Source organism: Carassius gibelio, chromosome A6 (genome assembly GCF_023724105.1).
Source record: "Carassius gibelio isolate Cgi1373 ecotype wild population from Czech Republic chromosome A6, carGib1.2-hapl.c, whole genome shotgun sequence".
Classification (NCBI taxonomy): domain Eukaryota; kingdom Metazoa; phylum Chordata; class Actinopteri; order Cypriniformes; family Cyprinidae; genus Carassius; species Carassius gibelio.
The window spans coordinates 21,191,178-21,263,266 of NC_068376.1; the positions used below are offsets into that span (position 1 = coordinate 21,191,178).

A 72,089-nucleotide genomic window follows, 5' to 3' on the forward strand; every position below is an offset into this window, starting at 1 on the left:
CTTTTATACAAGCAGCAAAAAGAAAATGGAACAGAATGTAATAGCTGTGTTTTTAACTTGGTGAAATTAAGAGTTATTGTTCTTTTTTTTATTATAAGTCTTTTAATAATTTTGTTACTTTTGAATGTATTTTGTGTTGCAATGAGGCTCTGAGCTCTATTTTTAAGGGTGAATCGATCTGTACACTCTTTTTACTGTGTTGTAGGATTGTATTGTGAATATGTTTTTTTGTAAGTTTTGTTAAGTTTTGAAATTCTCTCTCACATTCTCACGCTCTCTCTCCCTCACTTTATTTTTCACTTACTGCTGAAACTACTATGGGGAAAAACATTCTGATAAACTATGTCACATCTATGCTAATGTATTCTGTTTTCATACAAACAAGTGTGTGTACAAATCTTGATTCCAGAAGACAACCCATATATATATATATATATATATATATATATATATATATATATATATATATGTCACGGTTTTACGCTGCCTGAAGGAATACGGAGTCGAGGATAAACGGAATAAGGTTTTTAATATATCCAACACAGGGGGTATCCAACATGGAGCACAGAGGTAGACACACGTAAGTAGCAAATGTCACAAGTGAGAAGACCCGACAAAACAGAACTGAAGGACAAGGCTTATGTACAACAGATAATTGGGGAAACACAGGTGGATGGAAACATTAAATTAACAGGGACATGGAACACATGAGGAAGATAATAGACACCTGGGAACTAATCAAACTAAACACGGAAGACAGAAACTGGGTCACGGGCAAAAACAAGCTAAATGAGTCCAGGTGTGTGACAGTACTCCCCCCTCCCGGTAGGTGCGTCCTCGCACCGTAGAAACAACAGAGGGAGGCATGGGTGGGAACCTGGGAGGAGGTTCCGGTGGAGGATGGACTCCCAGGAGGGGGCCAGCAGACAGGGACCACAGAAGGAGGAGCCAAGGAGGAGACGACGGAGGAAGGAGCCAGGGAGGAGACAGGAGCAGGAGGAGCCAGATGGTCCACCAGAGACCAGCCAGGACGGAGATCCAAGGTGGAGTCGACGGCGGGAGGAGCCATGGTGAAGGAAGGGTCGACGACACCAGGGGGCCGACAGGCGGAGACTGCACCGATGGGTGAGGAGCCCAAGATGGAGCAGCACAGCCGCAGAGCCAGGGGGACGTCGAGGTTCCGGAGGGCCTAGGTGGAGCAGAAGGCTCAGGCGACCAAGGCGGAGGCAGGGTCCTGGCAGACCGCTGTGGAGCCGGAGCGACCGAGGATGGAGGTGGAACCGGAGGGAAGGAGGAGCCTGACAGAGCCGGAGGGATGGAGTGACGAGGTGGAACCAGAGGAGTGGAGTCCCGAGGCGGCGGATGGTCGACGACTGACCAAGGTGGAGCCGGAGGGACGAGGGAGCCCGGTGGAGCAGGTGGGATGACAGGCCACGGTGGAGACGAGGGAGCTAAGAGCCAAGGCGGAGCCGCTGGGTCGAAGGACCGAGGAGGAGTCCAGGGCTCGGAGGCTGGAGGCGGAGACAGGGCCTTAACATGCCAAGGCGGAGCTGGAGACTGGCAGTCCAGCGGCGAACCACCGCGCCCCGATGGCGCGGACTGAGGGTGAGCTGCGGGACTGACTGGCACCAGCAGGGATGGCGAGGAACTGGCTGGTCTAGGAGGAGGAGAGAGGAGAAGGATGGGAGGAAGGACAGGAGGATCAGGACTGGACGGAACCAGCGAAAGAGGAGTAGAGGGACCAGCAGGTTTGGGAGGAGGCGGGAGAGGGAGGCTGGGAGGGAATGCAGGAGACACAGAAGATTCAGGGCTGGGTGGAACCAGTGGTGAAACAGAAAAATCATGGCTGGGCGGAACCAGCGGAGAAACAGAAAAATCATGGCTGGGCGGAACCAGCGGAGACACAGAAAATTCAGAGCTGGGCGGAACCAGCGGAGACACAGAAGATTTAGAGCTGGGCGGAACCAGCGGAGAAACAGGAAACTCAGGGCTGGGCGGAACCAGCGGAGAAACAGGAAACTCAGGGCTGGGCGGAACCAGCGGAGAAACAGGAAACTCAGGGCTGGGCGGAACCAGCGGAGAAACAGGAAACTCAGGGCTGGGCGGAACCAGCGGAGAAACAGGAAACTCAGGGCTGGGCGGAACCAGCGGAGAAACAGGAAACTCAGGGCTGGGCGGAACCAGCGAAGAAACAGGAAACTCAGGGCTGGGCGGAACCAGCGGAGAAACAGGAAACTCAGGGCTGGGCGGAACCAGCGGAGAAACAGAAGATTCAGAGCTGGGCGGAACCAGCGGAGACACAGAAGATTCAGAGCTGGGCGGAACCAGCGGAGAAACAGAAAATTCAGAGCTGGGCGGAACCAGCGGAGAAACAGAAAATTCAGGGCTGGGCGGAACCAGCGGAGAAACAGAAGATTCAGGGCTGGGCGGAACCAGCGGAGAAACAGAAAACTCAGGGCTGGGCGGAACCAGCAGAAATGGAGCAGAGGAAATGACTGGAGGAGGTAGGAGTGGGAGACTGAGAGGGTATACAGGGGAATCAGGGCTGGACGGAACCAGCGGGGAAACAGGAAAATTAGGGATTACCTCCATAGACCAGTCCATCAGATCCAGAGCTTGCTCCATATGACTTTCAGAGACTGCATATAGCTCACCCTCAGTCGCAGGAGTGTGGGCAGGGCTTTCCTCCACGCCCTCGATCTCCACGAGGACTCCCACGATGCACAGTGTTGCCGGCTCACACACCTGGTCAGTCGCGCTCTCGAGATCCGGCTCCCTGTCAGTGGATGGCTCGGGCTCTGCGGCTGCGGTGGGCTCTGGCTCCGTGCGGCGTGATGGTGGCTGGCTGGTCTCTGGGTCGGGAGTGGGGCTGGCGAGGTCCTCTATGGGGCAGATGGTGAGAGATGAGCCATTTCTCGCCAGAGTCCACTCCACGTATGTGGCGAAATCCTCTCGAGGACCATCTTCGGACGACAACGCTCTGCATTTGGAGTTCAGGCTGGTGTTGTAGAAGGTGCAGAGCGCGCCGTCCGGGTAGCTGGTGGCATTAGCTAATAGGAAAAACTGTCTGGTATGGTCCTCGAGAGAACGCCCTTCCTGCTTCAGCAGGAGGATGAGGAATTCGGGACGATAGAGGGGATCCATAGACACTAAGAAAAGAAAAGACTGAAAAAACAAAAGCAAAACGGAGGGAAAAAACACGCAGTTTTCTATTTTCTTCTTTAGGTCGGGTCTTCTGTCACGGTTTTACGCTGCCTGAAGGAATACGGAGTCGAGGATAAACGGAATAAGGTTTTTAATATATCCAACACAGGGGGTATCCAACATGGAGCACAGAGGTAGACACACGTAAGTAGCAAATGTCACAAGTGAGAAGACCCGACAAAACAGAACTGAAGGACAAGGCTTATGTACAACAGATAATTGGGGAAACACAGGTGGATGGAATCATTAAATTAACAGGGACATGGAACACATGAGGAAGATAATAGACACCTGGGAACTAATCAAACTAAACACGGAAGACAGAAACTGGGTCACGGGCAAAAACAAGCTAAATGAGTCCAGGTGTGTGACAATATATATATATATATATATATATTTCATTTTATTTCATATTCCTTTCATTTATACATACAAAGAAGACGGCAGCTGGAAGGTGCACAGTAATATGCTCATGCTTATAATGGGAGGGAGGGAGGGAGGGAGGGTTGTGAGCTGTTGAGCATGCTTACCGAGCAGTGGTGCCACGTATATATCTCCCGTGTCTCATAGGAGGGTGGAAGTGATTGGAGCGATTTGACAGCTGACCACATCAGCTGGTCACAGCCTATGCCTCGGTGGCCTGACTGAACTAACGCTGTGCTTAATTTCTTTTAAAAAAAATCCTTAAAATGTATTATTAGTATTATTATTATATAATTTGTAGTTGAATTTACATTGGCTTATTTCCCCCACAGATTTAACATCAAAATCAACCAGCACAGCATTGATAAAAATGACAGAATCTACAGAATAAGTAAATGCTGTTCCAAAGCTTTAACACAGAATCCATCAAGTAAACATCAAATTAAACTGGAACAAGAACCCCACAACACTGGTGCAAACATAAGTGTGAACAAGAAATGAGAACAGACTATCTGAACATACCAGAGTTTATTAATCTATATGTCATGCTGTGTTCAACAAGTGGTGAAGAAAACGTGTCATCCTCTGTTGCGACACAACTTTTGCCTTTGATATTACATCAGGCGCCTCCATAGATTGAGCCTTGGAATGAAACTGTCAAAGAATGTTTGATACCAACTGTGATTATTATTTTGCTGTTCTGGGCAAGCTAATGCAAGCTAATGCTAATTGCCGATCCATCTGTCATTATGCAAAGATTTCCTGTTCCGTCCACTTATTATTTCCATCCAAGAAGAAAGTGATGTATTTTGTACTGAAGCATTATTCATGTGGAGACCCTGGTTGCATTACATTTACTTTGCTTTCTTTTTTTTTCCACTGAACACAGAGCTGCTTGACAGTCTGTATAGAGTATGGATTTGTTTCTAAGGTAAAATGATTTAGCTGCATATGACAAGGGAGATAACTTTTATGTTATAGCATAAATAATATTGTAAGCATTAGTCAACATTCAACAACATTCAAAATCTAGGAAGGCTATGCAATACATTGCCATTAATTCTCAAGAAGCTCTCCAAAAAGAATTGGGCACTTGTGAAACATCATTTATTAAGTGATAATATAATGTTACTTGGAAACACTTTTATTTTATCAAAATATACAGCTGTTTTTTAAATGGCCATCAGTGGAGAAAGAAGCTCTTTGCAGCCAGATGGTGCGGTAATGTATAACAGCAGGGACTGACCAGGAAACATTGACCTTTGCAAACAAACTAGTTTGTTTATTACAGTAATGTGACATATTCTTGACATTTTCAACCCGACGACATGAATATTCAACAAGAATTTAAATATGTCTTTGTTTTGGTCATTTGTTTTTGAAATGATAAGTTATACACAATAAGTCCAGGACCGTGTTTTAAAATAAGATACATTTTGATTTCATCAGGGTTTCTGTGGATCTTAAAAAGGTTGTAATATGTCTTAATTCACCCTTACATAAATTAACACCTGTTTCACACATTCTCCATCTGCAGTGCGTATGCATTCCGTGTGTGTTATGTATGCGGTGCAGAAGCAGCAAGGACTCATTTTGATTTTACACAGGAGGCGTTTGGAGTCCGATACTGATCTGAGGCTGCTTACCACAAACACAACATTTATCCATCATTTTGATTTCAAATCAAACGTTGTTACTGAAAATAATTTTTTCAGCATTGTTATTCTCTTCTCTTATCACAGTACAGTAACAATCTCTCATATACATTTGTTTAAACCTGTTTTTATACTACATGGTTTAAACTAACCATAATAATAGCTATAAACTCGCTATATATATATATATATATATAAAAAAACATATTATTCATGCATTTGACTTATAGTTTTGTATATTAAGTTGTTCAAGCAAGCGGCAATACAATTAAACACAGCATTTAGCCTACTTTTCTTGTTAGGCTATCACAAACATTTAAAATTAAAACTCACCCCTGACAGAAACAGTCAACTCTTGTGCCTTTTGCATTTAAATCTTTATTACAAGCTATACCGTGGGTTTTAAAGAACTTTGCATATATTACGTTAATTGCCTTGTTTATCTAAAAGTACACTTTTTCTTGTTTTAAACCTAGCCAAAAGGCTATGTGTTGACTGTGAAACACAGTGGACTTTAATTGTATGAATATATTGTAAAATTACTACATTTCCGTGTCAATCCATGTTCATTATTACGGCGAAATATGCGCTGTCAATTAAATGCAGTGCATACAGCACAGTAAAAATAGATTTGGTGCGTAAACACTGCTGCAGACGCACTGCTCCTGGAACGCACTGACGGACCGCAACCAAGTGCAGTGTGAATGCTCTAATCCGTTAACATGGGTGCGTAAAAGAATATGCAAAGCATACGCACTGCAGACGGAGTATTTGTGAAACAGGTGTGTGAAATGGTCTTACATTGGACCAGAAATCTTTAAAATCATGAAGTCATAATATAAAATGTTGCATTATTTACTTTCCAATACAAATATAAAAATCTTTAAATCAAGAGACATTTACTTGAAATCCAAATTGGACAATAAATTAAACAAAAAAAGAACATATGTAAATGGGGTCTGAACTCCATTAGCCCCTTTTGAATTAAGTTGATTTTGCTGAGACCAGTGGCAGATATTTGTTTTTGTAAACAAACTCACTTAATTTTGATCAACTTCAAACAAGACTTCTTATTTTATGGAATTTTGCTTCTCAAGCAAATTGAATTGATAATATTTAGACATTTGTACTGGAAAAATAGACAAAAATACTCACAAGATATAGTTAAAGTTATTTCCATATTGTAATGGAGATATTCAAGCCATAAGTGTTTTTATTTATTTATTTTTAAATTGAATTGAATTGAAAAGTAATCTCATAAGTCAATTTTTTTTTTTTTTTTTTTTTTTTTTTTTTGAATGGTTGATTCAAGGCATTTTCATTTAGAAAAGATACTGATATATTGTGTTCTATTATATTTATTATTTAAATTTTGTTTATTTGGTCTTAAAAAGGACAACTGTAAAAAATCTACAGAAACCTTGTTCATGTTAACTTTAAAAGCTAAAATTACAACATGAATCACTAAGGATTCAATTTCTAAATACCCAGCTACTGCTGTTAAAATAGAGACTATGGAATAGCAGTGTGTCTTTAACCTGCAAGATGTTGGTTAACCTCTGTAATGGACATGCTCCTTCTGAATTTTAATGAGATAGGTATATAAATGATAAATGAAAGCTTTTCGTTTTGAGATGGTGAAAAGGCTCTTGAAACGTTGTGTTCCATTAGCTGAGCCTGCCATTATTTAACAATTTATCAAAATGATTGAGCAGTAATTTAACAGGGCTGTCTTGCGAGGCTTGACCTCTAGATGATATGCTCTTCAAGATATGCAGGCAGGGCATCTGCAAAGTGCCACCACTCACAATTACGTAGGAATAACATCAATGCACTTTATGTGGTGTGCGAGTTTGAAATTCCAGTTCGGTTTTATACTCAATATATATCGAACTGAAAGATCTTTGATAAAGGCCCAGTGCATTTAGACCTATTGAGAGCCCATATCTGATATAGGTAATCGAATGTAATTAATCTTCGTGCATCAAAACAGTAATATGCTGTGAAGCCCAAAGTGCCATTACACACTAGGGTGCCCGCAGGTCTTAGGTGTTAGGTGCTCTATTTGTGTATTAGAGCATGTAGTGAACGAGCATGGCCAGGAACATTGCCCTTACTTTGTATCGTGACACACACCTCAGCAAGATAATACAGTTGGAGGTGTTTCATGCAATGCTAATCTTCATTTTAATTCCCATTGCATGTCTCAAGGAGCAAAGCTGTTGTGGACAAAAATAAATTTATTAGGAGCAAGCATACAAAAAGGTCAAATTAAAAAAATCTCAAGAATAAAGGGGCACAGTGTAATAGTATCTGGTAGACACTTACATTAGCATATTGCATGAAGCATTTCATAGTGAATGCTGCTCATGCATTAAATTGTGATAGTATGTTGACACCGATAATTCCTTGAGTCTGGTGCATAATGTTACAAATAATAATATTTATATAAGTATAAGTAATATAAGTACAAAGAATATCATACACACTGATTACCCTGGCATGCAAAGGAAGACTAATATATTTTGTATTGCAAATTTTGTTTATCCCTTATGTTCAAGTGAGGATTTTCTTTTTCCTAAAATGCTAAAAAAAATAATAAAAAAAATTAAAAAAAAGTAAAAAAAAATTACAGACCTACAAAACATATTACCAAAATGTTACCAAATATTGGATTGTATTATTATTATTTAATAAATCAGCATGTTTAATTTCAGTTACCTGAGGTTTTGGGATTTTTTTTTTTTTTTTTTTTTTTTTTTTTGAACTGATTGATTGTAGGCCTCATTGATCTGTTTGTGTGTCATTGAGTGTTTGTGTGAACATTTCCAAGAAATATCCACAAATTACGCTTTTTTTTTCCCCACTCAAAAACTGAGGTGCATAAGCTCAGATCAATGAGGTCTATGACCAGTCAGTTCCAAAAATAAATTAAAAAACTGTGCTAACTGAAAGGAAACAAGAAAAAAGGTTTACAAAAAGACTGATTTGAGATTAAAGCAAATCAATCTGCTCATCTGCAAAATCAGATAGGAATTAAGAAAATACTGAAATTAATATTTTCCTTTATGAAAGATTAACCTCTCACATATTCGTGTAACAGTCAAAACCTGCAGCCGGTGGTTGGTGTGGGTGAAAGAAAGCAATCAGGGCTGGTAAACATGGTAGATCGACTGGGGAGATAATGGAAAGGTACAGGCATAGATGACAGAAGGAAAATTTCTCTTCTGTCATTTGAGAAGAGCTAGATCAAAGCTCCATTAATCAGAGAGTGACTGTGGGGTGCAGGTGATAGAATGAAAGTAGTAGAAAGGAGGTTTGCTTTGTCGGGGAAAGCACTGCTGCAGGGAATGGTTGGGGTGAGGTGCAGGGCAGGGAGATGGAGGGATTATGGGAAAGGTAGGCAAGGGGAGATCAGGAAGGACTGAGCTCTTGGGAAATATAATGATGAAATGAAAAGCGCTGGATAGGGGTGAAAAGTCACAGTGGAGACTGGAGGTTAAGGGGTTGACCTTGCTTACATGTGCTTCCTCAGAGTATTGAGGATCATTACAGTGTAGTGGAATGGTAGAGCAGGTGCTGAAAAGAGTACGCTAACCATTTCTTTTCAACATATTTATATGCTGATGTCGTAAGTGCATAGTGCAAATGGTGTTAAAATATAGGCAGTTATTTTAGGGACAGGTAAAAAAGGTATTTTTTGCTTTCTAGAAGCGTGAAGCTTCAGGTTGTGTTCACATTTGTGTTGGAAATCTGATTTCACATAGATTTCATTATTTAATTATATGTAATTTCATATGTATGTGAATAAAATAGTGCTGCTATACAGCACATCATTGAGACACTTTTAGAATGTTACCTCGTTAGGTCAGTAGGTGGTGACAGGTGACTGCAATATGAGTGAGTCATTGATCATTTACTGATCATGATAGTTCATAACACTGATTCATTCAGGAACTAAACAACTGCATGTCTTTATGAGCGAGGCATTGAATCATTTAAGGCTTGGCATACACGATGCGAATTCGGATGGTCGGAAGATCGTATTTGTCCACGCACACGGCACGAGTGAGTTTATCTGAAAATCATACGGACGAGATGATATACGACATGATTTTACAACCTGCGAAATCCAGAAGCAATCGCACAAAGTTGATAGACGCGTTCGACTTGAAGCACATCTGCACGCACAGAAGGTATAACATTAAAGTACTGCGAGAGCACTAAGAGAGCACACATATCCAATGCATTCGAATCGCTATCGCGGTACTTTGATGTCATATAGGTGATCATTCTGTGCAGCGCTGCTTCAAGTCGAACGCGCCTAATATAACTGATCTCCCTCTCTCATAACTGCATATAAAATATCGATACGAGCCGTGACTGTTTCCTACACGTACATGTTATTTTTCAGCAATAGGAAACCGGGACATTTGGTCACCCTGTGTGTTTGTGTGTTCTTGTATATGGTTTATAAATATCTGAAATAGGTATTACAATGTAAACATGGTTTGTGAGGACAATTCCTGTGCCCTCGTAAACCAACTGGCTTATGGTGTTTAATTGAAATTTTAAACATGCATTTTCCGTAATGGGTATGGGGATATACAGTATACCGTTACGTCTATGGAGATTCCCTGTAAACTACATATGCGTGTGTGAGAGAGAGAGCGAGAGAGAGAGAGAGAGAACTAAAAAGCATGGTACACGTTGCTAGAAACATCATACAGCGCTCGCTGTTCCTGTCAGACTTCAGCGAGTTTATCCTCCTGGTCAATAGTCCACATTCAACGTGGCTCTGCCGTCTTCGTCTTTCTTCTTCTGTGGTTTTCCTAGTTTGTGATTGGTCAACTTCAGATAAATCAACAAATCGGCTCGTTCAAGCGCACACATGTCACAAATTCAAACCGATAGCTCACAAACTTTTTAGACATGTTTAAAAATGATTGGGAGGTCGTACGACAGCAAAAATCGCACCGTGTACGCCCGCCTTTACTCAATTGATTAGTTTGAAACACTGTTAAAGCTCTGTAGATGTATATGGGACACCATTGCAAATACTATTTTTCAACAACCTGCTGTATGTTCATTATCCTGCTTATTACCCAGCTACTTGCTACATAAGTAAATATTTATACACAAAAATTTGGTTGAGTTGAAATATTTGAACAAAAACTTTTGTGAAGACAGCAGTTGAAAGCAAGTGGCAAGTTCAAACTAGACAGACATTTAAGGGATATTGTGCTTACTGTACATTCCAATTATTACACAACATTTCACCACACAAATAATTATAGTAAAATATTTAAGTCAACGATTATTTTAAATCTTACCAGTTTGTTAGTTATCTTCAATAACAGCGAACAAAGAAATTGTAGAAAAATGGCAGTAGCTGCGTTTGTATAAAATGAGAGAGTGTGTCCACGGTACCAGGGTGACAAAATTAAATAATTGAATCCAATTTCGCGTTTTTATATTTTATTAGCTAAACAACTCAAAGCAAGAGTATAGAGCCGACTTTGGTTACACGGATGAGCCTGTATTATTAGTTTTTACTGGTTGTTATTGGGGGATAACATACCTCGGAATGTTGCGACTGGCCAATCAGAATCAAGTATTCCACAGAGCCATGTAATAACTAAGGTTAACTTATGGGGCAATATTGTAAAGTGAGGAGATGTCATCTTTACAGTCAATCCTTCAACAGCTATATTAAAAACCCCACATATTACACAAAATGTAGTGTTATAAATGTACATTCTTCTTCTTCTTTCTTGAATGTATTAATTTTAATTTATGATTAATCATTGAATAAATGTGCTATCACAGGTACTAAAATGTGTCCATTCTGTCAGTGGAACAAAAATAGATAAATTAACTTGCAATACCGTGTCTAAAATTAGTCACTTGAATCTGAATGTGATGTTTTAAAGGGTTACATCTGAAATTTTTGCAACAATATAGTTGTTTTCCTTCAAGACAAACCATTCTGTCAAATGAACACACAACAACAAAACCTTCAATAAATGACACCTTTACCCCACAAAGATGCTGTTTTGGGCATTATTTTGTCCCTGACCCAGGTCCCCACCTTTTCTTCTTGGTTTGATGAAACCAATTCCAAAGCAAAAGATTGCCGGATAAATGTTTGCCTGCAGATCACACACTCTCTCTTCAGAAGGTGCATTTTGTATGTAGACAACTTTCAGATGATTTCCCTAGACAGAACAGCTGAACACATGTGCAAAATGACAAGTGAGAAGGGGCTTTTGGTCCCTTCTGAACAGCTTACAACAGGGATCATGAGAAAAAAATGAGCAAATACCTTCAATACTCAAACTTTTCAAAAACCTACAATAAATCTATAACCTCGGGAGTTGAGACATTCTACTAGTATCCCTGAAAAATATTGTTGAGATTCGATGTTTGCCCTATAATAACAATTGAAATGCCAAGCAAGACAAATCATGAGCTTCATTAAGGGTGACATTGTGAGAACAGTGTGCATATTTTATATTTTCTTAATTTTGCCACTTTGCTATTAATAATTTAATTTGAACAAAATGAGAGATTTGCAATTAAGGATGGGAATGATTAAAAATGTAATGATTCCACATTATGGTTTTGGTTCTTTAACAGTTACACTAATGATTGTCCACACGTTTGAGGAAGATAAATGTGTTGGCAGAAAAAAAAAAATAATAATATATATATATATATATATATATATATATATATATATATATATATATATATATATATATATATATATATATATATATATATATATATATATATATATATATATATATATATGTGTATGCTAATCTTATGGCATTTCTTGTTTATTTATTTATTTAGTTATACATTCATTCATTTGCCAGAAATTATTTTCTTTCTTTCTTTCTTATAAATGATTACTGATTACAAAAAAACATTTATATACATGACCACTAATTATATTATGAATCTTTGAATATTTAGTTACTACACAGTCTCACAAGCCTTGACAACATAATGCTAAAACTTAACATTTTGTGGTAAATTTTGAGCTGAAATAAAGTGAATCAGATGCATAATCACTCAGCTGGTGTTTTTGAATAAAAAAAATCTGGCTCATAAGAGTTGTTAGTAGATGAATCAGACTATGTGATGTAGTGGTGCAGCTAAATAGTAGTACAGGAAACACTTTCCTAGTAGGTGTTGTATACTTAAATGCATGTTTGTGATTTTGAACCATTAATAAGTCATGAAAGTCATTATTCCTCTAATTATCCTTAATAGTGAACCATTTATCCTACTTGTAATGCATTTCACACATCAACGAATGGTAATTTGTGCATTGCATTCGTAACTAGATGATTTTATAGATGAGATCCATTAGATTTACGTCATTCTGATACATTTTAGGCTTCAGAGGAGTGGTTTTCGGAGTCAGAGGGAATTGAAGAAGTCAGAGGTTGGACACTTTTGGAACAGTCCCTCGAAAACTTAGGTCAGCAGGGATTAATTAGCCTTCTGAGACCCACACAGCAGATGTCAAGGTAATCTTGGGTTGCAGACTGCATAGGTCAATGCAATATCTCAACTCTTGAGATTAAAAGCGATCTCCCAGAATGCACTGGGTTGACGTACGGGGCTTCATCAGTCACAAACATGCCTACATCACTCAATGCAAATGCAGAGACACACTATTCAATGGCCTCATTAATCAGTTCAGGATACATATTGTCACTCACTGTGGATGGTAGGATTCGAAAATGTCAAAAAAAAAAAAAGACAAATGGCTTGCTAAAATACTATAGTATCAGGAAATTCAAACATGTCCTAAATCAAAAAAATCAAATGCGATGTCATATTCCCCAACTGAAAAAAAAAAAAAAAAAAAAAAAACTAATTAATAATGTTCTAAGAACGTTTTGCTAACATTCCCATTAAATGTGATGAAAACATTATTTTGTTTATCCAGAATGTCCAGTTTTAGAAATGTCTAGTGATATATATATATATATATATATAAGAAGATGTATTTTCTTGGTTATGTGAAGGTTTAAAATGTTAAGGGGAAAATTCCATTTTGATATTTTGAAAGCATTATTGGAGTTTATTTTTGAATGATCTCTTAGATGAATGTCCAATTAAAATGTTTCAGAAAAAAAACAATGTATAAATATTTAAGATTGTAACTTTGAATGAACATTCTATTAACGTTTCTGGAAGAAAGTGTGTTCATAACTTGTTAGGAACATTAGCCCATGTTTTAAGAACGTTCCTTGTTAGCTGGGTTAGAGTAGGTATTTTATTCATCAGCTAATATAAAAGACAGAAATGTCATATCTCACTAGCTCTGCAACACAGAATTCAATACATGTGTCATACACAACCACAATCTCTATTCTTTTTCCCTTTGCAGGAAAATCTATTGCACCCTTTTTTCATCTTGACCCTCTCGAGTGAGAGTTCATGGCTCTGCAAAGGTGTGCAACTAATGAGTCCAAAAATGTAGCCAGACACTCTCTCACCACAGAAGGCCTGGAATGACCACCCTCAGCATTCTCTCTATTATGGGGTATGAGCAGCATAAAATTTGCCACCAATTAATATGTTGAGAACGACCTTGATGGGATGCATTTATTTTAATAAATGTCCTTGGTGGAAAGGGAAGAAATGACAGGCTTCTTTCTCTGGATGGAATTTCTAGTATTCACAATTTAGATAAAAATCTTCAACAGCAGTGTGCTTTTGTGTGGTAAAGGTAGTGTTCCTTTTTTTTTTTTTTTTTTAATGGGATGTCATTTTCAGCTCACCTCAGAAATGTCAAATCCATCTTCCTCCTTCCTAAGAGTTCCTAACACCCCAACACTTCCGCCGCGAGTTGGCCTGTCAGCTTAAAAGCTTCCTCCCTCATTGTGATAACACAATCGATAAAATGGAAGCAACAATTCCTTCTCTTTTCTTCTTAGCCACATTGAACTGCTATATATAAGATACACTTGAGTAGATATATAGATTGTAGGTTGCAGCTATTAACATTTGAAGAGGGGGGATGAAGGGCAAGTGGTTTATGCTGAAATGGGTCAGAGGGGTTCATTCAGGTCTAAAAAACAGCTCCACAACCTTGTTATACAAGAGTTTTACCACAAAGAGGTGCTGTAATGATAAACCGTGCTGGATTCTATGAATTGTTTGAACATCACAAGCTGTTCGTATTATTAATTCAGACTCTATGTGTATTTTAGATTTATTCATTGATTTGTTTATTTATCAGATTCATGTCAAAGAACAACATGAAGTGACTCACTCGACTTGTAACATTAACTAATATGTTTATTTCTGTACACATAGAATCACAATATCAAAAGCTGACAATATATGAGCTTTTAAATAAAAGAAAACATCAAGGCCTCTGCCCTTCACGGTTATTCTTCGTTCAAATATGCCATATATGATATTACTGTATGCATAAATTCAGTGATTTAAGTAAAAAAAAAAACAAAAAAAAAAACACTTAATTTCAAAGTGTGATTTTTAAACATGAAAAGCCTAACTTTAATTATAATCAGAGAGCAAGTTAAGTATTGTAAGCCTTTGAATGTGCTCATAAAAGCTGACACCAAGGCCTTTGGCTGTGATAAATGCCGATACCATCGGGGTCTTTATACCTTTAATCCCTTTGGTCTATTGTACCAAAAAAAAGGTCAGAGCATGAAGAAGAATACATCTTAAATACAGAGATTATCCATTTAAAAGCAATGTTAACAGTCTTAAAGGTCAAGTGGCTTACATTTGACTTACTGGTTAAAAGCCTATTCAAAAACTTTAATCAAAGGTAATGTGTTAATAGCGTCTAATATGGACTTGTCCTTGAACAAATCTATAACTTTAAACCACGACTCTAACAGCCTTTCTGTATGAAGTGTTAAGCATTCTGCATTAAGCTCAACTTCAAGAAAACACAGGTTTAACAATGCAAATATGTGTTTTGTGAAAACTGCTTTGCCACATCAAAGGAAGCCTGGAAAAGCAAGTCTGCTTAAATTGCACATTCAGAACAACCTTATACATGCTTAGGGCTGAGTTTATTATGGACAAAGTAATGGTTGGGCCTAAGCCGAAAGTTTGCCTGTCAAAAAAAGGCATTTGTGCTTTTTTAGAATGTGTCAAACACAATCCCAATCCTAAATTGCATCAGGCACAAAGACACAAATGTAAGATAAATCTTATTGCATCATTCACATTTAGTTTTTAAATATACTACAAACAAATCTATTTAAGCAAAAAGATCGAAGTGCATATGCAGACTTGCCATAAAGAAGATTTTAACTCCTTCAGGTAATCTTCATTCAAAGCACATTGCATGCTAATTATCCTATCCTGTGATTCAGATGCAATCTGCATTGGCACAAGAAAATACTGCAAGTATGTAAAGTTTGTATAAACAGATGGAATTTGTGTTCTTCGAACATGAAGGCATAATGGTTGTTAAACCCCTTACATACTAAATATGACAGCAGAAGGATAATGACTACATTTAATATATATATATATATATATATATATATATATATATATATATATATATATATATATATATATATATATATATATATATATATATATATATATATATATATATATATATTATTATTATTATTTATTTAATGGACCTATAATTAATGCTTGCAGGTTACTAATGGCTATGAGAGTACACAAAGGATAGCCACCAAATAATTCTGAAGTAGAGGTTAAAGTAATGATGATTGGGGGGTCTTTCTGAGTTGCAGGCCAATGGCTGCTATACTTCTGCAGTGTAAACCTCATATTATTCAGCTCAGCTGAGAGCATCATTTGTCTTAAGGGTCACAAGCACTTGACATTAAAGATAATTGTGTATGCATCACTATGTTTGGAGCCAACGGAAATCAGCCAACCCTCTTACACTCAATAACCCCTTTTAACTCTTTTAGAGTCAGTATGTATTTACAGTTCCCTTTAGATCACTTTGTGAAACCTGACTCTGGACCCAGATCATGTACAGGAAGTGTACAGGATGTACATTATCATCCAGTGATGAAATTCATAGCACACAGACATTGATAACCCGGGTATGCTCATCAAAGACTATTTTTATTTGGGGGTGGGGGTGAAGTCTGAACTATTCCACTTTCCAATCAATCATCATGCTGGGTGATTTAGCAGGGCATTGTTTTGTTGCCATTTACCCGCAGCTTCACTGTTTTGTTAAGGTGCATTAATTTTCATTGAGATTAAATTTGATGTCTGTAATTTTGCAGATGGTAAAGAATTTTCTTCAGTGTCAATTTGCAGAGACAACTAAACCATTCGAAGGCCACATTTAGTCGCTGAATATGTTAATCTTCTTTGTGACGGAATTAACAGAAAATACAAAAACTGTCTTAAATCATCATCACACACACACACACGCACACACACACACACATTTGTTTTTGTGAAAAGTGGGGACATCCCATAGGCGTAATGATTTTTATACTGTAGAAACTGTATATTCTATCGCCCTTTACCAACCCTACCCCTAAACCTAACACTCCCAGGAAACTTTGTGCATTTTTACTTTCTCAGAACAAACTCATTCTGTATGATTTATAAGCGTTTTGGAAAGTGGGGACATATGTTCTCATAAGTCACCTTCTCCTTGTAATACCTGTGTCATACCCATGTCATTATACAGAGTTGTGTCCTGATATGTCACAAAAACAAGAGCACACACACACACACACACACACACACACATGTGTATATATATACATACGTATATATATATATATATATATATATATATATATATATATATATATATATATATATATATATATATATACTGTGTTCATCTTGATTATTTTCAAGGCTCCCTTCTGCCTTTTATACCCTCTTAAATGTGTCTAAAGGTTTTTTTTTTTTTTTTTAAGCCCTCTAAAAGCAAATTTTCATACTCAAGATATGGTCTTATCAGAGAGTAATGTGAACTGTTGAGGTTGTCCATGGAGGCTCCAGGTCTCCAGGTTTTTTTTTGGACACTGCCTCAATTTCCCAGCATTGCTTGTTAGTTTGAGTGGTCACAAATGGCAACTTTTCCCACAACCAATTGCATAAATTCAGGGTGGGAGTATATGTCTGGCCTTGCGGAAGCTAAAGTGCACACTCTCAAAAAAAAAAAAAAAAAAAAGGTACAGAACTGTCAAAACCCTTTAAAAATGTACTCTATATTTTATATTTTGTATTCATTATTCATCACTATCATATTTTGGGATCCTTTGCATCAAAAGATATGTATTACATCAAAATACACATAAAAGTTTAAATGTCCATCAAAACAGATGCATTTCTTGATATTACGTGGTGCAGTTAACAGCAGAACTAAACAGGCTATGCTAACCAGCTAAACATTTTTATCAAACAATGGCAGACAGATTTGCAAGATCTGTTTTTCTCAAGCTTTAACTCCCCGTCATTATAGTTGGCACTTGCTGTCATGGATGCATGTCTTTTAGCAGATTTACTGTATCAGACCATTTTTTTCCCCCATTGAAAATAGATTTGTCTCATTCTGTCTCTTCTACAAACATAACACCCACAATTTCAGCACTTCTGACAGAATCTTTTAATAATTTGTTCTCACTGACTATTCGAGAGAAAATTATGGGCTACACCTATAATAAGTATTCTCATTGGCATAATTTAGCACCAGACTCTGAATATATTAGCGTTTCACTGCTTTAATTTATTATGTAATAGTCCTTAGTATATTGTCCTACATACTGAGATGTCATATTGCTGAACTCACCAGGGAATATCACGCCATCTCCTCCATTTGGACTCAACATAGCAGCTATTGCAATGCTCTCAAGAGAGAGTATGTGTCACACATATAGAGACATTCAAAGTGAATGTTAAATCAGAACCCGGATGATGAATGTTTGTGCACTGCATTCAAGGAAACCTGAATCATAGTCTGTCTCATCAATAAAAAAGAAAAAAAAAACAGAATTTCCATATTCAGCACAGGCTGTAGAACATCAACATGAAATGTGGGCTGTGACAGCAAGAACAAAAACAAAGCCATTAAAATTTTACATTTTATGAAACAGTCTCAAGATATAATTGTGAATGTGTACATGGAGACTTGATGAAGAATTACACATGAAGAATAGTTACAATTCGATTTACAAAAATAAAAGTATGTTTTGAACAATCTAAGAAGCCTGTAAAGCCTCAAGACTTTTTGTTCTCTACATGAAATAGAACACTTTCCTTGTGTATTTTTCTCATCAAATCAATATCACGCAGAGATACTCATGTTGTTTAATTAGCCAAAGTGAGCCAACTGGTAAGATCATACTGAATAGTGAGGTTTGAGTTTACTGAAACACTGAAAACAAACAAATGTTATCAATAAGAGTTTTTGATAGGCAATATTTCTATGTCACTAACCAAATGAACATATTTGTGACATGGAGCTTGTTAACTTCTTTGTACAGACATGAGATATCATTGCTTTCACTGAAGCTAAGGACGCTCTGTAGATTCTCACATCATGCAGGGTAGCGTGACTAGTGGGTATATACTGTATATAGGGTTTGCAGCATGTACATTGTTTAGTTCTACTAGACACTCAATTTGTTATGCTAATATAGCCTACTAATAATAAAAATAAAAATCGGTTATGTCTTAAGTGAAAGCATGGGCATAGGTTTGGTCTCAGCTTTGGTGGGGACATCCTCATTACATTTACTATAGACATACAAAGTTACATTTTAAACTGAACAAGAGATTTATAGTCTCCAGCATGCTTTGCATACAACTGGATGAGAAGAGGAATTGTTAAAATTAGGTATTATTTTATGGGATTTGAGCAAGATGAAATGGCAGGAAACCTGGTAATGTTCTATTATTTTTGGCATTTGGGGGATTACCATCATGCTAAAGAGAGCCAGTTGTACCTTAGTTGATTTATTTGACCCAATGTTAGTTTGTCAACATATTAACTTCTTTTCTGTTGCTCTATTTCAATTGTTTATTTATAATTTATTGTTTTATTAGTGTGCACTACTTAACCAATGTTGAACTTGTTAGGGAAATGTTATATTTAATGATTGGAGGAAAATATCTTTTTGAATCATTTAATTTGCAACCACTAGCTTCACAAACATCACAACAAAGAGTCATTTGTTGAGATTACATGACATGACAAATTTAATTTATGTTTTGAACCAGGGATTTGAAATGTTTTAAAGAGTCATGAAGCAGTTGTGTATAACATGAGAAATCACTGTCCACATTTGGAAAGTTTGAAAACAACTTTGAATAAATTGTCTAGAAATAATGTCTTTCTCTCTGATAAATGAATGCATTCTCATAAGGGACTTGTGTGTGTGTTTGTGGACATGGAGCATGGATTGGTTTTTAATCACACAGAAACAAATAAAAACATTTATAATGATAAATTAAACATGATGGTGTTTACAATAAATAACTAAATAAATAAAAAATTTGACTGCATTTGTTAAGTTTTGAGTGTGTCTGTTTAGATTTTAATGTCAAAATAATTCATAGCCATCACGGTTATGTCAACATGGTTGATCTCGCAGCAATAGTTGAACATGATTGTTGGCATCTTTGAAACATTTGTAATATCAGTAATCTGAACAGTATTTTCACAAAATCTTTCAAAGGCCTTTTGGTTCATAATTTCCTTTTATAATATTTTCTGTTCACACCTAATTAAATAATCTTTTCACAAAATATGATCCTTTACTTGATTTTAAATGCCTCTGAAGCAGCCCATAAAAAGTTGAATGTAAGTCAGTGTGCTTCTTGTATAACAAATGAACACATATCTTTTTTAAATGTCATTCAGCCTGCAGTCTGAATATCAGTGAAATGAACAATAATGCGCTTATTGTGCCAAAGCGCCTGTGGTGTCGTTATCAAATGATGTTATATTTGGGAACACAATCAGCTATCTGTCATGATCCAGTCACTGCACATCCGTTTATTCACCACACATACTTTCACACTACACAGTAGCTACACCCTGGACTTTATTTCCCATAAACCCCTGCCTAGGAACTCATTATTGAACCACACCTGTTTCCTATCAGTGACACTATAAAGGTTGCACTCATCCACACTCACATTGCGAAGTCTTGTTTAGTTCTGTCTGGCATTTCCGAGCGGTTTCCCTGTGTTTATTCCTTCCTTGTCTGATTTTGGATTGTTAATACCGACTGTAATTCTCTGCTGCCTGCCCCGACCTCTGCTTGTTACTGATTCTGGATATTCCTGACATACTTGACGCTGTGCGCTGATTACTGCCTGTCTGACCATTCTCTTTATTAAACCACTGCATATGGATCCGAAAATATCTGACTCAATTTCACACTATCAATTTAGACCTTTTGTATTTCTTTCTGTGGTGAGTGTGAGTCACAGAAATTCAAGAACATTTTGTTCTTTAATAGCATTTACTTGTCTGTTCATCTGTAGTATTCAAACAGACACTGCTGATGTTTCACTGAATTTATAAAGCCATCAACATATTGTGTTTTGCATTTATTGTTCCAACCCACTATTAAAATATGCACAAATATAATATGCTTGGTCGAACTAATGGATTTGCTTTTTAAAGTCGATTTTCTTTCACGGCTCAACCAAAGTTCTTCATTGAATCCCATTTTGATATACTAATGCACATGCACAATGACAAAGAAGTCTCAAACAGGCATCCTGATCAAAAAAAACAAAAAAAAAAAAAAAAAGGAGAAAAAAATGTTTTGTAGAATGTGGTTTTAATCCTTTTAGCTCATACACGAGTTTTGCTCTGACCACTAAAAATCCCGGATGAGTATTTTCTGTATAAGGGGATTATCTAATAAGATATGCATTTAGAACCCAGCTAAGGGATCCACAAAAGCAATTTGTTTGGCAATTTTAAAATGCGGCATAAATTGGTTCTTGAGAGCTGGGACTGATTGGGTCCTATTCGTTTCTGTCAGGTTGAACGTGTCTTATAATCATCTCGTCAGATACAAGAACCAGGAGATCAAGACGCTGATATCAACATAATGGATCATACATCAATCTCCTGTGCCTTTGCACCCTCAAATTTGTCTGGCTTTATGAGGTGAGATCATAGCCCTAGTAAAAGGAGAACTCAAATAAATGAAAAAGCAAATACATGTGCAAGCTTTCCTGAAGTTGAAGTGCAGATTTCTTTAAACCATGCTGGATAAATCCATAAAGCAACTTGTTGAGTGCATTAATATATGTTAAGTAAAAGCAGTATGCCTGGATCAGTAGGTCATTCTAAATTCATTTGTGAAGTAGTTGCATTCTGGGACCTGGAGGCACATTTTTGAATTCTTCTGACTCCTCATTACAGCAAAGCTCATCAAACAGTTCAGTTTGAAACAGGTGTACGCCTTCCCCTAAGGTAATGCTCCCACTTGTAGTGACCAAAAGGGATAATGTAGGACTATATAATTTTTCAGTAGTGGGACATTTTAGCTTTTCTGTAGAGAAACTAGTGAGGATAGTTTAAAGAAAAAAAATTGTGCAAGTTGGGAATAGTTTTATCTATTTGGAGCTGAAAGGGTGTATGTAGCAGGATTTTAATGTTGAAAGCAGGAAGGATGTCAGAGTCACTTATTTTCTCAAGTCCAGCAGACCACATACAGCTTTTAGCACAGCAGTGTCCTCCTCGATTTTTTGGACTTGTTTATGTTAGCCAGCAGAGTGCCCTGGATTCCCACAAGGGCTGTTTTTGGAGGCAATACATCTATTCAGTTTATCTAAGATCGGTGACCTCTATAATTTATTTCCATAACCTTATGTGCTTATTAGCTTTAGTTTTTCTCTGTCCTTGGATTCTGAAGAATGTCTTGTTTATTGACTTCAAGTATTTTGCATTTGATATTTGAATTAATCGTGTACATATATATTTGAATCTTTGTTATGTGAAAATCTACCACAAATAACACAACAAATGTAACACAGACATAGCTGTACAATATACTTATATTTTATAATAAATCAAATCCACTGTAAGTAGGAGTTTGTTGCTACTCCTAGTTGACTAACCTTTAACAGAACACATTTATGTCTAAAATATATACTTCAAGACATGCTTTCAGATTTCATGATTGTCATGGGGATGTTTCAGCAACTCTTTCTTTAAAGGTAAGTTCACCCCAAAATGGAAATGATGTAATTAATTACTCACCCTCATGCCGTTCCAAACCCATAAGACCTTCATTCATCCTCAGAACACAAATTAAGATATTTTTTGATGAAATCGTGGTGCTATCTGACCCTCCAAAGACAGCAATGCAACTGAAATGTTCCCAGGTACAGAAACGTGACATCAGAGGCTCAACTTCAGCTTTTTCAATGCTACAAGATTTTTTTATTTTTTTTTTGCACAAAGAAAACAAAAATAACATAATTTACTCAACCATTCTTCAGTGGCCATTAAGTGAACTGTGGCCAACAACTTATTTCTCATGCTCTTGCACACACTCCATAGTAAAGCGAGTGAGCGAGCGACGGCCAATGTGATTCACTGACATCATGTCAACAAATGAAGTTCATTAAAAATACACATTGTTATGATAATTTTCTTGGGATTTTCCCAGCAAAACTGTCCTGATTCCTTCACATAGAAATTAGAGGCTGTATATTTCAGGGTGACGTGGCTGCCAGATGAGTTTGTTTATGCATTGGAATAGATTTGGGGAAATTTAGAATCACATCACAATGGATCCTCTGCAGTGAATGTGTGCCGTCAGAATTCACAAGTAAGCCACATGACTCCAGTCCATCAGTTAAAGTTCTCTAAAGTGAAAAGCTTTGTGTTTATAAGAAACAAATCCATCAGTAAGGCGTTTTAACTTTAAACCATCACTTTCATCTATTTTGGACTCTATATGATTGTAAACGGTGCTTGATCTGTGAATGTAGAATGTCTCCTGATTCAGACAAGACACATTTTTTGATGTGAAAAACATCTTTTCATTTCACAAGATGACAATTAATGAAGTTGTGCTGATTAATTGATTATTGTGAAATTTTTTTATCAGACGTTTAAACTCATTTTGACAGCACCCATTCACTGCAGAGAATCCAATTTTTGCAATTCAATTGTAAATTCTAACTGGATGTAAAATTGTGACTGATTTGTGCTCATATAAACCACATCAAGCGGAAAGGACTCTGAGTATAAAATGATGTTGATACAGTCCTGGCCCTGGACAACAAAATGCCACTGGTTTGTGAGTCAGTGGTTCTTGAATGGCATTGATCTCCCTGCGGATCCTTTTGATCTCTCAGGTAATAAAGTTGCACATTGATTTATTGGCAGTAGACAGCTACCTTTTGCCTGCCTCCTGTTCATAAATATAAATATAATAAAGTTAGTGTCAAGTTAGCAATGCATCTTCATCGTGAATCACAAGAACATTACACTGCTTACAATGAGGAGATCAAAGAGGCAAAACAGACACTATTGATCAAGTGCTGGCGTACTGCCTTAGAGTGCTTAGCGAATAAAGATCTAACCTACTAAGTTGATGTATACTCTTTCTTTAATCTCTGTCTGTGCTGGTGAGTTTTTCATCTTCATCAGAGGAGCTGTACAGTAAATATCATGCAATACTCAGTCTTTTTTCCACATCTCTTTCTGTACAATTACAGCAGAATGATAAATTGTTTGTCAGGCTGTGAGAAAGAGCAATTGCCTGTAATGTTTTGCCATATTTGTCATTACAACAACTTGTCAACTAATTTCAGCACAACTGCCAAGCTCTCATTTTACAAGCTAGGCTCTCAGTGCCACGGACAGGTGATTTGTGTATGCATTCTGGCAGTAACTGCTCCCTTGGTCATTTGTGTTCACAGAGTAATTGCTACAGCGTGGGGTGTTTCACATGTGAAAATGTTGCAGAAGCTACAATGCAGATAGATTATCGAAGAAGACATAAATGTTGTGATATTCCTTCTAACAAGCAACTTTTCTCCGGAAATACAAATGTAGAGAATTTGGGGATTTTAAAGGTGTCTCTAATATCTTATTATGTGTAACGTCTCTTTAAACATGTACAGTTTCCTTTGACGTACAATTCTTTGACCTTTACATTATGTAATCTGTGTGAATCACAGGTAGATTTTCAAACAGACATAAAACAGCCTCGTTCAGAATATACCTTGAATGAGAAGAAACCAATCTGCAAAAGCATCGTCATTTTACCTGCAATTCTGTTTAAGGGTGCTTTCACATCTCTAGTTCGATTCATTTGGTCTGAACCAAGGGCAGAATTATACATTGTAGCATTTTTCAGCTTTTTTGGTTCCTTTTCACACCACACTGATTGCTTTGGTCTGTACCAGTTGAAACAAACCAAAATGCAGTCACATGACAACATATACATCACTCATTGGCCATGACGTATTTCTTAAACTGCTTTTCGATTGGTCAGAATTTATGTGCGGGAAAATTCCAACATAAGAGGAAAAGCCAGCAAACAACACGGAGACAACACAACAATGGAGAGATGACTGCGCGGGCTGGTTTTGTCCCTGGCCATAATCTATTACATTGTTTGTATACACCACAATATGCGAAAAAATACATTTCTATAATGAAGCGCGGATGCGGCTTGAAAACAACGTTCTAATGCACTGCAAACGACGAGCCGGAATCGCTTCTAACTTCAAGCGGAGGCGTGTATTAATTCTTCTTAACTCTGACATGCTCATGGTCATCTGACCAAATTTCTATGAGGCTCCGCACCTCCTCACTACTCCAAGTAGTCCAGGAGCTGCCATGCTAAAGTGCAAACATAGACAGTAAAAGAAATGGACACAGCGACCCCATTGGAACTCAGTTGAGACAAGTGAAGCCCATTTTTAGCGTTTTTTTATCTTTAGAAATAAATAATGGACAAACGGAGTCTTTAAACGCCTCAGATGTAAAGTTATTCGCTGTCAAAGTGACGCCAAAATGAATGGGAGTCAATAGGAATGCTAACGCAAGTGAAGTTCTGCTAAAAGATGGCAGCCCCCACCCGACTTCCGGTCGAGTTACTTGCTGCAAACTGTCAACAAACACTTCCTCATCCCATAATGCACAGCGCAGCTGACTACGGCAGCTGGTTTAGTCCAAAAATGATCAGTACTTTTTGTAGTTGGGTCTGTTCGAGGTTGGATCACATTCTCACCATAAACGAACTCCAGAGTTTGTTTGAAAGAGTACCGAGAGCATCTCTTCAAGCAGGTCTCGGTACGCTTGTTTGGTCCGCTTTTGGTGGGCACCCGAGTGTGATTGCTGCTTTCTCACCTGCCCAAACGAACCGCACCAAACGGGGAAACAAACTCTGGTAAGATTCAACCGAACTAAATGAGGCAGGTGTGAAAGCACCCTAAATGTTAATATCTCTCCGCTTTTTGATCTGGACTTTCCCAGTAATTGCAGGGAAAACTCTCTTTTTTTTCTTTTTTTTCCCTAGAAAGTTTTAAAAATATTGTTTGCAATATATATATATATATATATATATATATATATATATATATATATATATATATATATATATATATATATATATATATATATATATATACATATATGTGTGTGTGTGTGTTTTTTTCATCTTGAAACACTTTATTATACTACAAATAACATATGTAAACTTTAAAAGAGGATGTAACTAAGAGTTAGGTAAGGCTCATTTTATTGTGCTAATTCTAGGTAAAAGGTGCAAACACAGATTATGAAAGGCAATTTATAATTTTTTTGGCAGTAACGTAATCTGTCATCTTGTTTTGATTCTAACTAATTACATTTCAAACCATCTCAATTAATGTACTGTAATGCAAGAAAAAAGTGAGAAATAGCTGAACTGGGAGGAAAAAAAATTCTGGCAAGCACGAACAGCAAAAAATAAATAAAGAAAAAAATGCATTATAATATTCTGAGAGGCACGAAAAAAAAGCAAAACAGTATACTGTATTCACAAAGGCACACTGGATTCCACAATCTCTGCCCCGTTTTAGTTTCAATGTTACATTCCAATATAAGGCTCATTTTTAATCATACATATTTTACGGTTGTATATATATATATATATATATATATATATATATATATATATATATATATATATATATATATATATATATATATATATATATATATATATATATATATAAAACCCTGAATTCTAAATATTGAAAATAAACAATGTTTACATTAATCCAGAATATCAAAAGAAAACGTTTAGCACAAAACATTGCATATATTTGGCTCAATTCATATATATCTATATATATATATCTATCTATATATATATATATATATCTATCTATATATATATATATATATATATATATATATATAAAATAAAAAATTATATTACATGGCCTAACATGTTTTTTGTTCAACTTTTTGATAAAAGTGGCTTATAAGCCTAGGGTAACTGTGCCAGTGGGGTTCAGAATGGACATTAATACAGGGGACACATGTAATATCATCATAGAAATATGAGTAAATCACAATACTCCAATGTACTGATAATGTACAATACTTGATAATGTACCAAAAAAAAAAAAAAAAAAAAAACCCTACAGTCTATTTGCCAGTGAAATGTGAATAAAAACAAATAAACATTAACCTAACAAGCATATAATACAATTGTCAATAAATGTTTCATTATTGTTTCTGTCAAAATTGTTTATCATGTTCAATGTATGTAATCACTCATTAAGTGCACTCAGTTCCAAATATAAAATTGTTTCATTTTCCAATAAACTAAACTTTCACTTTCTGTAGCAATAAAAAATATGCTGATAAATAATGCAACCATTACTCCATTAATAATGTTTTAATAACAATTTATCTACAAAATTGACTGACATCACTGTATTCTTTCCGAGGAAAGCACATTGTCACTGAAGCAAAAGCAAAAACAAAACAAACAAACAACAACAACAAAAAACATATAAAATTACAAGCACTTCATATATATAATTATATATTTTTTAAATCTCTGCTTTGAACTCAGTGCACTATACAATAAAAATGAATCTGTTTTTGAACAAGATGACCTACTAGTGAAAGCAAAGTCACAAAAAAACTGTCACCAATGTCCAAGTGTTTCTCTATCACTGAAAATCATTGCAGCTTTGATTTTAACAGTCTATTCTGCAATTTTACAGTTGTTCTATTGCTATCTGCTATGATGCTTTAATCGTTAGCTACAGAGTTTCGTTGTCTCATAATCCACAGAATTGGGGAGACGGACATTGAAGGACTGGAGCGAGGTGTGAATGCGCACTACCTCATTAGCTGTCAGTTTGAGACGGTGTCGTAATAAGCAGGAGAACAGGTCCAGAGGTTGCTGGCCTGGTGGAGAGAGTCGGTTGACCCGGTCTCGGATCTCCAGCAGCTGGAGCAAGGCTGAGTCCTGCGAGCCCTGCGTGTACGGATAGTCCAGCTGCAGGATCAAGTCCCGGATTGCTTCCGGGTCGAAATGCATACTGTAACCGAACACTTGAATGCTGTTAATCTTCATATACCCCAGATTTCTAGTAGGGTCAGCCATTTCCAACGGCTCCAGGTAAACACTGTCATTGGCCCCAGTGCCTGGAGTTTTAATGCGGCTCCTCAAGTAAATGTGGATGGTCTCAAAGAAGGTCTTCCACTTGTTGCCCAAAGTCAAGGTCCAGTTAAAGCATTCTAGTGGAAGGTCCAGTTTAGCAGACTTCCAGTCTGGAAAATTGTTCTCGTCCACAGGAATTAACCAGCTATCTGAGTGGCTCCCCCCGAAGGGGTTGATGAAGAGTGTGAGCGCAGGTTCCAGAGTGCTGTTTTTAGTAAGGCAAATTTGAAGGGAGACGCCTAAGAGCATATGGACCAGGTTGGATTTATATTTGTTACTCTTTAGCGTAAGCAGCATCCTCTTCCTCCATGAAGGATCAAACCAGCTATTCAAACGCATGTCATTGCTGATGAAGATAGCATGGACCTCTAAGCGTCGATCGGCTCTCTGTAGGAGGTAGCGTAGCTCCAGATCTTGAAGATCAGTCTCAAAGCCCAGGTAGTTCTCGGTGGAATCTGCCACCATTGGTCGACAGGTCCCTTGACTTAACATGAAGCCGATGTTGCAACTGCCGCAGCGAGTGTGGTTGTCGCTGGCACAAGTCGCGCAGGCGGCCCCATCACCCACAGAGCATGGTGGGGGTACCTGGCAGTAACTATGGTCATATGCACAAATACAGGTGTGCAGCTCTTCTGAGAAGGATCCTAGCTGGTTGTTCTCTGAGCAGTATAATAAAGACTGGAAGTAATTCAGCCAGTATGACTGTGGCCTATATTGTAGGAAAGATAAGATAAACAGTAATATCTGTTAGACTGCCTAAGCAATGACTGCTGAGATTAAATTGTCATGTATCTAACGTGGGTACAGCGACAGATGACAAGAATAAAACTTGCACAAACATAATTCTGTTCCACAAAAAGTCAACTAAAAAAGTACAAGAAAGTACAGGTATATATATATTGTTCCATTCAGTAAATGTTTAAAATATGTAATAACTGTTTCTTAGCAATTGTTGCATGTTTTATTTTAGCAAACAGATGAATGTTCAGATACAAAAAGTACAACAGAAAAAAATAAACATATATAAAATTGGTCCAAACTGCTGGTTCTCAACTGGTGGGTTGTGACACTAAAATGGGTTGCAGGTCTGTTTTGATAAATCATAAAATTAGGGCTGTGTAAAATAATATGCTGATTTCTCTGATTAATATGAACTATGTGACATGTTAAAAATAGAATTAATGTAAATTAGTGCAGCATCCATTTTCTTCCCAACTTCCTGTGCATTATGTGCTCACATTTACTCTAACAATATGTTTTTATACCTCCTCTGTGGTTGATTCTACATTAATTAGGATATTCAATGTATATATCACACATTTATCATTTATATATGCAATTTTGTGTGATCTGTGATTTTTCACTGAATTAATACACTTTTTTTCATATAATCGTCTATATAGGATAATACAATAATTTGGTTTGCCAACTAAAAGAGAAGAGAAGAAAATTCCTATATCTGTTGCTGTTGATATCAAAGGCTGTATATAAGGCAAATTAGAAGGATGAAGACATAGAAAGGCTGCCCTCAAACGTCCACACCCAAAATAAATATATGCATTGTAAAAGAAAATATGATCGGGATAAAAGTTCACTCACATGCTGTTTGAAAATGTTTAATTTTAAGAGCTTTTTTTATTTACTTTTGTACAATAAACTTTGTTGGTGCTTGGTAGCCAATGTAAAATCTAGAGCCTGAAGCAAAACCATTTGAGAACCACTTTCCCAACTTTAGTCTTATTGATTGTGGGTAAACACAAAGTTGTCTCCCTGAAGACAAGAACACTATAGTGCTCCCTTTCACTCTGAAGCGTGCTGACAAACATTCCTGTTGGAAGCCCGTGGAGTCTGAAATGTTGGCCGATCACAAACACAAGTAATAATAATGATAAATACTATACGAAGAGTTTCCTCTCTGGATACAGTGATTGGGGGCTTTATTCCATTTTGGAATTCAGTATAAGAGTATTTATCATCACAACAATTAGGAGATAATGAGTCTGTTGTGCTCACCTTTCACGCGGTAAGCTGATGTGGGGCTGCTTTTGGCACCTCTTGCTGAGGCTGAAGAGCTTGTAAACCACTCGCTGAGCTCGCTTGAAGAGACTTTTCATGCTGCTTTCCAGCTGCTCATAGCGCCGCTGAAATACACCATCCAGTGACCACAAATGTTGGATCATTGAGGCGTTGAGGAAGAAATTCTGTGGCAGCCGCATCAGAAATGTTTTGAACTCATCTGTAGAAGAAAGAATACGTTCTCTCAGATATAGGAGTGTTGTCATGTAAACTTGAATGAACAGTGGGTAAATGCTTGAACACAATGCCTTTATACTTTACTCTCCTTGACAGTAAGAAGGAATCATTTCACTGAAGAGACAATCTTTTTTTTTTTTTTTCTTAAGCAGTTCCTACAGAGCATTTCATTTTAGCTGATGGGGCAGACGGCTGAATGCCTTTGATGCTACGAACAGAAGCTGAATGATACCTGAGAGAGTATATATCTGTCACTTCCTGATAGCTCTAATAACATAAACTTTGATAGTAATTTAACTCTGGGATATTTTGGGGGGGGGGGGGGGGGGGGGGGGGGGGTTGATTGACTGTGAAAAAAAAAAAAAACAGATCCATGCGTTAATGGTAAGTGTGGGTGACCTCGACAGGCAGTAATACAGTACCTAAACATTAGGCTAAGTGCTCTCATTCATATGCTTGGTGAAATATGCTGGATGGGCAATAAAGCATTTTATGGGTGATTAATTCTGCTCAACATACTGTAAGGCAATATGTTGAGCAGGATCTTTTTCTTCTAATTCCACACTGTCTCTGAAGGACATTGTTCGGTGAATGTCAGGATTCACTGAATGGTGTTAATATGTATTCAGACGATTAACTAGTGTGGCAAAGTACATTAGATAAAATTATATTAGAGAAGACACCAACAGGGTAATAATATTAACTAATAGTTATCATCATAATTCCCCAGTTGATTAATCAAAGTACATTTTTTTTGTGTATTACAAGTTTTCAGAAATGTTACTTTTAAATATGCAAATCATGCAATGTCTAATTAAATATCGAATAATATGCATTGATTTCCACAACTTAAACACATGCACACACGCACGCACACACACACACACACACACACACACACACACACACACACACACACATATATATATATATATATATATATATATATATATAAATACATACATACATATATATTCTGATAAAGCCAGGTTAAAAATTATTGTTTAATTTTTGTTGACATGTCAAAGGTAAAGGTTCATACACAGGGGATTTTGTATATATATATATATATATATATATATATATATATATATATATATATATATATATATATATATATATATATATAGGGTATATATATATATATATATATATAAGATACATGAACAATCTTTGTGTAAAAACGTTTGAGAAGTGGAGGTTTCTGGCTCAGTGCAGAAAAACAAGGAAGAAAAAAAAAAAACTATTTTTGAGAAAATGGCCTTTAAAGACATGTAAATACTGTAAATGAAATCTGCATTGCCAGATAGATACGATTTAATAAAATAGGCACTTAAATGTGTATTTTGGATGTTTTCTGGCCACTAAAAAAAGGGTTTTATAAATGATTTGTTTGTCCATCTTCAGCAATGAATGAACAGTATTAAATACCTACACAACTACATAACTTTCTAAACACTATAATTACTAATAATAATTATACAATAACATTCCAAAATAGGCTATAAATGTATGGTGATTGAGATGTTTCTTTAGAAGGGTACATGAATAATAAAAAGTAAAAGTGTTTTTACATGATTGGAAACATGATTGAATTCACTCTCCTACCTGAATCTTCAAACTCTTTGTAGGTAAGTGCCCATGATTCAGAGATTCGCAAAAGGCTTTCCTCCATGGCCTGAATATCCGTGTAGGGGCAGTTGCATTCTGGGAACTTAGGGTCACATTTGCACCAGCAGTCATTGTCTCGACAGACAAAAGTTCCCTCTCCATTGCAAGCAATGTAACTAAGAGCTGCTTGGACGAAAGTGTCTCTGAGATAATCTGGCAAAATGACCTGTAAGCCTTCAGTTAAAGAGAAACGAAAGATTGCTATAAGAATACTGGGTTACCTGAATAAAGTGACACATATATATGACATGCGGTGTTTCTGCAGTTATCATATTTTCTGTTCAACAAATGACAATGAAGCACATGCTAAAACTACTTAACAAGTGCTTTTGCCGTTACAATAATCAAAACAGAGTCATGATCAAAATTAATTCTCTTTTGATTTATCCTGTGACAGATTTGACTCAACTATCCTTAGAAATGCAAAGTCAAAGGAATGTGCAATTTGATATCAAATTTTTTTAATGATTTCTGAAGCATCATGTGACACTGAAGACTGGAGTTTTGGCTGCTGAACAGTCAGCTTTGCCTTCAAAGGAGTAAATCATACTGTATATATATATATATATATATATATATATATATATATATTAAAATATATTCAACTAGAAAACAGTTATTTATTATTATGTATAGTTATTATGTATTTTTTTAATCAAATAAATGATGCCTTGTTGAGTACAATAAACTTCTTAAAAACATTCAAAAAACACACTGATGCAAATCTTACATTTCAGTATTGAATTAATAATTTTATAACCTGCATTTCACCTAAATCATCTGCCATCTTAGATTTAAAGTTATCACTGAGTTGAGTTCTGAGATTGCCTTTCCCACAAGTCATCTACTGAAGCCACATAATTAAGCTGCCAACCTTTCAGAACAGCCTTCATGTTAAGAACGTGACTGCGATGCCTTAAAATGCTCCTTCCAACAGAGCTCTCTAGCTTTAGGAAAAGAGCCTTTTGTGTTTCACATAAAAAATAAAAATTGTCTATTTACACTAAGTGCAAATAGCCCGCCTTGTTGGCTAAAGCTATTTACACTAAAAATGCTGCTATTCTATTTGCACTTAATATAGCATCTATCAGTAATAAATATGCAATTTTCACTTAGTGTAAATAGCATCTATTGCAATTTTTCACTTAGTGTAAATAGCATCTATTGCAATTTTGCACTTAGTGTAAATATCCTCTATTGCTATTTACACTTAGTGCAAATAGTCGCTGAATAAAAAAATAAATAAATGCCTGTCACAGTATCAAACCTTTACATTCTAGATTCGAAAAACATTTTATACCTTGCAAATGGACTTTGTTCTCAGGACTCTGAACCAGCACTGAACTGACCGAATCAAGGTTGTCATAGTTACTGCAGCCGAGAGGGCCAGTCCTTGTTTCAGTTACCTGGGGAACAAAATTCAGACGATAAAATGATTAGTTTCCCCATACGGTTACTGTACCATAATATTCTACATGGAAAAGAGTGTGTAACAAACTCTTTTCCCATATTTTCCTTGTTAAAAGGGATAACAAGCAGCCTGGCTGTGAACAGATGCATTATAAGAACTTCCTGTGCTTGGTGTGAGTCCCAGACATGGTGCTAATGCGCGTGCAGTGGAGGTCATTTCACAGATAAACACTTACTGTTCCTCTCATCTTATTGAAAGAGCAGAGCAGGCTGTTGCACAATGTTTTTTCCTCTACTCCGTTATGAAACTTTTTTAATTGATTAGCTTCCATATACTTTCACACCCACAAAGAAAACAGAAGTCTATTTCTCTCTACAATGCAGAATGTTGTCTAACCTTAGCAGCGAGTTGTTAATGATGGTCAGAGTCTGTATAGCATTATTGACTCAGGCATCTCAATTGACTTTTATTTCAAGCTATCCCCAATATTATCCGCATTTGCAATCAGAGATCACACTTGATTTTTTCCTTCTCTTTTCTAGACACCCTTTCCTCCTCATGACACGGAGAAGCACACATAATTGATTCACACTTTTCTCTCTTATGGTGCCAGTGAACCTTCATCAATTCAGTGATCTCTTTCGATTCGGCCTGTCATTCAATATCTTTTCCAGGCAGACAGTTAGACAAGGAAAGACCAGGTTCTCTTGTGCCACTCCATCACAAACCCACTGGAGAGTCCAGCATTGGTAACAGCGACTCTGCAGCATGAAGATGTGGGTTTGTGTTTATCTTATGATTTCTGAAGGATCATTTAATACTGAAGACTAGAGTAATGCCTGCTGAAAATTCAGTTTTGCCACATTCTATTGCATTTTAAAATATGATACACTAGAAAGCAGTTATTTAAAATTGTACACATATTTTACAGTATTACTGTTTTCAATTGTATTTTTGGTGAGCATAATAATTTAAATTACTTTTTTTTTTTTTTTATAAGCAAGCGAATACATAAAATAAAACAATAAAAAAAGCAAATGAGCAAGCGAGTGTGAAGAAAGAAATATATACACCATTCGTTTTCCATCCTGACCCATCGCCAGTTACCAGAGAATATATGGCCTGAATTCCTGGCATGAGCAAAAGCTTGAACTGCAATAAAACACTAAGCTTACCTCAGCAGCAATTGATTTTTTAATAACGATCATACCTGATACAATCAGATGATACATCTATATGCTTTATTATTTAATACACCATATGATGTGCCATATGTTAAATGGCTACTGACTGATGAACAAGTGGAGCATGATGTTAGATTTCCTTTACAGACAACAGCTGTTATTCAAAGCAAATACTTGCATGTCACAAAATACCTTGTAATTGCAAATTATAGGCCACCTGGAATTGTGTGATCCTCTGATGTTTGGGCTTAATGGGAAACATCAACAGTCTGCTGTTGATTCTCACTCGGCATAGTGAGCAGCTATTATGGATCAGTCAAATATCTCAATTATATCCTAAAAATAATATTCTGTCAGGCGATATTATCCACAGAGTTTGGAAGCTTTTCTCCAATTTCACAGCTGGACAAATACCTCAGCTTCAGCATTTCTTTCTGAAAGCAGCACTAGACAATTTTGGTCCTTAGTGCAGTTTACTTTGGTTATGCACAGCTCACTAAGTCAAAAAGAGAACACCTAACTGAATGACCAATATGCTATGTTCAAACAAACAAAAGCAGACCAAAATATTGGTGCAGGGTTCTCAAATAACTGGACAGAATAAGGCATGTCAGGTGAGACTACGGAGGGTTTTGCTTGAAAAATGTTACTTATAACCGAACACAACAGTCAATTCTCTCCAAAAAGAGTTGGCGTTGACTCCCTGTGGTTACAATTCTGACGCTGTGTGTGTTTCCGATGGTATCATGGCTGTAAATTCAATTCTGGCTTGGCTTAGAGCTGATCTGTTATGAAGAAATTGTCAAATCATGAACAAAATGATCCCCGCCAATTGTAGAATAGCTCGGGTTTTCACGCATTAGACAAACAACCTGAGCAGAACCACAAATGTGGGATGCAGCCTGACTTTATAAAGAGCTTCAATCCAGTGTTTTCCTCTCAAAATCCCAGCACACCGCCACACTAATAGGCTTTTCCTGTGAAAGAAAATAGCTAAATTTCCCCTCCAAGGTGCCCAGTGGGGGGAGCTAGAAACCTCATTCTGTACTCCAGCTCTTTTTAATCTGGAATTCATATGGAGGAACGTTTGCCTCTGTCTGTCCCATGAAATGTAGACATGGGTCAGTGGCCTGTGGAAATGATGCGCGTGTCAGAGGCCCCTGCTGCTTCTGCGATTCATTCTCTTGCGCTGGTGGAGCTGCACCGTCCTGCCTGGCAGGCTGCTTCCGTCACTCACAGGCGCTTTTGCTTTTCTCACCAGCAATAGACACACATAGCCTTGACACCTGAGATCTGCCCTCCCAACTGTAATAAAACCATCTAAGCACCACAGCAGTTGTGTGCAGAGGGAAAGCGCTGTTGTATATAATGGGATGGGGAGGGATCATCAAAGTGTGGACTGGAATACATGTGTCAAACTGTGCTGCTGTGACAGAGTAAATATCTGTTTGGGGAGCTGTTTTACAGCTTTGTGTGACCAATTTCAATGGCTGTCAGCAAAAGTGCAACAGCTATTTCAAATAGTGCATTGACTGAATACCTAAGTGTGGCAAATATGAAGCACAAAGCATTTTGAATATTAAATTAGTTTGTGTTGATCTGTGAGGATTAAAGAAAAATATTAAAAATAAGGATATATATGGAATATGGAAAACATTATTTTATAGCATTATTTTAAAAATGGGATGTTTTGTTCAGTGTTCACTTTTTAATTAGGCAAAAATACTGCATGTATGTATAGGCAAAATATAGTAACTAGACACTGTCAAAACTGATGACTGAAATTATAAGTTTTAATGGAAAAAAGGGCAATATGATTATTTGGACAATGCATTGATAATGTAATCTGGCTAGGTATTAAATTAAACGTACTATATAAATGTGACCTTGCACCACAAAACCAGTCATAATGGTTAATTTTTCAAAATTGGGATGTATGCATGATCCGAAATCTGAATAAATAAGCTTTGACATTGATGTATGGTTTGTTAGGATCGGTGGTCCAGGATCAAACACACAAACACACACACAACCCGAAGGGTAGGTACCCAAACACCCTTATAAAAATTAACCATGGTTTTATTATAATAAAAGTGTAGCTATGATGATTATTTATTTGTTAATTTTTAGTATAAAACTATGGTTAATAATTTTAGTAAGGGAAGTTGTAAATGTAAGTTAACCAGCTTGGGCTACATAAAGTTTCAAAGTTACAGTAATTGTATATTTCGTCAGCTTATTTTGACAAAAAAAAAAAAAAAAGCCAAGGTACAGTATCATATGAATCATACCAGGATGTTAAAACAGTAAACATTGAAGCGTATCCCAACCAGGTTCGGCACTTGTTGATTTTTCCCTTATGTATTTACGATGTGGTCTGTACGTATTTGCAGTGTGTTTCTGTATTTGGTTGTGATATATATATTTGCAGTGCATTTCTGTATATGGTTGTGTTATGCGTTTTTGCATTGCATTTTTCTGTATTTGGTCACGATGTGCATATTTGCAGTGTGTTTCTGTTTTTCATCGTGTTGTAAGTATTTGCAGCGCATATGTTGTCAAACTGATGAAGACATTTTCTTAATTTGGTGGTGTATTTTGTATTTGCATGGGTTTTGTTTCATTTGCATTGCATTGGGCTCTCTTGGCCAAAGTAAATCAGGCTGTCAAGATACAAAACGGCAAGATTGTCGAGATACACCATGATTTTTTTATCCTTCCCAAAATTAAGCTTTTACTGTATATATAAACAGCCACATTTTTTGAATTACTCAGCATAATAGGCCATTCATAAATCTCATTCTTGGACAACATGTACAGCCAGAGCTAGTTTTATTTTTTTCACAATGCAGAACCTTTCATATATATCAGTGAATGGATATCTCTAGATCTCACACTCACAGCATATGGGACTTTTCACAGCAGGATCACGGCAACAGGGATAGTGAAAAAAAATCACTTTGTTATACTGCACATGATTATTCTTGAGGAGTTGAAAGGAGGAAGCTGTGGGCTCTGACTTGACTAATGACATACCTTGATAGCAGTGGAAGCAATCTGAATGTGATGTAGTTTTCGCAGAGTACTCTCCCTGTCTATGAAATAGGAGGCAGCCAGCTGGTGCAGGGCCTCCAGAGTCACAGCTGTGCTGTTACTGGGGTAGTCGCTCGCCTCTGCTTTCTTACTCAACTTCCTCTTGTCCACAAATATAGTCAGAGCCTCCTCTCCTAGCGGAAACATAAGGAACCATACTTATTGATGTAGAAATGTATTACAATAAGAATTAGGGTTAGGGTTAGGGACACTCAGGTACAGCTGTGCAAGGTGGGGGTATTACTGCCAATTTTCCACCAACAAAGCCGGTCGCTGTCAGCTTGCAGTGGTCCTTTTCATAACTCATAACTCGTCTACTGCGCCGCGAGACCTCCAGACGTGCGTAAACGCGTCTTTACATTGACTAACATTGAAATCATTCGCATCAGACGCTCTATTCGCGTTTGGTGTGAACGCAGCATAAGAGGTCGCTTTCGACGTCACTGGGTCTTATAGAATGAGAATTAGAAAGAGCTTTATAGGTGCGTAAAATTGCTGTTATTTTCTGTCTAGCTCTCGGAAGGCATACTCCACTTTCGGATTTCTTTATTTTATTTTTCTGCTTGTTTGTGAGTTTTGTTACATCTATATTTTTTGTAATTGTTGAACTATTTTAAAATTAATAGTGTACATATTTGGTTAAAATCGATTCCCTATTTTCATTTTTCAACCTTTTTTGGTTGGTCCGATCGATTGTGCAATCGATTTTTGAACTAAAAGTGACAGCCCTACTAACCAGCTGGTTATTTTAATGAATAATTCAAAAAGAAGAGTTACCCCACTAAACACTGACCTTCACAATTTACAGCATTAGCAGATAATGTTAGCAGCATCAAAATATAACTATTATAAATAAACTGAAACCGAATCAAGAGCTTGTAAAGCAGAAATTTATCAGGAAATCTGTATCAAGATCCAGCCTTATCAGGTAAAGCAGATCAGTTTGACTCAACAGTTTATGGTTATACAGTAAATGCTCTGTAAGCATGTGGCAGTTTGTATTTCAGGCAGGTCTGCTGCAAAGCCTAGACTTGCATCTCCATTTTCATGCTCTAAGCTTATACAATAATGCTTGTTTTCCAGAGCAGTGAAGGCCACATCAGTTCTGTACAGCCAATTTTGCATTATGTGAAGTAACTTGTAAGCACAGGCTGCTCCGAGTTTAAGAAATGAGCGAAATAATGCTTGTGGATTTCTGAAAAGTAACCCATCCTGGACATGTTACCATCTGTTGAGACCTGCCTCCCTCTTACAACCACACAGTGGAACAAGTAATAAATTATGCTGCAAAGCATGTCTTAATTGTTTTTCCTTGGCTTGATAGTGTATGAGTAGTAATTGAGATGTAAATGTAAATGAGATCTAAATGTGTTTCTTCTTCATAAACAAAACACGTGTTTGTTCCCAAGTTCACTCACAGTAGGTATTATGACCTTTGCACAAACCACCATGCAGGATATTTCACAGGAATATATTTTTCTACCTCCTAGTGTAGCTGACAGTAGAAAATGGGTGCCATATTTCTTGATCAGGTTGTCAGTAATTTGCTGGGCAGTGGGCCTTCGCCCCAGGAGTCGAATGTTCCTTATAAATTCCGGGGTGAGAGGCAAAGGGGAGTTCAGGAAATCCCGTCGCTCTACAGCCAAGTTATTCACTTTCCACCGGCCAAATTCCCTGCATGAGAAAAAAAACAGAGAGAGTAAACAGGCCTGTCCCTAATGATCTGTTTTCATTAACATTTCTCAACTGTTTTGGACATGATAGAAGGAGGCCTGCGGGGCAACCAATGCTCCTGCCAAGGTACATCTCTAGCCTCAGGTTCTCAGACCATGTTTCATTTGGGGGATGGATACTATGCATAGGGAGCCATCTCAGAATGTGCAGCTGACAAGTGCTATGCTCAATAAACACTTTGTGACAGAAATCTGCCCTGACAGAAAGACTCATAGAAGTCTGCCCTGTGGTGACAACCAATACCTTTCATAAAAGTGGGGAGGAGAAAGAAAGCTAAATGAAAAAATAAAATAAAATAATAATAAATACCACCACAAAGCCCTGCAATCCTTCAAGGCTAAAAACAGAGAAACAATGCTCCAGGCTTTGGTGACTCATGCATTTTTGCAATTTGTGCTCCTCCTAGGCTTCCTCCACAGCACCACATGACATATGATTGAAAATATATCATACATATGAAAAATGTAATGTTTCTAAATAGAATTATACTTTTATGAATCAATCATATACAAATTAACTGCTGACATATGAAAGTCTAAATGCACTGGACAAAAGTACAAAACTGTCACTGGGCAGGTTCCCTACACATTAGGTGCCAATATGTATTTTTAGAGTGTGTTTACACTTCTAGTAGGGATACACAAAAATAAAAATTCCAGGCTGAAACCAAAAATTCTGGATGCACTTGGCCGAAAACAATAATTATTTATTGTTTTATTATATAATATAAAGTAATTTTATAAGGCTTTTTAATGTAACTCAATGATTTTAATGATACTGAATTAAAATAAACAAAGAAATTAATAAATAACAATTTCATTGAAAGTTACACAATAAAACGGGACAGAAAATATATCAATATTAAATATCAATATATTACTTCTGTTTCGTTTTTATTTATTTATTTATTTTTTTTTTTTTTTATTATTCCTTTATTTTTAATTTTTTGAATACTTGTCCAAATAATATATAGTCCTACAAAGCTATTTTTATCAGACATGGGCAGATATTGTGAACTGAGCGCGAGAATGAGAAATTAGTGAAAATGAGAAAAAATTTGATAAAATAGCAAGTCGATGAGGAAAGTCCACTCATGAGTTACCTGCGGAAAGAGCGATCTAATTCTAAACGTAATTTTTTTTTTTTTTTTTTTTACTTTTTTTCTGGGTATCTTTAATGTAAAGGCATACATTAGAGCACAGAGTCAACTTTTACATTTAAAATTCATTGTTAGAAAAATAGCATGTGGGCTAATAAACTGAGTAGTTGACATAAACACAGCCTAGTAGACCAATGGATCTTCCTTAGAGTAAAGTACTAAAAGCATTTGTGCCATTTATTTAGATGAGTAGCTGATGAGCCAAGACAGAAACTATTTTGCTTCTTAAGCAAAGGTCAATACTTATGCTCTTCTTTGTCTCAACAGCAGCAACACACAATGCATACAAAAATAACAAATTTAATTCATGCAGTTACAGGCAATTAAGTATTCAGGCCTTCTTTCAACCCCCAGTCTTTATTTTAAGCTCTGTGTTATGCAATTATGCATATTCTAAAATAGGCACATACTTCTACAAAAGGCGTTGGCACAGTCTCACACTCAATACATCTCAAAACACCCTCCAATCACTGTACGCCTCTCTTCTATAAGATCCTGTCCTCTCAGTTAGCCGAGAAATAGTGAGTAACCTCATGCACAGGTGATGGATGGCGCTGGGGTGGCCTTCTGAAAGGGGATCTATCATATTAAATCAGGAGTAATGACAGAGGCCTCCCGACCCAGATGTTTGATTGATTCATTCCAGCAAGCGCCCTTAATTCCATCTGCTGTTTTGCAATTCATAAGGGGCAAAAGTGATAGAATTATGTTGAAATTATGTCACAAAAACACACATTATTAATGTACGGTCGAAGCTGTTGTTGGATTTATGTCAGAATATAATTTCTTGTAATTTCATAAGCTACACCCTCAGCTGCTGTAAAACACGGTAATACTGCATTTGGCATGTGCTATAGCAGCAACTGGGATGATGACTGCTTACTTGAATTTAGATGATCTATCTCAATTTCACATGGCACCACGATAAGCCACTTTTTAAACTGGACAGCTCTTTGGGAGCTGTGATGAGCTAGCCTTCAGGAGTTCAAAGGTTCCCCACAAAAAAGAAAGACGGAAAATCCTCCCTGTCATTCTCTTCCCCGTCACAGCTGAGCACGATAAGCTTGGATTGTCTTATCAGGTGAGGCATTGTGTGAGAGCAGTTTAAAGGCTTCTCTAGGAAGCACTATATGGGACTTCTCCAGTGCTATATGAAATCCTCATTACGACCGTAGTCATCATCAGTCTTCACTACAACTCTGAATGTGCACTGAATCCTTCTTTCTGTGCTTTGTTTCTCAGCTTTTTGTTGCAGAACAAAAAGAACTCGAGGCTTGTGTCATAAGCTTTTATCTCTGCCTTTAAGATATGTATTAAAAAGATTATTTGAATATCATACAGAAGGAAGTGGCCCTAAAAAGAGAGAACTTTAAATAAGGGCAGCTGTCATCATGCAAAGATATACTGCATTTTATGAAATGACTTATTACAAGCAAATTCAAACGGATTTTCTCACTTACATTATTAAGATTGTGTGTGTGTGTGTGTGTGTGTGTGAGAGAGAGAGAGAGAGAGAGAAGATAGTCTTAGTCTGTGCACACATCAGCATCACTGGAAACTATCCCATGGCAATTGTTCAGTAAAGCAGGTGGTATATTTGGACCCCGTCTTTGAATATTATGACATGGCATTTCCCCAATATTCTACAAAGTGAAATCTCCCGAATAAAGAAAAATAACTATTTCCAACAAAGAGCTCATTAAAATTCTTTCAAATTCAATCAGGAAGAATGTGGAGAATTGAAGGAGGGATGAGATGGTGCACTTTCATTGCCCAGACGACACTGTTACACACCAGTGTAAGTAGGAGGAGAACCACTTCTGGTAATTCATCTTCTACCTGTCATTGCGGATTATTTAAATTGAGCCATGTAACAAAGCTGCGCTTGAAGGAGAAAAAGCTATCCCCAATATAATATTGCCACTTTTAATCTCTCTATGTCTGCTACATGCAAACATTGTTTTTGAAAATAAGAAAATACTCTGAAAAAGAGATTGTTTGAGTTAAAGGCTCCAGGCTGTGCACCAAATTACGAAAGAATCTGCATTAGCATTAAAAGATGCGATCTGATCTAAGGATATCGCAAACACAATATCATACTTTTTATAGAGACAGTGAGCTGAATTTATCCGGTTTTCCATGCATTATCTATACACATATAGTAGTATCATATTGTACATTTACATTGATATCTTAGTACATTTACATTTATTTAAATAGCAGATGCTTATAAACCAATTTACTTAGAAATAGGGAATACAAATATGGCATTTTATCATAAGGAGGTAATAACTCAATCCTGATGTATCATATTTGTTACTCACATTTTAAACCAGTAGTTCTAAAATGATATATGTGTGAAATAAACCAAAGTTGATTCAGTCCAGTTAATGTTCATCTTGAAATAATACTAGCAATATAAAAGCTGTTCTTGCGTTTATAAAAAATCTAATCAAAAAGACACATGTAACACTGGCTAATATTAGACATCATTTAGTCACCAGAGTGAAGATTTAGAGGGTTCATAAGCTTGTTGCTTCCTTTTCTGTTAAAAATAACAGTGGACAGTGGTTTGCGAATGCTGATGGTTAGCCTAAATAATTTGATCGGGAGCATCCCCTCCTGTGACCCATGATTTGTTTCTATGTGTATTCAGAGACAATGAGCAACAGACTTTCATAATAATAATAAAAAAAAAAAAAATTAAAAAAAAAACGTTGTTAACGAGCGATAAAATAATTATCAGCATTAATAACTTAATGTGTTAACACAATAATAACGCATTAACTTGCCCAGCCCTAAAATGTATAATATAATATAATATAATATAATATAATATAATATAATATAATATAATATAATATAATATAATATAATATAATATAATATGCCTGAAACTTTTTAGGATCTTAATCAGTCCGTCTGTTTAATGAGAAATTGCTATATTTAAATGTTTTACCTAGATTCTGGGATGCATGTAAAAGCTGCTCCTTTTCAATTAGTATTTTGATACAACACACTTTTTTAATCAAGCAGTGGATGCAATTTTCTCCTAGCACAGCCTTTCTGCCGACAGTAACCATCTCAAGGGGAACAGGTGATAATGCTGAGTAATAAGAATTAAGAGCCCACTAATCAGTTACACATGATAAGATTATTAATCTTGCAGAGGGAGCACTGAGCCTCTGATGCAAAAATCTCCAATGTTTTGATGAAGGGACAATCAGAGCACCCATGAAGTGGATCCTACAAATTAGAAGTTGTCAACTGTGGCTTCTAAGAACAGAGGACTATTTGATAAATGTGCCTGCAATGATGGAAATTATCACCAGTCATTTAAGAGTTGGAATTTCTGCTCACCTTCTACCAGCCTTAATTCTACAGAGCCCCTCACATGGCATGCAGAGAAAAAAAATAGTAGGATATCATGAACACAGTTTACTGTTTAGTTCCCTCGATTTGCTCAATTGTGCACACAATTTATAAATCAAGAGAACGAATTAGTAAATTGTGCACATGATTTAGCAAATTGAGGGAACTAATTAGTAAATACTGTGCACGATTTATTCATTTTTTCTTGCATGTCATGTGCAAGGCTCCGTAAAATTCTACCAACTGCAGTACAACAAAAAATGTGTGTTATGTTACTTCTGCCACGTTGAATTGAATAGATCACCTTTCAAAAGTTTGGAGCTGGTTTGGTAGGCTAGTTTTAATTGCTCAAGAAATATTTCTTATAATTATCAATGTTGAAAACATTTGTAGAGCATGCAAAGTTTATATCTATATCTCTATCTATCTATCTATCTATCTATCTATCTATCTATCTATATATATATATATATATATATATATATATATATATATATATATATATATATATATATATATATATATATATATAGTTGTTATATGTGTGTGTGAGAGAGAGACAATGTAATTAGTTAAATGCATCTCTGCCGAAAAAAATACATATTTTCTTTCTTTCTTTCTTAATAAAATCTAACTGACCCCAAACTTTGAACAGCAGTGTTTCAAATGCCAGATTATTCATGTTTTACCACAAGCCAATTCATTTATTATTCATAAATGAAAAAAAAAATATATATATATATATATAAAAAATCATCTTGGCTGATCAGTTACATAGCAACAACTTCATCATATTACATGGCAAAATATGGCAACTGGTACCATCAAAAACCATGGCAAGTAAAAATGCTGCATGAAAATCATGCAGGCCTTAGTTCAGTTACAACTAACCTGTAGATCTTGTATCTCGTGGAAAATCCCTGACGGTTCCTCTCCACAAATTCAGTGTACTCTTGTGTGTGGTGAAAAGGGCCCTTGTCAGAAAGAAGCCAGTCCAGGGGGCCTGCAGGGCCTTCTTCAGCTAAACTGGCAGAGCTTGTCAGCCAGCAGCGGAGGCTGAAAGTCAGCAACATCAGCTCCCATAAAGCCATGGGGTAGCTGCACAAGGCTTCAGCAGCACAGGCTCTGGTGCAAGACCACACTCCACCACCCAGCACAGAAGATCAGCATGGCTTCAGTCCCACAAACGCTTGCCTATACACACACACAGCACACAGATTCATACATAAAGAACAACAATGCATTAGTAAACACTAACACTGAAAAGTGCACACATACAGACAATTAACAGGAAATTATGTTTCCTTGAGGCAAAAACTATTTAGGACTCCGGAGAGATCTTCTCAACATAGAAAGGGCAGAAAAGTATGATGATTCTTTTTTGGAATGATTTACTAATTTTTTAGTAGTGAGAATATAAGTGTAGTGAGAATATATATATATATTCTTTGCATGGTAATGAGTGTTTTGGTACTTCAGAGGAGCAAAGTATTACCAAATTAACAATAAAAGAATGTAACTGAAATGATAATAACCTCCTGTTCACTAGTACATTACATAGAGATGTTCTCTCTAAAACTGCTTATATTAATCCAAATTATTTTTAACTCTCTTTTTGCTTCAAGTGCAAACTGTATAAAAAGGCAAAAGCACCAGATACGGTTTAAATCCAAGCACTCTAATTCAATCCCATGGTAAACAGATGCCATGAGCACATTTCCAACATCTCTTTCAGTAGTTGGTTCTCAGTGTCTCCCGCAGTCCCGCCCCTTGTTTTAACCCTGTTATTATTCCCATATTTCCACCAAGTGCTGTCAATCATTCTTCATGGCCGTGACCAAACCAGATGTTGGAAAAGAGTCTCATTACTGTATTCTGATGACAGTCTGTCAAGTCATTTGTGCCATGTGACCATATGTGTGGGTGACTTTCAAAGATCATCATGCAGACCTTGAGATAACATGCATTATAAATGCACCACATTGGCTTGTGAATCATTGCTTAGTACAACCTCTAATTATAAAGACGTGCATATCAAAACAGACGCTCTTCTACGCCTACACTTCAGCACATTTATTGCAGTGCAGATACAGACGGGATAAAAATTATATAGCATATCAGTTCATTAAATATCTTTATGCTTAATTTTCAAATCACAATCATAAGTTGTCCACCTTTGGCATTAAAACCTATGGGAGGATTTTCTTGGATGATGTATCTGCACCCTCATCTCCCACAGAACTATAGAATGTATGTAGCACACTGATAAGCACATCCATAATGGTGTGAGTACAGCCCCAATCTGGGCTACAATGCTTTCTGCTGTAATTACAGCAGATTTAAAAGCAAGACTTTTGCTGCATGACATCTAATTCTTCAGTGCAGACATCCGTACTTCTCTATGCATATTGATGAGGAAGTCTCGGTGGAACACAGTAACCACTCAAGTAGGGATCCTACAACGCGCTGCACTTTCAGCGCCACAGTGCAACATGAAAAAGGCCATTTCAAATGCCGCAATCTCCACATTTCCATCAGCAATTCTTTTGACTTACTATTGTTCTGCCTTGAGTAACAAATGCTTTGCTTTGTGTAAAAATCACTGTTTACTTTTCTCCCGAGAGCAAAGCATCATTATATGCGTTCCAGTTCTTTTTCCCCCTTTTTTTTTGGGGGGATGGTAGCTCTGCTTGCCAGGTGGCAATGTGGAGAAAATAAAAAAAGAGATGAATAAAAAGATGTGTAAAACAAGTCACGAAGGCAGAGAGCAGCTTTGAGATAGATGATGCTTCTGGCTAATGTTCTCTTCTGAACATACTGATGAGTTATTCCAGCTTAGCTCTTTAAAAAAAAAAGCTAAATATTCTCAACTTGTAGTTAAATGTTTAGAACAGGGCTGTGATCTTTGTAACTCTCCAGTCCTTTGAGATAAACCTGCAACCTCAAAACTGTCAACAGTCAACAGCTCAGAACTGTCCCTGCACTGTAAACATGTATTCATTGAGAGCACAGTTCATTTTGAAGCAATCTGCTGCTATAATCACATTATCTCCCCCACTCAGTGCCGTAACAGGATTCTGGTTATTATCTGCAGGAATAATATTCCCTGTTTAAAGGGGCATCATCAGAAAATATCTGTGGTTACAAAAACAATACACTTCATCAAATGCTGTTGAACCGATCCACCCTGAAAGAGGAGCCGAGGTGTACTTTTAGATCACAAATAAAACATCTAGCCTGAGAGAGAAATTTATTTTTTATCATCAACTGTGGAAACATGAAAAGCACCAATGGTGCCACTTAAATATAATTGAGCACCAAAAGGGCTTGAAATATCCTCAGACTGGTCTGAAATGTCATAAAAATGTCAAAAACAAAAAAATGTCAAAAAAATGCCTACACAACTTTATGTTGATTAAACCTTGACTTTTCTGTAGAGGCTCTGAAACAATAGGTAATGTGCTTTCACAATACCACTGATATTGACTTGACAAGTGTGAAAAACTGATGTATAAAATGTGTGGGATGAACAGAAAAATAAATGACAGAGGAGAAACTGTAAACACATAAATGAGGATAATTAAGAAATGAAATAAGTATCTGCATGAGCCAAATTAAGCAAAGGTCTGATGGGAGAGAAGATCAAAACATTAGCTAGTTTTCTGGGAAACTGAGAAAAGAATTATTCAGAGTTATCTTGGATTAAAAATTGTGTTATACCACCATAGAATTCATAAAGAGGTGTTTTAAGCTCTTTATGGGGAGAACATTATGTGTAGTTTGCACGATCGTCTTAGCCTTGCTACATGACATGCAATTTTTCATTTAAACTGGATGTTGCAAGAGTATTTTGTATCATAACCTGCAGGGTCTGCAATAGCAATATAAACGATTCATATTGTAATTTGTCATGTAAATGGTGACTATGACAAGGTCCTGTGTGTTCACCTAGAGGCACGAATCATTTTAAAACTACAGCGATGCCTGGTTATAAGAGAGAAACAGACTAGACAAATAGCTGTCTGAATGACACAAAAGCCAATATGTTTTAAACAGTATACCATTTTGCTTAAGCACATTAAGTTATTTTTATTAAGTAGCATTGCGACATGGTCATTTTAGTTTATGCTTATAATGTGATTGTGGACAGATTTTAAATAAATAACTGTCTCGAACCAGACAGATGTTACAAACAATATCTAGAAATTAATAGAGAAATTCTTGTTTTAAGTAATGAAAAGGCTATTTCCTATATAATATATACCATGTTTCCTTGTTCTTTGCTCTAGAGCTGACAATTAATTCAAATGAACTGAATCTGCCTGTTGAATCGTGAATTCAACTCTGAACTCTGCTTGAACCCCACTTACTCTAAATAGTCAACAAATAATTAGTTATGCATCACAAAGGACATTGTGACATTTTTTCATCTGTTTCGAATTTAGTTTATCCAGACATAGTTCTACAGTTCAACAAACAGGTAACCCTCGCTTGGTAAAAACAACTTATTAAAGGAATATATGAGTGGTAACATTTCACAATAAGGTTCCATTAACTAATAACATAATTAATAACTATAATTTAACTATAACTAATAATCAGCAATACATTTGTAAAGTACTTATTAATTATATAAACGTTGTTAACATTAGTTAATAATAATACAGCTGTTCATTTTTATTTCATGTTTGCTGAGTTCAATTAACATTAAATATAACTCTTCGTTAAATTTTAATCATGATGTATTAGTGAATGTTGGAATCAACATTTATGCTTTCGAAGCATTTTTCATTGTTAGTTAATGTTAACTAATGTGGTTAACTAATGTTAACAAATAGATCCTTATTGTAAAGTTTTACCATATAAATTAAGCTCAGTTGACAGTTTTTGTCACAGATTGTTGATTACCACAAAAAAAAACTAAAAAATAATTATAATTATATTAAAAAAAAAATAATAATAATAATAATAATATAACATATAACTTTTTGTTGTTGCTGTGCAAATCAATATTATGCCACAAATGCTGCTGACTAAATTAACTTCTTAAGCCAATATTGAACCCTGAATATTCCTTAAAAAAAATAAATAAATAAAATAATGTTCCACCGTCATCTACAACTCCATACAACTCTGTGCATGTAACCTTAAATTACAATCAAGCACAAGAACTAAAAGTAAAACCAAGCTCAAAGTGAAGCATTATCAAAGTACTTTTGAAAGGTTGAGATGATGAGATCTGGGATCTCTCAAACTCAAGTTCTCAATGGCATTTGAGTCAAACATGTTCACAGGATAGACTCAAGTGTGCATTTTGGACTCAGGGCATCTGTTCAGTTCTTTCATTTACGACCTGTGCAATTGCAATGAGTTTTGGCTGTCTCTGCTGGAAGCATGCAAATGAAGATACATTCTCTGAGATATTTCCTGCTCTAAATTTGTGTCCGCCGGGTGGATGGACTGTTTGAAAAAAATAAATAAATGTGGTGAACGTCATCTTAGGTGAACGTTGATTTCAGGGTTGTATTACCATTTCTACAGTAGGATCCCACTATTTGAAATTCTGGTTCTTTCAGACTTGACTTCAAGTCATCCCTGAAACCCACTTTCAAAGTCTAAAACAGGAACCGATAAACTTCACATCCTCCTCTCTCCGCTGACTAATGAGCTTTTACTCTTAATTAGCTATGTTATTCTCTAACCCACGACAATCAACATCAGCTTTCATTGTGTGCCTGAGGGTAGAAAGGTTTCTTAGCGAAATAATGTGTCTGGAAGTCACAATTATTTATCCGTGTTTCGTTTGAGAACAAAAGGATGTGTACAAAGAGATTTGCAGTGTGTAATGTATCAAAGAGAATATCCCAACCGATGGGCAATAAAATAAATATGAAATACTAGCTTTTATCAGTGCATGGGACCAAAAGTAGGAAAAGGAATGACAGTCATTGTGTTGAGTGTTAAATGCAAATCAAATATTCCCTCTAATATTGCCGTCACTTTGAGAAATGGACCTCTGGGAGCAGACAAGCCATGAAACTAAAATATTTGATTCTAGATGAAATGTCTCATTCTAGATGAAAAACTGATCATCATACAAAATAATATCAATTTGCAGTGAAAGTTCATGTACATTTTAGAATATTTCTGATACAACTGACAATTTTGTGTGTCTATATTCAAAGAAAAAAAAAACATACCCATAATACATTACAGCGAATGTTTATTATGATCATCCAAATCCAAAAATTACAATCTTATAAATTTGGATGTCAGAGCACATTAGTCAGAGCATTACTTAATTTAAAGGACAATGAAGTACCCAAAATATTGTGGAAAAAGCCAACAAAAGAACACAATGAATTAAAAGAATAGATGCGGTGTTGTCTGTTCATCAACACTCTGGTAGCCGCATTTAATATCACATGTTCCTGAGAGCATAATGTCTCTATGGACATGGCACACATTTTAATATGAGGGTTTGAAAACACTCAGTTCATGTCTCTAGGGTGCAATAATTGTTCTTTTTTATATATATAAAAAGACTGATCGCAATACAAATCTATATTAATAAAGCCTTTGATCTTTGAGGAAGCATGGACAACAAGGTAGCCATTCGTTTGATGATGAATATAATAATTTGTTTGGATGATCCATGAAAAAAAGGACTATAATTTATGGGTTGGGATAGTATTCTGGATTAAATAGATAATGCTTTTCAGGTCAGGATATGTATGCAAAGAGTAAAGGTTTATAGTAAATCGGTTGACAATTACCATGGCAATTAAACAGAGTGCTGTGTTCCATTAAAATGTCTGTTGGTTATGGATAAAACCAAACAAAGAATTGATTAAAGCTTAGAAATAAAAGTCACATTAATTATGCACAGAGCCATTGGTAATGTACAAGATGCTGATTTAATTGCTGCTTTACTCGTTGCCTTTTTTGATCGTAAAGTTCTCACTTTTACATTGTTATTTGGCCACATATCAGTGAAATGTTTAATGCAATTGGGGGGGGGGGCATCAATTAAATACAGAAAACAACCCATGGTCTTCTTTTCTAAATCCATTAAATTAAGACTTTCAATTATCTGAATGTTGCTTCATAGATAAAGTTGTGTTACCATCTTACGAGTTATGATAAATCAATGTCCTAACCTCAAAACTACAAGATTGTCTGTCCACATTGAGAATGAAAATGCATTGTGAGCACAAAAATTATTTGCTTTTGTAGGATTTTGGGCCAATGAAATGTCATTATGGATGACACAGAAAGAGAAACAGATTGACAAAATGTCCTGTCGCTGGTTAGAACAAAAACAGATTTTACAGAAGTAGTATGCTATTGTGTCACTTTTGGTTAGGATACAATGTGACATTGAGGTTTTAAAGAAAAATTAAACAAATTCTAAGCGTCAAGGTATCAAAAAATGACACCCAAAACCTTTTAGAAGCATCACTTTTTTGCATGTCTCTTACTGATTGTCATTTCATACATGCATCAAGGTTTTTGTTTGCCTAGTTGAAAGGTGTCATGTCACATCTTTACCTTCTTTTCAACTGCATACTCCCAAGGGTCTCTGTTTTCAAGCTCTAATCAAGAAGTCATTGTTCCTGTGCCTGTCTTCTGCCTTGCAGAAGTCTCAGCATCAGGATGGATTCGGTGATCCAGCTCATTATCATGAAATAATGGGCTACGGCTCACCATCATAAAGCTTCTCTCCAACTCGGGCCTGTCTGCTTGCTGCATGTTCAACCAATCAGTCGTCTCTGTGCAATTTCTGATGTGCTGGAATTGCTGCAGAAGGGCCTTCACGCATGAGTCATTCATTAATTTGAGTACTTGTTAGGGAGCCACTTTACCTGCAGATAGCCATTTGAAAAAAAAAAAAGGTCCCATTGAGGCAAATGCACAAGACTAGGAAAGGTATTTCACTGACTCTCTTGGGCTCTCATCCATGGCTATATCCCACATCAGCATAGGATGAATGAGCCATTGAGCTCGAACACTACTGGATGCTGATCCAGTAGTGCATGTACAGTATGTGTGTAATTGTCTTTGTGTGCCTGCACTAAAAGGTCTTTTTGTCTTTTATGTGGCTGCCAAAAGCTCTAAATGGTGATTTTGGAAAATGGCAAAAACTGTGCCAGCAGATAGCAATTATGAGAGACAGCTGGGATACAAAGGTACACACACACTTAGTTAGACCCTTCACATAAGGAAATGTGAATGTAGCATTCAGATTGTCAGTGTTCTGGTGCCAGTTACTCTTTTGCAAAGACATCTACTGTGCAGGGGTAACAGCATCACACAGAGAAAATACACTCTGCAGTAACTAACACATGTGCTTCTGTCAGCCACAATACGAAATGTAGTTTCCAAATGTCACATATCTGGTCAATAACAGGTTTACTGTCTGACCAAATAAACAAAAAAAGACTGAAAATAATCCAATTCCCTTTAGTTCCACTAGTGACACTGCAATTAGACAGTTAAAGTTAAGTTAAAAATAATACACATGCATAATCTTATATTTATCTGCCTAGTAAATGTATGCATAAATATCACAAAGTTCACTCAAAAATGACCCCCCCCCCCCCCATCATTTACTTACACTACTGTCATTCCAAACCTGTTTGACTTCTTTTGCGGATCATAAATGTATGAGTGATTTTTTTTACCCTGACAATGGCAGTGCATGGTCACCAGAACTGTGGTTTAGTTATAAACTTTTTTCTTTAGTGTTCTGCGGAAGAAAGTCCTTAGAACAAATGAGAATACTATCTATACAGCAGAGCACTAAACATTTACTATGCATGCTGTATCAGAAAGATGATTCACAGCATGATTGTTGGTGGTAATGAAGAGTCATGTAACACTATTCTGCTAAAACTGGCCAGCGATACATACAATATTTCTTCATCAGAGCCCTCACTACCTCACTGGTGTAATGTAAGGAGCTGAATTGTTTATTTTTCCTCACATTATGTTACTGGATTTTTCTATAATAAAATGTAATTTAGTTTTAAAGCAATTCCAAGTAAGTTATAAGCTATTTTATGAACAGATGGTACAGTTTATATTGTGACACCAATTATAGCTTAATGTATTAGCAGCTAAATCAATGGGCAGCAAACTTTTATGCCTGATTTTATAGCTTTTCTGCAAGCATACAGCTGTGCACCAAATAGAAAGCTTGCTTGGTTTTAACAGAGTGATATTAGAATCCCACATTTTTTACTGTTTGGGGGGAAAAGGGGGGGGGGGGGGGTAAAAGTTGGGATGCAAATCATTAATGTGAATAAAATTAATTGTGAAATTAGTACAAACCTCATGACCTGTAACCTCAAATACAGGTCAAATGCAAACATCATCACCAACATCAACATCATCATATTTTTGTCTTCTTTCCCAGTAAAATATAAACACCTTTAACGTAAGATATATTTAGGCCTACTTGAAAAGCAAAGCTCCTTATAATATTAAGACTTGTTTTCAGAGAATGTATCTTGGATTAGATGTTATTCTTGCTTTATGCATAAATGGGACAAAAATAGAACGATTTATGACTAAAAAATGAAGATCTAAATTTTTGATATATTCTCTAAAAAACAGTATGCTTCTGAAATATATTTATTTTGAAGGATGCTTTTGAAAAACACATTAAGAAAAGTATTTCAGCAGCTTCACATAAATAACAACGAGAGGGAGGGATGGAGAGAGAGAGAGAGAGAGAGAGAGAGAGAGAGATGTGCCTCTGTATCAAACACTACATGGCATAAACAGATTAATGGTCTTGAGGGATACTAGTAGTAATTCGTGTAAGGAGCTGTGTAGTCTTGATGGGCTTCTGCATGCATGCATATAATTCATGAGAACGACGTGGCGATCAGGTTGCGTTTGTTCAAAGTTGTCCCGGTGCAGCAAGAGGCAACGGTTATATTTGCAGAGCACAGTCAACTGACAACAACTTAAACCATGTCAAAAAGAACAAAATACAACTAACCTCAACGTAGCTCAATGTTGTAACTTCATCCGATAAGGTCCCATTCTTCACTGATGCAGTTTTTTTTTCTTCTTCTTCCTTACAGGAGTAGGCTATTTAACGGGCATCAGCTTAAAACCCACCGAAGTAATGAAAACTGTTTGGCGTAAAGACAAAATGGACGAAAGGTCCCACAGGAAGCACCTAAATATGTAAATTTGGTGCTACTTCACGATAGTCCAACTTCGGAAACACTGCGCTCCCATTATAAAGCGAAGGTAATGTTATCCGTGAAGGGCTCTGGATTTTTCCTTGAAGAAGAAATAACCGCCTTTAGTCAATCAATGTTGAATAGATAAATCCTCGAGCAGTACAGACAGTTGGAAACAGACCGTGCTATCAGTTGGTTCAGTTTAACATCCGCCAACGGAGTGCGACATTGAGGTTATTCAATCTCTTTTGGAAGTGCCTGTGGATATTCCTCTATAAAGTCTGCGCCATCACATAGCTCCGCTTGACCCTCCTACTCTGCATCGTTGTCCGTGTGTATGTGTATGAGAGAGACTTTCAATGGATAGACGCTGGCAGACGCAGGCGCGCGCCCTCTCTCACCAAAGTCACATATTTAAAACACAAGTAGCCCTCTGTAATGGCATTTCGGAGGGTATGCATAAAACCCGAAACGAGGGTGGAATGATAAACAGGCTATGTTACCAAATCTAGATCCCTGAAAGTGCTTACCGAAAATTATTTCCTCTTTTTTTTCTGAATAAGTTTAGAATAATGCTTATGTCAACTGGTCAATGTATCTATTTGTGCAAGCAGTGTCGGTGTGTTACTACCACTTCACTTCACTTCACTTCAATTAATTTGAATTTATTTATTTATTTATTTATTTATTTATGTATTTATTTATTTATTTTAATTAATAGTATATTATTATTATTATAATAATTGTTTCAAACAGAATAAATTCTAATGCACAGTAAAATGTTCTTGTAAGATTAGCAGCTAAAAAGTGCCACATGTGTTTGCATTTGTCATAAAAATACAGTGGCAATGTTACAATAATTATGAGATGACATTTTGGTGACTATATTAAATAATATATGTGATGCTATGTGCTGTATGCAATACATTTTATATATAGTTTGTAAGGCATGGCATACCTTCTAAAAAAAATACATTCTACAAATATTTTACATTATAATGAAATATATTTTATTTTAAAATATAACATGATTATTTACTATCTATGGTAAGATAACAGTCAGACAATTAACAGGATTTTGCTATAGCATTTATATTGCATTATTTTTATAGTGTGGCATTTAAATTTATCACTTGATTCATTTGAGTTTATTCCGAAATGTGAGCAGTGCTGTGTGGGAGCTGAGGTCTCTATCCCTGGCCTAAGCCTCTGTACATCTGTGCAGTAGGAGTGATTCAGACAGCAATGGCAGCTAATAAAAATAATATCTCTGACTTCAGAACGTTGCATCAATATCCATATTTTACTATAAGTATAAATCATAAAAAGATAAGAGACATTTAAGCAGCAGGAGTTCACTACAGTTATGCTTTGATGTGTAGCCGATAGGATTTCAGACCAGGAATAACTTCTTTTTTATTGGCATTAATGTGTTAAACCAATTCTGACTTCAGTCAAAATGGTTCTCTGACCATGGAAAAGTTCAGCAGAAATCTATTACAGAGGTTGGCAAAGTGAGATTGTTTATCTTCTGGCAATCTGCTGGAACACGCATCAGTGTGTGTTATCGGGAAACTGATTGTGATGGATTAGATACATGGGCAACGTCCATCGTGGACATTCTCTGAACGCAATGCTACACTGGAACTGTCCATGGTCCTGAACTGCTACAGAGCCATTGAACTGTACACTGTAGCCTTTGACATACTCAGTCCTTATTGTGTATATAGTTGAATTAGCCTAGATGTACAGATAATTACCCTAGATAATAATAATAATAAAAAATAATAATACATTGCTACTGTCCCAATCATTGATTACGCACATAAAGTCATGTGTGGACCTTAAGAATTAGAGTCATAGCTCTTTGGAAGGCATGTAACAGATGTGATGTATATGTCTGCCAAACACATCATTCGAAGGCCAAACTCTTAGTAGTGTTCTTTCATTTTTAAGCATAATCAAATGGAAATAGCTTCTCAAGAATGATTGAACTATTGTAACAACTTTGATATCCTAATGTGCAAATAATAATAATAATAATAATAATAATAATAATAATAATAATAATAATAATAATAATAATAATAATAATAATAATAGTTAGTTCACAACTGGCTGAAATATGTCTTCTTGGCTGAGTCTCAGTAAAACTAGTGCACAGACACTTATGTTTGCTTGCATATTAAAACCAAATTTGTTTAGGTTATGTTGTTATATTAAAAGGCAACATATTGTGTGTTTTCTCTGAAGAAAGAAATGTACATAGGTTTGAAATAACATGAGGTTAAGTAAATTATCACACACACAAAAAAATCCATAATACCTCTTCCTCCAGTGAAAGATTTCACCACCTTTTGTCCTCACATCAACCACCACCAGGTTGTTTGCTTAGAACTGTTTCTAACTGTTTCGTCTTGCTTTATCCGTGCACATTTTTTTATTATTCAGATGCAAGACAAGACTTTTTCAGTGGAGAAAGCAAAAGTATGGATAGAGGACTTGTATTTTTGCCAGAAGCAATGGTTTGAAGTTTAAAAATGCATTAATGATGGACTACTTTATTACAAACATTATTATTATTATTTTCGTATTTTTTGGTGGACTATTCCTACAATAGCATGAAATGTTAGTGTTGCAATGTAAATTGGTTTGTCAGTTAATCTGAAAAAGGTCATTTTATGGTGACATCAAAAATAAAATTTAATATGACTGATTGAGCTCATGAGAAGGTGGTAGTAACTTATTTAGGTAAGCAGCATGTTCCAGACACTAAACACTACAGACAGCCGTGGCATCGCATCTTAAAAGCAAATTATTTGAGGCTCTCATTGAACCCATTGGATTTCTTCGGTTAATCAAATCATCGGTTTTCTTGCTTCCAGCACCATTTTTACGTGGTCTGATGATCCTATCAGTTTTTAGTCCCTGTTGAGCACAGTTGGAGATTGAGATTATCTCTGACTGAGTTGGAAAACTTTCCCTGGCAATGGATTCTAATGCTCTTAGATTCTGATGTAATTTGACCTTGGCCTTCCTCAATATCCTGTAGTGAATATAAAGGACAGTTGATTCAGATAACTCCATTTCGTGAGCTAGCAAAATGAATTTAGCTCTGTTGGACTAAGCGCTGTTTCACCCCAGGTCTGTTCATCCGGGTTCATCATCTTCTAGAATACCACCATCCAGAGCTGTTATCTACATTTAAACAGGCAGAATTATTCCGGACATTCTGAGCTGATGAGAAACACACAATGGCTACCACTGATTAACACCTGCTATTTCTTTTATGATACTAATCTACTACACTGGATAGAGTATTGAAATGAAAAGCACATTCTGGTCATTATGATATCATACTGTGAATTACAGCACAATGTTATCTGTTCATATTACTTAGAAGGTTTTAGTATTTATTATTTATTTTTAGAATTATTATTCTCCCTACATTTATGTACTCAAACTGTTTTTATTATTACCTCAAAGGAGATGTTACTATTGATTTTGGCATTGAGTTGCCCTTGCTGAGAAAAATCTGCAGACACTTTAGTTGTAAAGTTTTTTTTTTCTTCTTCTTCTTCTTCTTTAACATCATAAAAGCTCATCTCCTTGTACACTGACTTAATGCTTTCAGACCCCTGCTAATGACTGTAAGATGCCCCCTTGATGTTTGTTAGGTATGCTAAAAATGTGAGAACATGAAACACAAGCAAAATCAGTGTACCAACTAATTTTAATGCATCTGGAAAAAAAGGTATGCTGTCATTTTCTGTAATTCATGATGATGTCCAAAAAAATAATATTATATAAACGGAGCAATTCCAATAGGGTCCTCACACTGCAGTGCTCGGGCCCTAATAATAATGATTTATTTTTTCATAAAGCAAAAATATAAAATCTACTTATTGATTTTTATGTTCAATTTTGAAACCTGGCAGGCTACAGCAATTCTAAGCTGGAGGTGAAAAGCCTTTGATTTAGAGAGAGAGAAGATATATATGTTAACAATAATAAAAAAATAAAAATAAAAAAAATGACAAAAAAAATAACAGTTCACTGCCTTTTCTCAAGGATGCACATGATTAATAATCTGATTGGTAACCTAACAATTGAACAAACCAATGTTATTCTTATACAGTCAAAACACACCTCCTACTAAAGTGTCTGATGCAGTAGTTTTACCCAGACAAGGACCGACACAACATTATTTGCTAAATTAAAACTCAGTCCACATATTGCACATGGAAATCCAGTGCTGTGTGCTTCAGAGGTTGTTTGGATAAATCTTTGAAGACTGTGATGACGAGTATAATTCAGGGTCATAAAAATGACTGCTTTGTGACAACGTTGAAAAGAGAGCTGGCAAAAAAAGTCCATAGCTCAGCATATTATATGGTGCCATTAAAATTCAATTTACAGCCAGTTTCAGGCATTGCTTGTTCTTTCAAGCAATATGAAGGCTGCTCACCTTCCAAGTTCAAAATGTGGCAGAAATTGCAAATTGACATGGCATTTCAGCGCTGTGGGGCTATTTATTAACCTCATCACTGCGTGAACTTTCTTAACAATGATCTTCCAGCGTAGAGATCTGGTCAGCGTTGTCAGCTGCTGAAATTAAAGTGAAATTTTTGAAAATAGCTAGGCTGCATCTTTAAATTCAAAAGTATGCATGCCTCTAAGAAAGGGGGAGATCTGCCATTGACATGCCAGGACTTCTGAAGTACATCTTTGCAGTATAATAGATTGGGAAATGCTGCTTGCTGAAAAGATGAAATACGTTTACTATTCATTATTACCTGAACATTCATAATGTTCTTGAAAGGTTTGGGATTTCAGTGCTTTTTACACTTAAAAGAATATTTCATCCAAGTTGATGAGTTTGATGTAGATGGGTAGATGACGTCACAAAGTGACATTTTAAAGTTAAAACGACTTTTGTTTTAAGACTTGATTTGTTTCTTATAAACAAACATATTTTCACATTACAATATTAATTGATGGACTGGAATTATTTTGATTACTTATTGCGTTGCTTCTATCAGCTTTTTGGACTCTCATTCTGACGGCACCCATTCACTGCAGATTGATCCACTGATGGGCAAGTGATATAATGCTATTTGTTCCGATTAAGAAACAAAGTCATTTACAGCTTAGATCTTGGGTGAGTACATTTTCAGAAAATTACAGAAAACGACTGCTTTAAAATTATGAACCCCTGGATGGGTCATTCTAAAACCTGTGTTAAAAGAATCCTATGCTATATTGGCTCAGTCTTTAACTGGGGTTAATGTGCTGTCATCGGTTGGGCTAGTATTTCTGATGCAGTTTATCCTGAATAGACTTTTATTTTCAAACTTTAAACATAAGTCAGCTGCACCTCAATTTCATGATAGTTTGTACATTTTACATTTTGGTGAACTGGTAACTAATTCTTATGAATTCCTATCTTTCCACCTGAAGCACTGAAACAAAATATTTTGTGTGAATATTACATGAATATTTTATGAGGCAAGCACAATTCAGTGTATTATTGGTTGTTTGCTTCTAAATAACTGGCCTTTACATTTCCATATCAATTATTTAATATTGTAATTTTTAGCATATCTTTGTTTGGGAACTGTAATATAGAAACATAGGTTCCATTTTTGTTTTCATAATCAACATAAGCACTCTAAATGAGTTTTCTAAATATGTTGGTGTTTAAAAAATACCACATCAGGATACAATTGCATTCCATCCAACTCGCTAGAAATTTGTTGGCATTAGGAGGCAGACACCTGTTCTTCTACTAGAAAATGTGAGAAATGATCATTGTTTCCACTTTCCCATCTCTGTTATTGTCTTTTCCTGTTACTGCAGAGACATGAAGGGACATTGAGCAAACCGTGATTGACAGCACTTTTAAATTACTGTGAAATTCCAGGAGAGCCTAAGCCACTTGGGAGGAGTGACTGCATTCTCCTCATATCAGGCATGGCTATCTCCATGTTCCTCAGGCCTAAATTAACAGTTCTAAAACAGATCCATGAGCCTGGTGCTAAACAAAATGAACGTGGATAATGCCAAGTTAATTAACACAGACCCAGATGCTCGGCCTTGTGAATACTTGGTCTGCCAAAGAGGGAATAATATGCGCTAGAGATGTTTATTTTGACATCATTGCCTCTGTGTCAATGGGACAGGCTGTGTTAGCCTCTCTGGCTGCTTTGCTAATTTAGTTTTACTCAGGGTTTTTTTTTTTTTTTTTTTTTTTTTTTTTTTGTGATTTGTGTGATTAATTCCAGCATCCTGGCATGTGAAGACACTGATTGAGGCTTGACGCTTTAAATGGAAGAACTTATGTCAGGAGTGAAATTAAAGCCACAACTTTGGCTGTTGTTATAACATACTATAGTGGGAATGGAATTGGAGTCATCTTTTTAAACGTTTAACTGTGATACTGTGATAACTGTGAAGATCTAGTGGGGAAAGCATTTTATATTCATTGATTTTTATCATAGCATTTGCAATTCTTAGTCAGATGCAACCTGTCAGACTCTGCAACAACAGGGACAATGCAACTGAGATCATTAGTCTCAAGCCTATAATTTGATCACACAGCGTGATACACCTTTAAAGATTCCTTCACTAATGAATGATTCATATGCATAGTCGTTAGTCTTTCTCTAAAAACCAAGCACTCTTACAGTATTTTAATAACCCTTGCAGCTTAATATATACATCAGAATTGAATACTTTTGAAATGTTTCATTCAGACAATTGAAATTTACAAAGAACATTTAAGCTTTTTTGGCTCTGTAAGCTTTATAAGTGGCCCTGATGGTGCACAGTTTTAACAGCCTGATCTCACAATCAAAACGTACATGTTTAGACGTAAATTAAAACTGTCCAATACGTATGTGCCTTTACGTATTTACAGTGTCATTTACGTATTATCTGGACGTAATTACAGGTTCGATATGTATCGAAATTTACGTAAAAAACAACCTCAAATATGTACAAATAGAACGTGTTCTCTGACCAGTCAGTTATCCATAGAAATTTGCTCATGAAGCTGCTTTTCAATGCGTATCGGATTATTTTTTTTAAAAATATTTATGTATATTTTCCTTTTTATATATATATATATATTTTTTTTATATAAATGTAAGATCCCTACACCTCACCCGAACCTAAACCTACCCATTTTATACAGAATCTTAAAAGAATAAAACATAATAAAACACAATTTTAGTAAAAATATAACATTAAAACGTTATTTTGAGCCACTAACGTTAATCTTACACCTACCCTTAAACCTACCCATAACCATTTCTTAAAACTACATAACGTTACTGTTATAAATAAACAAATAACAGACAAACAAACATAATGTTATTCATTTATTTTTTGCGTAAAAATATCAAAAGTGGTACCAAAAGTAGTTCAAATGATAATGAGTTCAAGTCGCAGTCCTCTCTGTAGGTAACAGTTTTTATAGGGTACAGAACAGAATTTAATTTATTAATCCGTGAAATTATGAATCTGTCTTCTCTCTGTGAAGGCGCACTGCTGGCAGTACTGATTTCCAGGCGGCAAGGAAGTCAGTCGACCGGAAGTTGAAGTCGGCTGCGTGCTGCCATCTTGTGGCAGAACTTCACTTGCGTTAGCATTCCCATTGACTCCCATTCATTTTGGCGTCACTTTGACAGCGAATAACTTTACATCTGAGGCGTTTAAAGACTCCGTTTATCCATTACTTATTTCTAAAGATACACGACAATGTATATAGGGCTCCATTACCTTCTATGTTGCATTATGGCCCCGTAGAAACAGTTTTTGTAAAAAATAGGCTAACGATTGCGTCATAACCACTCGACTCTCTGTTGCATTACCGTACAGACAGGAGGAGAAGCTCGCAGGCAATTAACTTAATATGGCGTACTGGCGTTACATTTTAAAATACTATACAAAATAATTAATCAGAATACTTACTCCTTCTCACTCACGCCAAAGAACTCCCCGCTCAAGCTCGCCGTCTCTGCAAGATTAACGATGGCAGTTTGCACGCACAGCTACTAGAACATTTACATCTGTCAGACAGGTTGGTGACGTCGTCAAGCTTCGTTTGAGTCTGCGCGTCAGAAACGGAAGTGCTAAAAAACGCTAACAATGGGCTTCAGTTGTCTCAGTTGAGTTCCAATGGGGTCGCTGTGTCCATTTCTTTTACTGTCTATGCTGATTTCAAATGTCTATCAACTGAAACACGACATGTCGCAATCTGTGACGAATTATGTGAGAACCAATGAGAGACCATGTTGTAACGTTCCTGTGGCGCACTGGCGCTATTTTAAAATTCGAAATCGAATCATAAGAAGCGCGGTCTTTGACTGTGACGGACGCTGTTGCTGAGAATGAAGATGAAGATCGATTGATATGGATATGTTCCTTGCAAACATCTGGATTCTAAAGATATGGAGTACAGCAAACAAATAAAATGGATGTGATTTGTAATTTTATGCTGTGTCTTTTGTGTATCTATGGTTTGCAGCATCCATAGAAATCTTATTTCCTATTAAGTAGATGAGTAAACTGCTTTCAATAAATTGAATAAAAACATTTATTGACATGACAATTAATTACAACAGATTTAAATCATTGAAGCCACGATTTTAATATTAATACATGGGAATTCATATAAATTCACACTTTACGTTAGATTATTTAAGTTTTTTTAGCTGCTAACACGTAAGTATTTGTACGTTTTACTGCTATAAATATGTCTAAGTTGTAAGTTTTAATGTGCATGAAAACGTAAGTAAATGTACGTGTGGTATACACACGTATTCTCATGAGATCACATTGGTTTTAAAGAGTCGGATCCTTAGTTTAATTGGCTGAGAGTACTGATATTAACACCAACAGCACAGACCTTTTCACTGTCATTCTGTGAATGAATGGTGGCCTGTGTTTTACTTTTCACTGACTCAATCTGCATTTTACATTGTTAGGCCAGTGGGTAGCAACAAGTGATTATCTGTGAATTATTAACTCATTCATTCAACTGGCTCATTCAAAAACATTGATTCATTCAGGTATGAACCAAGTTACTTTGTTACTAAGAGTCACTGCTCATTCACTCAACCACGATTAGTTAAAAAAAAACACCACTACTGCATTTTTCTTATCACAGTGCATTAAAAAATGTGACACTGAGTGCTGAACTCCTTTCTTAATTGTGATGAAAATAGTTTGTGTGCTCAATTGAGTTGATAGCGACTCAGAACAGTACTTACAAACATCCTTACAAACTTCTTGTTATTTATCTTAAGAATTTAAGTCTAAACTATTGCTTAATCACATCTTTTTTTTGGCAGTATCTAACTCTATTTTCGAACCTATTTTATGGTATAGCTGCAATATTCAATTCAATTCTTGCCCATTCAATTCCAGTGTAAGAACAAAATACATGAGTTCTTGAAGAAAATAAAACAACTCCTACCAAGACTCTCTTTGAACCTCATCAAATGATCAGGTTCATTGAAAGGAGAGATAGCAGTGTGTGTTTTTTGGTCAGTACCTTTATCAGTGCTAGTTCTAAGAAAAGATAATTAGAGGGCAGTTGAGTGACAAAAGCAGCATGGATATAATGATACAGGGATATTTTAGGAATCTTCCAGTCTGACTGACCACTAAACCCAATCATTTAATTGACTTGACTTTGCATGCCATATCTGCTAAATTGCACTGTAGAACAAGATAGTGAAGGTCATCAATCATTGAAAAACTCACAAACAACATTTAAACTATTTAAAAAAAAAAAAAATGTTTTAAAGATTTTCTCCCTTATTTTATTTTTCTTTTTTTCTTTTATGTGCTTTTCCTGATGTGAGATAGATGCAAGCTGTATGGTAATAGTCTATGTTGAACATTCTTGTTATCATCTATGGAATTCATCAGAGATGTGCTGATGTATTTTCAAGATGAATTTGTTCTTCATTCCGTTGCACACATCAGAGGCCTGTGCAATATGTTTTGCCGACTTTGTAGTACATAAAAAAAGTTCCTCCAGTATGTCTGGTTATATGTTGGTACCTGTGGCTATGCAATAAAACTGAAAAATGTCCACATTTCCTCTTACTGTGGACTGCACAATATTGATTTCTCTGAGGCATAATCAATCACACTTGTAAGTTTGAAATCACATATTTTTTTTGAGAGTCATCCTTCAGACATCACAGAGCATATTCAGTATGGGCAGAAATATCTGCATGTTACGTGCATGTGTTTACAAGAGGCCAATATTTATTTTATAACCAAACAATTTGGTCGGATTAGCTTTAAAAGAGAACTGTTATCCCTCAGGCTAAAACAAGTGCTTATTTTACTCAAACAAACAAACAAACAAAAACTTCAATGCACGCACCATTAAATAATTATAAAGGGCACTTTGACGAATACCTAAACATCAACATGAGTCCTGAGGTACTCAACTGAACTGTACCCAAATAGATTAAGGACTAGATTCTAGAGTGGCAGTCATAGCAGGATAAAGTATAGCTATTATCTTTACAGAACACACAATTACATCAAGTTGAGACTATATTCTTCCCGAGATTCGAAGGATGGAATGTTTATTATGAAAAATAGAGGGTTGTTAGATTACTAGGATGCAAGCCAGATTTGGAATGACATTTTGTAAACATGATACTACATGATTTATGAATACAATGTTTTTAGAAAGATGGTGATATCATACTGACCTTGTAGCACTTTTAAAACACCTTTATACACAGATTTTGAGGCTGTCAGTACAGTACTCAGTAAACAACTCAAGTCCTGACATCTCATCTCAATGACATGTTCTCCACGCAATGGTATTTTATTAAAAAAAATAAAAAAAATAAACCAATTAATTAAATTACCAATTAAAAACTACACAACAACCCTGTAGGAAATACAATTTCCTACAATTTTCCCTGTAGGAAATACATTTTGCTGGAGATGGGGCTTTTACAAATTAATCTGAATTTTTTTTTTTTTTTTCCTGGTTTTGAAATTAGATTCATACAAAATACTTCTGATTCCCTTCATTTAGATATTAAAAAGGACTGGGGTGTTGTTTCGCAGGCAGAAGCTTAGGGTTTCATCTCCTGTTGCTCCCACTTAAAGTAAACAAACATCTATTAAACTGGAGCACCTGTCTTTTTCATTAATGTCACCGCAATACTCTGGCATCAATGAAAATTCATATTTGGTTCAAGACCACCGCTGAATATATATTATGAATGATATGAGTGTACAGTAAGTGCCCTATTGGTCCTGAATGGTTTTACATATAATGAAGCCTTTAAGTGTCATGACTTATGTGCTTTCTTAAATTATACAAAAGGTGTAACATATCACATTTAAAAACGATCATCCATTTAACTGCCTCAGCTTATATAAATCGTACTTTTTAGCATTCGACAGGCTTTTAAAAACTTGTACAGTGCCAGTATGGCGTGTTAAGGAAAATGCTTAACCTTTTTACACTCTTTCTGAAATGTCAATTGGTTCCTTTTGTGGTACGCTCAGTTCTTTCTGGGGGCAACAGGGTTTAATGGAATTCATTTCTTTAACATAAACAAATTGTTTAGTGACGTGGGTATTTGCCATTTCACTGGGTACAATAAAGTCAGATAGACATGGGCATCTACGAAGCAAGCAGGCATTTAAATCAAAGAGTCCCTACAGCTCCCTCATTTATCTCCAGCAGAAGTAAAACATTCAAGCAGAAGTAAAACAAACAAAGATTTGAATTTAAAATACACTCTGAAAAGAAATTTTCTAACCTTGACAGTGGAGCTAAACTCAGGTGAATACTTATTTTGAATTTCAGTGAAATGTGATGGGAACATACTGACCTTGGTTCCATGCAGATTAAAGACAAAATGCTAAAACAGGAAAAAAATCCTAAAACTGCATAAGTGAACTGCTGGGGGGATAAAAACTAAAATGCTGTCTGAGAAGGTTGGCTCTTTGATTTTCTTCTACAAGGCATGCCAATTCTGAGCTGTCATCTGTTATCAGGTGATAGCCGGCTTTAAAGTTGTTTGGTTGGCATTGGCTGGAATGGAGAGGTACCTCTGACACAGATTCTGTGAAAAGAAACATACTTGCCAAGATTACGTAATCATCTTCATCATCAGGATTGAGGCATGAGATTCTCTTCTTCCAGAATTTGTCAAGATATTCAACCACTTCTATAGTGGTGGGTGACAGATCGTTTTACTAGCACATATTAATTTGACTTTAAACCTGAGATGACTATCATCATGGTATGCTGTGCAAAGCTGAATTTTAAACAATATTAATGACAAAAATAAATGAAGCTGAAGAATCAAGCATCGCTTGTGGTAAACCGAAATGGAGATTGCATTAGAGCCCATCAAATGATTACACAAATGATTACAGTCTTCTCAACTAATATCTTAGATAATCAAGCAACATGGAAATTGTGACAGAGGAGTCTGTCCCTAGAGGATAAGTAGCACATGTTTTTCCTACTCACCACATTCTCCATTCATTTCACACAAAATGTTGTGAGTGCATGGACATTACAAACACTGCTGTTCCCCTCCTGCAATAACCTCATCCCCGAACGAAACACACACACACTTTATACACTTTCAGTAGTTTGTTTTATTTTTGTTCTGTGGTTGTTTTGTGAGCAATGGTGGTAGATGGTCTTGTGGGTACAGTATGCGTCAGCCAAACTAAGAAATAGACCTTCTTCACATTTTTGGGTTTCTCAGCAGCAGAAGTTGTCATAGTTGTGTAATCTACTAAAGAAGTGAAGGAGAGACTACCTATATATATTTAATTCCCATTTGCTCAAATAGAAAAAAAAAAAAAAAAAAAAAAAACTCCATGAGTGTTTTCATGAATTTCAAAAAAAAAAAAAAAAAGAAAAAAAAATAGAGAGAGACTGTTAATGGCACTCAGTAGAGAGAACGGTGTCAAATTTAGCATCACTTCGACACTGTATCAGAAACACCTTTGCATTAGCGTTAACAATTTATTTATTAATTTATTGTTGTAATTTGATGTAAAGGTAATACAAGGTATAGTGTTATAAATGTACATACATAAAATAAAATAAAAAACGTGTTGAAATGCTTCATCATAGACTTGTGAAAAGGGTCCATCATGTGGCCAGCATTTATGATGTCACTGACCTGTAAAAGTATTGTTCGTCTTCAGAACACAATTTAAGATACTTTGGATGAAAACTGGAAGGGTTGAGACTGTCCCATAGACTGCCAGGTAAGTTACACTGTCAAGGTCCAGAAAAGTATGAAAAGCATTGTCAGAATAGTCCACCTCTACATCACTCTGAATCTGCCTATGGTCTTCTGTGTCAGCCATGGCTCAAGTATGTGCTGTTTTCTTTCAAATCGAAGTATAAATACACATAGAAACAGCACATCATTGTGGTGCGGCTGACACAGAAGATCATAGGCAGTTTGAGTGCTGTGGAGAGATACAGAGGAGACTGTTGACAAAAGAATTGTTGAATAATTGTTGAATGCATTCCGATGCCCATGCTTTTGACTATTATTGAATGTCTTCGTTTTAGTCTCTTTAGTAGCAATTGTTTTGTAACTCTTTCTAGCCTCATTAGCATTGACAACCATTTTCCTGAACTTTTCAGAAATATATTTTGATCATGGAAGGATTCATTCATGAGCCATGGAATTCACATACTACATCCCCAACAAAGACAGTCACTGTCAGATCAGTGTGTTAAATGCATTAATAAAGTTTTATTATTATTATTATTATTATTATTATTAATGAACTTCTTTTTTCAGATTTTTTTTTTATCTAGTAAGATTTTCTTCTTTTCATTGTGATCAGATGAAAAACAGAGCGTATTCTCATTAATAAATCACTACATTTCATTCTAAATATTTAGTTTAAATATTATATGTATATTTTTTTTTGTGTGTGTTAGAAATGTTAAATGTTGTAAAGAAATGCTAATTAAAACATTACTGAGAGAAAAAAATAAAAACTTCTGCACAACCAAATGATCAGAATGCACCTGAAATTCTCATGCATTTAATTTTTGCAGAGATATGAAAAGACCTATTCTGACAAGGCGTGATGATGAAGACTGAGCTCGGTGTGCACACTGGGGATGTCTGGATCATAGGATCATCATTATCAGTGTCCACAATAAGTCTAAGTCAGGCTATGATGGTAGAACCCCCCCGGCCTTTGCTGCTTTTAAAGGGGGAAAAAAATAAACAAATGTCAATCAAAGCTTTCTGGCTATGCTAATAAAGAATAGGGAATAGGGCAGGAAGGCTCCCCACCTGGCTCCCCCCCATACCCTTAACTTTCATCCTCCACTGAGACCCAAGTCTTTGCCCAAGGCTTCTGTATCACTGGGGAAGCAAACTCTTCCAGGATAAAAATCATAACCATATTTTGGATCGTTGGCTTGTGTTAATTAGCTGCCACTGACTGCATCAATCAGCAGGGGTTTGAACTGGAATATCTGAAATATAACTTAATGGGAGTCTGTATGCCACTTATGCTTAATTCTGTGAGAAATGTATGGAATGTGGAGGTCAGAATTTGCTCACACAGTAAATGGAAGATAGTGAATGCTATCAAAAATAAAGATGGCTTTTCATGCTTTATCTTTTAAATTATCTAATTTTCTACATTATGCCCATTGTGTGTCTGCCTTCAGTATTGTAACTTCTGTCATTGTTCTTCAAATATCATAACTATCTTGGAGCAGAATAAATTTTCTCCAATCTGCAGAAAAATTAAAGCATATGATCAGTGATATCAAGTCATTAAGGCAAAATCACTGGCGTATAAAATGATGAGTGGTGAACCAAGGACCATCTTTTGTTCTACTGCCACACATCTGTTACATGCTTAAATTTTTATTCGAAATCAATATCAACTAATTAATTATACTTTAAAAAGTTGAAGCAAATACCCACTGTCTCCTCTCATCTCATCATTTAATAAATTTCAGAGGCCAATGTTCTCGTTTGTGGTATTATTGTAAAGTTTTGAAAGACTTTGAAAGACTTATTGAAATATGCTAATTCTTCAGAAGAAGTTTTTATTTGATCAAGCTCCAATTTGTCATGACTGTGGACTTTTAGTTTGTTGTCTTTCCTCTTGTATTCCTGTTCTGGCCTAGTTTTCTCTCATGTCACATGTCTCATGTTAGTGTTTGTCGAATATCATCTTCAGTATGTTTTCTCATGTGCTAAGCCTTCCTCTTGTGGATTAACCTTCTGTGTGTAATATTAAAGATAATTTTAACTTCATCATCTTCATGAGTGTTTTGAGTGCTCCTGAGTTTGACAGAAGATCCGACCCAACAGGAAGTTAAGTGGCGTGTTTCTCCTCATTTGTTATCTTGTTTTGAAACCCTTTATTTTATGTTTATGGATCACCCCGAATTCCTCCTCATGCTGAAGCAGGGGGAACTTGCCATCAAAATTTTACCACCTTTGTGGAGTGGGTTCTGGTGATGAATGGATCCTAGTTCACCATCTGCCATGCTGATGAGGAACTCACCAGCCTCAATCAAGACCCAGAGCCCAGTAAAATACCACACGCCAGAGCCTACCGCGACCAGCGAGCCATTGCCTAAGCTGAGCTGAGAATCAACCCGGAGCCAGAGCCTCATGGAACATCTGACTAGGTGCGTGTCCGCCATGGAGGATTGTACAGCGGAAAGCGAGGGTGTGGAGGAAAGCGCCACCCACTGTCCCACCGCTGAGGGTGAGCTGAAGAAGGACTCAGGGGATTTGATAGAGTTTATTCAGAATTACCCAGTCTTTCATCATCATCTGACATCTCTGTCTGTCTTGTTATGGCCATGGAGGCTGTTTATGAACTGTTCATCTGCTCTGAACTGTCTGTCTGCCCCATCATGACCATGGAGGCCATGCCCAAACTATTTGTCTTCCCTGATCTGTCTGAACTTTCTATCTGCCCTGAACAGTCTGCCTGTTCTGACTTGACCATGGAAGTCATTCCCCTATCTCTGGTGCTCCCAGTGCTGGGACTGGCTGTCTGGTGTGTGTGGGCAGCACACGCCATTCCTCAACCCCCAGACTGCTCAAAACTCCCACCCAGCCTCCCTCTCCCACCACCTCTTCATCAGTCCTCACCACCACCTCCGCTGTCCCCTGTCAGCACCTCTGCCCACTCTCAACCCTCCATCGGTGATGTGGGTTCGCCTTGGGTCTGCCAGTCTCCATTGGCATTGTGCCAGGAAGATCCCTCGACTCAGAGCCCAAGACTCTGCCTCGCACTATTGACCCAGTGGCTCCACTATGGATCCTAGCTCCCTGCTCTCTGCCATGGTCTGCCAGTCCACCAGCTCTACCAGGCTCCCTCTTCGCTCTGGCTCTGCCTTGGTCAGTCATTTACCCTCTGGATCCTCCCTGTCATCCTGGCTCGTCGGTTCTCCGTCTCTGCTCCAGGCTTCTCTCCATCAGCTCCACCATGGGAGGTCATGTTGGCTGCGGTCTGGGTCCTGCCTGGGCGCCTCCTGCTCCTAGTCCTCGTGTTTCCATTCTGGCGTCTTAATCCATCTGATTCACCATGGTTCCTCCTGATTCCTCCATGGCTGTTCCCTCCGTCATTGGCACCTGGTCATCTGCCTGCCTTCCTGCCTACCTTTTGCCACCCCCTGTTAACATCCCTGTTAACATCCCGCCACTTTGTCCTTTTTCCCAAGTCCCTTCCATCAAAGATTTGTTTTTGTTACGGTGCAAAGTTGCACCTGGCCGGAGGGTAGAGTACTAACAGGATCATGGACTTTTAGTTTGTTATCTTTCCTCTTGTTTTCCTGTTTTAAACTAGAACTCACTCATGTCTGATTAGTTCATTCTGTTCACCTGTGTCTAGTTAATTATCTTAATTTGCCTGTGTATTTAAGTTCCTGTCTGTTCAATTAGGGTTTATTCACACCAGGAAAGTCCACTAGTTTACTTGCTCTTTTCCGGAGCAAATACAGTGATGATTTATTTTTTTTTTTGGTTCGCTTTCACACTGCCCTTTTTGCAAGTGAACCAGAAATTGGATTTAAATTCATAGCACAGAAATTCTCAAGCATACTAGAATTTGTTTTGAACTGGACCGGGATCACCTCTTCAAAATGTGCAGATCCCTTTCTTGAATCATTCTTTCGGAGATGCTGTCACCTAGCAGAGAGGATAAAAGAAAAAAAAAAAACAGAACAAAGGGGAGAAGAAAGTTTATTTAACAAAAATAGGCAAGGACTTTGATTGATGTTTAAACTTGTGCTTTGAGGTGAAAGGAGACATATGCCATGTCAAACATGAATGTGTTTGTACACGATGCTGTCTAGCATACAATTTATTCATGGCTTTTGTGACAATAAAAGAGAAAACTATGCTTTTGAATTTATTACCCTACAGATCATCTTCTCAAGGGCTCTCTAACTCATGCTCACAGAAAGTAGACAAGCAAAAAAACAGTGATTATGCATTCGATCACAGTTATGGACTGGCACCATTATTTGTAATTGCACATGAAAAAGCAGCTCTGCAGTTGTTAGTTTGTGACATAGTTTGTGACAAAATTCATAAAAATAGCACAAATGTACTATGTTTAGTTTGTCAGAGGACTGACTACCATGCGTAGAGGTGAGTCAACACTCAGCATGTTGAACATTTTTTGGTATAATGGCATGTGCAGTTCCATAGGAATAAGGGTGCTCTTTGTTTCACAGAGCACGGCTGCTCTTGGGTGAGCACAGTCAAACTGTAAACTCATTAATGCTGAATCCTTCTGGCACTGACTGCTTACTTATTCAACCTCTCCTGAGTCACTTGCTGAGGGAACTTTTTTACCCTGAAATTTCTTGAAAGTCAATTGTTATGAATCCCAAACTATGTGGCTCATATACAGGCGGCCAATGTATTATTGCAGGTTTTAGTTATTCTGGTTGGAGAGCACTGTGGAAGTGATCTGGCTTTACAGGTGTGCTTTGCTAGAAAATAGCCACATC

General features: G+C 36.5%; 1 protein-coding gene across 1 annotated transcript; it reads right to left on the reverse strand.

The window, feature by feature from the left end:
• Window positions 1-27,174: 27,174 nt before the first annotated feature.
• Window positions 27,175-54,371, reverse strand: brinp3a.2 (bone morphogenetic protein/retinoic acid inducible neural-specific 3a, tandem duplicate 2). The gene is made up of 8 exons (XM_052599734.1): window positions 53,857-54,371; window positions 44,739-45,041; window positions 39,066-39,256; window positions 37,526-37,716; window positions 33,195-33,300; window positions 31,832-32,068; window positions 29,984-30,206; window positions 27,175-28,679 (listed from the first exon to the last, which is right to left on the reverse strand). Exons 2-8 carry the CDS (start codon window positions 44,936-44,938, stop codon window positions 27,563-27,565), a joined length of 2,265 nt encoding a protein of 754 aa, XP_052455694.1. The 5' UTR covers window positions 44,939-45,041; window positions 53,857-54,371; the 3' UTR covers window positions 27,175-27,562.
• Between the last annotated feature and the right edge of the window lie 17,718 nt (window positions 54,372-72,089).

Bases quoted from the DNA above. Each gene is read 5' to 3' on its own strand.
- brinp3a.2 (XM_052599734.1), bottom strand. From the start codon at position 44,938: ATGGCTTTATGGGAGCTGATGTTGCTGACTTTCAGCCTCCGCTGCTGG. The intron at 39,257-44,738 runs GTTAGTTGTAAC...TTTCTCATGCAG, and splicing joins ACGAGATACAAGATCTACAG to GGAATTTGGCCGGTGGAAAG. The intron at 32,069-33,194 runs GTATAAAATGTT...CTTTAACTGAAG, and splicing joins GAACAAAGTCCATTTGCAAG to GCTTACAGGTCATTTTGCCA.